This window comes from Hydra vulgaris, chromosome 10, assembly GCF_038396675.1.
Source record: "Hydra vulgaris chromosome 10, alternate assembly HydraT2T_AEP".
Classification (NCBI taxonomy): domain Eukaryota; kingdom Metazoa; phylum Cnidaria; class Hydrozoa; order Anthoathecata; family Hydridae; genus Hydra; species Hydra vulgaris.
Window position 1 is genome coordinate 33424006 of NC_088929.1, and position 72089 is coordinate 33496094.

The 72089-nt window shown below is 29.1% G+C and overlaps 2 protein-coding genes across 2 annotated transcripts in view; both read right to left on the reverse strand.

Moving 5' to 3' along the window:
• The window catches only part of LOC100203152 (protein unc-93 homolog A), an 18819-nt gene extending 5422 nt beyond the window's left edge, over nt 1-13397 (reverse strand). The window contains exons 1-4 of the mRNA XM_065807862.1: nt 13296-13397; nt 12047-12447; nt 11449-11637; nt 7478-7809 (exon numbers count right to left, since the gene is read on the reverse strand). Coding sequence (XP_065663934.1) covers nt 7478-7809; nt 11449-11637; nt 12047-12404 — 879 coding nt within the window. The 5' untranslated portion in view covers nt 12405-12447; nt 13296-13397. The remainder of the gene's footprint in view (nt 1-7477; nt 7810-11448; nt 11638-12046; nt 12448-13295) is intronic.
• Nucleotides 13398-25441: 12044 nt separating this feature from the next.
• LOC100204369 (protein unc-93 homolog A) lies at nt 25442-54307 on the reverse strand. Its single transcript, XM_065808574.1, has 6 exons — nt 54049-54307; nt 46078-46479; nt 32125-32313; nt 31307-31638; nt 27194-27461; nt 25442-25797 (listed from the first exon to the last, which is right to left on the reverse strand). The coding sequence occupies exons 1-6, from the start codon at nt 54305-54307 to the stop codon at nt 25574-25576; spliced, it is 1674 nt and encodes a 557-aa protein (XP_065664646.1). The 3' UTR covers nt 25442-25573.
• Between the last annotated feature and the right edge of the window lie 17782 nt (nt 54308-72089).

Genomic DNA, 72089 nt, shown 5'->3' on the forward strand with positions numbered 1-72089 from the left:
ATACGTATTGTTTTGATGATTTGAAGTATAATTGAACTTGCTTGTTATATAAAATCAGCTTAACTACAAGTTGTGGTAGCAGGTGGTGGTAGCAGGTGGTGGCAGCAGGTGGTGGGTAGTAAATTAACTAGCAGCAACAATCATTTAACCAATACCAAACTGGCACTGTTGGTAGGTATGTGTTTAACTCTATCAGAAGGTGCTAATTTACATAAACCTACATAAAAACAACATAAAAGTTACATAAAAAGTTGTAATTAAATGCCTAATTATGTCAAATTCAGGCTCTCATTCTATAAGACTAAACTTCGTCGAAGATTCAATAAACTTCGTCGAAGAAAACAAAAAAGTAGAAAACAAAAGAAAGCTAGCTATAAAAACTTTCACAAAGTTCGGTGTTTTGCGTGCTGGAAAAAAAAACAGGTACTTAAAATATTTACTCCACACTACTCACTCGCGATTGGATATATTGAATATGAAACAAAGTTTTATTAAAAAAGGTAACAATATACTAATTATGATGATGCAAACTTGATAGAAAGTATTTTACGGAAGACCATTTTAATCAATAGAATCATTTGTGAGAGGCAAACAATACTTTTTACTTAATTTATTTTACTTACTATAATTTCATTCCGAAGATATGGTGCTTGAAATGTAATGCAAAATTTGGTAAATTTAGTTTTATAAATTGGTTCATATACAAAAATTTTATTTCCAAGTAAATATTTATTAATTGGGTTTAGAGAAAAAAAAGTCTTTAATGATAGGTAAAGTTGAATTGTTTTTCCGCATGTAATTAAAATATAAAATGTTGTAAATATTGACCCCGTAAATATAAAGTATTTTCATCTCCATAAGTATTGGTTTGGAATGAGTAAAACGATCCGTAAAATTAATCAAGCAGATTGCATGCTTGTGACGGCGATAAAGGAATTGTAACCTACTTTTTTCGATGCTTCACCAAGCTGTGTTTGAATAATTTTTATAGGCGTCAATAAATGTGTGATAAAGTTAGGCTAATGTTTTTTGTTTAAATATGATCTGGATTAATGAAAGACTCCGTTACTTTTAGATATTTTCGAGCAAATATAGTCAATATGCGGTTTCCATGTAACGTTCGAGAACAAATCCTCAAAATTTAATAACAATAATAAATCTCTTTTTATTTCGGCTTCATCGATAAATACTTTGGCAAATTTTAACGTAAATAGGGTTTTTTAAAGCGAATGGAAAAGAAGCCATTTAGTTTTATTAATGTTAAGAGTTAGTTTGTTACATTTGAACCAAAGAATTAAGCATTGACAGATCCAGGAGAGGGAAAGGGAGGGGGGGATGAGGTATGCGTCCCCCCTCCTTCACCAGAATCTGAAATTCCTAAAATTTCTTAGTAACTGAAAACCTTTTTTTTTTGACATAGGAGACGCAAAGGTAGTACAAAATACAAAAATATTACAACATCCCTCCCCCACCAAACCAAACCAAACCCACCAAAAAATTATGGATCCGTAACAAAAGTGGCCCCAAGATTGAGACTTGAGGAACTCCACAGGAAATATTTATAAAAAGCTTTAGTTATAGTTACAAATAAAAAAAAATTGTTTGCGGTTTTATTTTAAAACTTTTTTACTCGTTTTACTTTTCTAAGAACTTTTGACAAAAAGTTTTTTCTTTGAGCATGAGTTGACATTTTAAATCTATTTTTGCAGTGTATTGGCATTACAACTAGATAATTGAGTTATTTAAATAAAGAAAATACGCAGCATGAAAGGTTGCGCATCTACTTTTATTGTTTATGCCAGATGGAAATCTGGTGACCTTTTTGGACAATTATCATCAAAGTTCGAAGAATTTTTAGAGAAAGAAAATTTGAATTTTTAGAGGAAGATTCTTGAGCGAGCAACTAAAATCAAACTCTTCTTATTTTTAAACCGCCAAATTTTTCTAGAGGGTGTATGTTAAGATATCGCCAAATATTACTTGAGGGTGTATGCAAAGAAGCAATTTTTTTAAATTTTTAAACAATTTAATGAAATAAAACACTTTCGTTCTAAGAATCAAATTGAAATTTTAACGTGTCTGAAGCCGTTAAAACTCAATTGATCACAAAAACCTTTTTTTTTTTTATGCTACCATAATTAATTCTATAACAACTGTAAAAGTTACAAGAATGAGCTATTAATTGGCTATTTATTCATGTATAAGTTTATAAAATATACAAGGCCAAGCGAAATGAGAGAAAAGATTTAATAACTAAATGGTTACTATGGTTACTTGTTAAACAACTGATCTTATTACTTTAATGATTCGTTTAATGATTGTTTAATGACTTGTTTAATGATTCGTTTGAAGCCGTTCTTTAAAACACTAATCTAAATTCGAGAAGACAAAATTTTTTTAAATTGAATGTTTTTTATCCTAAACACTGCATTACATCAAATGTATTCCAATTTCTAGGGCCACAAACAGGACACTTTTTCATTTTTCATTATATAAAATTTCTTGCATAGTTTAATAGAATTTTATGCAAACAAATTTATAAAATCTTGCCCTCATGTTGTGAATGGCAATCTTGAGCAAGATATATTATCATTCCGTGAACAATTATACAATGACTTGTGCAAATAAAAACTATTTGTAATATTTTGCAATATCATTTTATGCATGCATGTGAACTCTATTATTAAACTTCCAGTAACACCGTATAAAAAACTATTATAAAACTTATTTAATCAATAATTAACAACAGTCTGAACTTGTTTATGAGTAACTTTCTAGATTGGCAATACTAGCTATTGAAAACAAGGAAGCAACATATTTGGATTGGTAATACTAGCTTTTGAAAACAGGGAAGCAACAAACTTCGACAAAAAAAGGTTATCGAAGATTTTGTTAAAAATTTCGTGTCGATGAGTTTACTCAGTGATAAGTAATTGTGAATGCTACCATTTTTATTTATCTATTACTAATTTTTATTGATTAGTAGTTAAAAACAAACGTTTCATTTGTGACTAAAGTCTGTGCTATATATCACTAATAAAGGTAATATTTGAAATATAATATATTGAAAGCTAAGTTATAAATAATTATATAAGTCATAAATAATTATATAAGTTATAAATAATTAATAATTATATAAATAATTATATAAGTCCTTATTACTATAGTTCAGATATCTCATGTATTACTGCTGACATAAATTCAACTGCATTATCTATCCAACACCTTAATATAAGGAGCCTCCAAAAAAATTTTGAGAAATTTAAGCAATTTTTATTCAGTGTCAAAATTAACTTTCAAATTATATGTCTAACCGAAACATGGTGCCGCGATAAGGAAATTGAAAACAATTCTAATTTTCAACTTAATAATTATAAAGTTTTGCATCAAATTAGAGACTCTGAAAAAACAGGTGGAGGATTATGCATTTTTATCCACAACTCCTTAGATTTCAAACTACGCAAAAATTATTTTGCTGTTACGCATGATTTTGAATTGTTATCAATAGAAGTTGTAAACAAAACTTGCAAGAACGCAGTTGTACACGTCATATACAGACCGCCTTCTGGTAATAAAAAAGCATTTAACAAACAAATTAAAAGCTTAATTATAAGCGAAGAATTATGTGGCAAATGCGTTTACTTCGTAGGCGATCTGAATTTAGATTTATTTGAATACAACAAAAACAAAGACGTCAGAACTTTTTTCAATATTATGTTTCAAAATGGATTTATTCCTACTATAAATAAACCTACTCGAATTACAAAAAATACTGCTACTTCAATTGATCAAATTATAATTAATAATTTCAAAAACGTAAAAATTAAAACTGGAATATTTATTACAGACATATCTGATCATTTTCCGGTTTTTATAACAGCACAAAAATCGTTAAATCAACCTTCTAAAAAAGTAAAAACTAAAAAACGAGTAATTAAGGACGCTTCTCTTGTGACATTTATTAGCCTTTTATCGACAACAAACTGGGAACCCGTTTTGAAAACAAAAAATGTTAATGAAGCTTATGATAAATTTTATCATATATTTGAATGTCACTACAATAAAGCATTCCCAATAACAACTAAATTTATTAAATCAAAAACTCTACAAAATCCCTGGATAACACCCGGAATCATAAAATCTTCGAAAAAAAAGCAACGATTGTATGAGAAGTTCATTAAAAAAAGGACTTTTAAAAATGAAACAAACTATAAAAACTATAATCGCCTTTTTGTGACGATTGTAAAGCGCTCAAAAAAATTTTACTATAGTAGCCAATTGCTAAAATACAAAAATGATATACAAAAAACTTGGAACATAATAAAAGAGGTTATAGGTAAAAAAGATATGAATAATAGTTGTTTACCAAAAAAACTAATTATAAATGACTGTGAAATTATTAACGACGCAATAATTGCTAATTCGTTTAACCATGCATTTGTTAGCACAGGTCCGAGTTTAGCATCAAAAATAAATAAAAGTCAAACTTGCTTCAAATCATACCTAAACTCTAATAATAATATAATGGACAATAATATGCTAACAGAAACAGAATTGCTAGATGCCATGTACTTACTTAAACCAAATAAAGGTAATGGAGTTGATGATGTAAGCAGTAATGTAGTAATTAAATCAATGCCTTATTTAAAAATTCCGCTTTTGCATATATTTACGTTCTCTTTAAACCAAGGAATCTTTCCCGATAAACTTAAAATTGCAAGGGTAATACCTATACTAAAATCAGGAGATGAGACTAGTGTCTCCAATTACAGGCCTATCTCCATACTATCATGCTTTTCAAAGTTATTAGAACACATTATGTATAAAAGATTGTATTACTTTTTAGATGTAAACAATATTCTCTATAGTAAGCAATTTGGGTTTAAAAAGAGCCACTCTACTGATCAGGCTATTGTTCATCTTGTTCATGATATTTTTAAATCATTTGATGAAAATAAATATACATTAGGTGTATTTATTGATCTCAGTAAGGCTTTTGACACTGTCGATCATTACATTTTATTAACAAAATTAGAAAACTATGGTATTAAACATACAAATATTGCGTGGTTTAAAAGCTATTTGTCAAATAGAAAACAATACATTTCTTATAATGAAGGTAAAACAACCAATATGAACATAACATGTGGGGTTCCTCAGGGATCTATATTAGGGCCACTCCTATTTCTCATCTTTATTAATGATTTAAGCAAAGCTTGTACCGAACTAGATACAATATTATTTGCAGATGACACAAATCTATTTTATGCACATAATGATATAAATATTCTGTTTAAGTCAGTAAACAAAGAGCTATTAAATCTTACTGAATGGTTTAATGCAAACAAATTATCGTTAAATGTAACCAAAACAAAATATACTTTTTTCCATCGTTTTCATGACCGAGATAAAATTCCATTGAAACTTCCAAAACTTTGTATTGCCAATCAGGACATAAAAAGAGAAACCACTTTAAAATTTCTCGGCGTGCTTCTTGATGAAAATGTGACGTGGAGAGATCACATACAATATCTCGAAAATACAATCTCAAGGAACATAGGCCTGCTATGCAGAGCTAAGCCTTTTTTAAATCCAACTTGCTTAAAGCTTTTATATTTCTCGTTCATTCATTGCCATCTTAATTATGCAAATATTGCTTGGTGCAGTACAAATAAAAATAAAATAAAAAAACTATTTAATAAACAAAAGCATGCAATCAGAATCATTTCCAATGTGGGCCGTTATACACACTCCCAAGCATTATTTGTTAATTTAAATATAATGAATGTTTATCAATTAAATGTCTATCAAGTTCTTATATTTATGTTCAAAATTAATAAAAATATATCTCCTAAAATTTTTTACCCATTATTCAAAATAAATCAGAATAGATATCTCACCAGATTTTCAAATAACAGTTATATCCAACCCAAAAGTTATTTTGCGGCGACCGAATTTTCAATTTCTACTAGAGGGCCGAAATTATGGAATAAAATATTAACTAATGAACTTAAAACAATTTCTATGCTAAATGAGTTTAAGAATAAATTAAAGCAAAAACTACAGATGATCGACGTAGCGCTCAGCTTTTTCTGAAGTTTTAATGAGGCTTGAAAAAAATATATATATATATATATATATATATATATATATATATATATATATATATAAAATTATGGTTTATAAGAATTATTCACATATTTAAAGGTATATGCTGGTGTAAAAGGAAAGCTTCAGGATTATGCGTATTTGCTTGCTTGCTTATTAGTAATATAGTTTCTTTGTACAAATTCCTTTTTTTCTTTTTTTAAAATTTTTCTTAACCAACACAAAAACAAAAAGTTAAAGTAGGACTTTAGGACCGATGATTTTTATTCTATTAAGTCTTTATAAAAATGTTTTATATTATATAGTGTTACGTTTTTAAATTTTTGTTGTCTTATATTTACGGTATAGACTAAGGGGCTTGGTGATAAGACCAATTATGTCTTCTTCTTGCCCCTGCTATTTGTATTTATATTATGCTTTACGACTTTAATAAATTTATATGGCAAAAAAAAAAAAAAAAAAAAAAAAAAAAAAAAAAATAATTTTAGGTTAAAACGCGACTATTTAAAAAATTTTAGGTTAAAACGTGGCTAACACACCTAAAGATTGTTTGTGTAATTTTGTCTAAATGTGTCGCTATAAATATTCAAATTTATTATCTCTGTAAGTATTCAATTTTTATCTCTGTAAATATTAAAACTTTTATTACGATAAATATTAAAATTTTTGATCTTTGAAAATGATTTACAAAGTCACGTGACTAATTTAAGTGCTGTTTTAGAAATAACCTGTGTTTATTTTTATTTACCTTAGACTTTGTAGAGTTTAATTTTTAAACTTTTAAGAAGATAATTTTTCTAGAACCAGCAGGGTTTGTAAAACTAAAAAAGACTTGGTGAAAAATAACATTTTTAACATAATTAACAAAAATAAGAGACCTCGAACCCTGTTTATCTTAAATCTTAAAATTTTAAATCTCAAAATCTCAAACTTAATTAATCTCAAGATTGATAAAAGCTGAAGTTGCAACAGTTTAAAATAAAATTATTTTTTTAAAATTAATTAACTCCTAAGCCGAAAGTAATCAATATTTAAGTTAATGGATTTCAGAAAACAAATAAAATTGTAAAAAAAAAACAAACGGAAAAAATTTAAAAGAAAAAAAGTTTCTAATTGATTTCTATATTTATTATTTTTTAAACTAATGAGATTTATATAAGATTGCTTTTATAAGTTATCTGATTAAAAAATTTTTAAATCTTTTATTTTTACAATACTTTTTTTTTTTAAATGAACCCTATTTGCACTTCATTAAAAGATAACACTTAAAGCTTTGTTGTCAGAATAATTTTGTAAATTAAAAGGTTTTAAAAACACTATTTTTAATCGTATTTAACATTGTATTTTTTATTTTTTAAACTAATTTTACCTTGGTAAAGTCTCCAAAAACAAATCCCTGTTCAAGTCCACTAAAAATGGTCAATGGTATTAATAACTGCATCTTAGTGTTTTTTAAATGTTTAAGTGTGGCAATAAACAAGTCGCAAACACCTCGTTTTTTTTCTTCACGAACAACTTTTATCTTATCCAAGAAAATAAGTACAAATACTATTGCCAATATACCAAAACCCAGATAAATACTCATGAGTGTTGTTACTGTTGATTTTGTCGTTTCTTGATGTGAAGAGATGGAAGTGTGAGGACAAAAGTTTTTTCCGCATATCTCCCCAATATTGGCTCCAGTTGAGTTAAACTTACCACCTAAAGTTAACACTGTACATTACAATGGTATTAAAATAAATAAAAATTTACTAAGAATATCAAAAAACTCTTTATAGACGTCCCATGAACGTCTGTGGGCCATCTACAAGCTTAAATTATACCAAATACCACTACACCAAATGTTAAAAAAAAGAATAATAATAAAAAAAAAAAAAAAACGAGAGCAGTATTTGTTCAAAATTATATGTTGGGTGAGGCTCTCAATCTATGAGGTGCCTGTTTCAACAGGTAGACTCTCGTGTCAAACTTCTATTTAGTTAAATTTAAAAACTATCCTTTTATTTGCAACATTATATGATTTTAACATTATATGATATGATCCTTTTATTTTCAACATTATATGATTAAACCCAAACCATCAGTTTATGTATGTACACTAACCGCACATATTTCTATTCAAAGTCAGTAAATGTACGTCCGATTCGCTGCGCCTATCCCTATATATCAGAATAGGGGTTAGATAAGAAAACCTACAAGATAATTTATGCTAAATTATGCTTGGATACAATAAACTTTTTTAAGATTTTGATTTTTTTGATTAGAACTTTTTAAATTTTCTTTCAAACAATGTGGATATAGAATAAACAAAAAGATTTGCTGTTATTTTTTAGTTTTGTTATTTGTCATCAGAAACGAAAGAAATTTAGTTCCGTTAAATTAATTGTTTTTAAAATCTTTAATAAGTTTATTTAAATGTTTTTTTTAAATTCCAGCCGATAAAAAACAAAATGAAACGTTTTTTATATTCACTGGCAGGACCTCTAACAGGAAGTTAGGCACTGCGCATAATTGTCTATGCGCTGTACACGTGAAAACTTTCGTTTATAACAATTCTTTTACCAATCTTTGCAAGGTCTAATAGTGCACTTATGCAAGTGCTCATTTACGCCAGTTTTTTCAACTACTTCGCTTTTATGCAAACTTGAACTTATGAAACTCGCATTTATTCAGTCTCATGTTTTTTAGTATATGCATTAAACCTTAACTAAAAGTTTACAATATCAAATAACATAAGTCAATATTGTAAACGGTTAATGATCGTATACATTAACAAGAATTAATACATTAACAAGAATAACAACGTTACTACGTTGAAAGATTTGAAATGCACGGTTCATTCGGTTCAGTGTAAACGTAGTTGTTTTTTTAAACTTTTTTCTTGTATTTTACTAAAATATATTTTTAATTTTCAACGAAAATTAAACCAACTTTACTCTGTGGCTTAGTTTTTTATTCGGCATTTGAAGAACTTATTAATACTGAAATTTTTTAGGAAAAAAAATTAAAAAGACGACACATAACACAACGCAACTAAAAATAATACATTAAAAAAAAATTAAAAAATTTTAAAGTAAATGTTTTAATTAATTTTTTCAAACATATTATGCTCTTAAAACTATTTTCCAGTAATTTTTAGCGTAACAGAAACAACCTCAGAAATTTTTTTTTCATCTCAGAATTTATTGCCTTAACTTTAATCGGAATAATAAATATAGTATTAATAATTTGTTGATAATGAAATGAGATGGTAACAAAATATAAAAGGATCAACAATAAAAGAAATTTTTTGTTTAAAATCTTTTTGATTTTTTTTAACTTTTCTCTACTAAAACATTTATTCTTTAGTGGTTTTAATTACAATAAAGATTATCACAAAAAAAATTTTTATAAAATTTTTACAGTGCCCATTAATTTTGACCTATTTTAAAAAACCACATTTGGGATAAATGGTCCCGAATTCGAAGTTTAATACCGGTCCCAGGCTCTAAACACTGCAATTTTTTTTAAAACATTCTTATTTGAAACTAATATGAATTTTAAAAAATTTTTAGAATGCACCGTTTCTGAATGTTACTTAACTTAAACACTAAAAATTCTAAATCTACCAGTTTAAATATCTAAAATTATATGTTGAGCGTCGCACAGTGATTTAGAAACACTTAAAATTTGGCCAAAATACAGCTTTTTGAGTAGCGCACTTTAAATACAGTTTTTTATGATTCTAACGGTATAAAAAAATAAGTACTGAAATAATATATTTAAACGTTAATTTATGTTTGAAAGTGACAGAAAGCAGCTTATTTTATCATTAAAATTTTATCATTATATTAACCATTCATTTTAATTTTCATTATTTACAAAGATAATAGATGATTAGATCTTAATTTATGAAAATATTTTAATAATGTGTTCGTACATCTTGTAAGGAATGCATTTAAAAAATGCAATTTAAACAATTTTAAACTGATTTTTAAAGAGCTAGGGCTCTTTACCTTAGACTTCCTTCACAAAGCTAATTCTTTTTTTTATAGAGAGTGTGTATCATTCTATGAGAAACTAAAAAAGTTAGCTGCCCTAACTTGCCCCATTTTGAAATAATGTGGTTTAAAAAAGTTAATTTTATAAAAAAAATTAGCGACGTAAAAGTTAACACGACGTAAATTACCTTTAACTTTATGTTTTAAGAGTTTTTCATGACGTTTCTGAACAAAACTTTTAATGTGAATATATATATATATATATATATATATATATATATATATATATATATATATATATATATATATATATATATATATATATATATATATATATATATATATATATATATATATATATATATATATATATATATATATATGTGTATGTATGTATGCATGCATGCCAAAGTTAATATAATTTTTCTTCATTTTAGTATAAAATAAATATAAAGTTTACTAAACATCAACTTTATTTAGTTATAGAGGACAGAATTTAGATTGATAAAAATGAATTACTTCAAAATTTCTTTTTTGATTACATTTTTTTTATAAAAAAACTTCTTACAACGCTCCCCACCCAACAACCACACCCTCCCCACACCCACACCCACACCCCTCCTTGATTATATTTGATCCTTTTTTAAAGATTTATAGTCTTCTTTCGTTGTCTACCTTTTTTACATCATAGAGCAAATTTTCAGCAATTTTGAATAAATATTTTCAAAAAAATTAATTTTGGCCTAAAGTCATTCCTAATCACTGCGCGCCGATTTTATTTCTAAAGTCTAAATTATAACTGTTAAGGTCTTTTTGAAATATTTATTTTATCATAATTTGTACAATTTATTAAATAGTTGGCATATGTTGCAATAAATTGCATAGATTGCATAAACAGGTTGCGCATGTGGTAAGTGCACATATGTATGATATACTTTTAAACAACAGAACTGATATTTGATTCATGTATTCTTTTTGTTGTCTTCCAAAATATAATGCTTTAAACGTCTATAATGCGAATTATAAAAATTCCAGAAACACATTGTTCAATAGAGCATGGATCATTTTAACAAATCAAAGAGTTCCGCTTTCAAAGTTGACTGTGACTTTTGGTACAAAAAATATTTAGACAAAAGACAAAAGAAAACATTATTCATACAAAATATTTTTGTTCGCTTTTTAGAAATGCAACACTCATTTAAGCTATTCTCAGTAAACATAGTTGTAGTTTTCTCTTACAATAAAGAAAGTTTATTTTTATTATTGAGCTAACATTTATTTCTTTTACATAAAAACAATAAGCACATAAATAGTATAACAAGCTCGAATAAATGTAAATAAATTTTCATAAACAAATTACCTGACGGTTTCAGGACTAAAGAAGATATGAGATTTCCCCAAATCTGTCCACTTTGAAATATAAGGAAAAATATTCCAAAAAAGTTGGTAACTACGATATCTTCTGAAAGATTTATAGCTTTTCCATATCTGATTCCGGAGGAAGTCAAGTAGGAGCATTTTGCAGACCATAATGGAGCTCCAGAAAATCCTACATTTGTTTTTATAAAAAACGAAGTTATAAGTCATCTAGACAAATAAATATTTTTTAAGTCTTTACTATCTTACAGAGCACCGCGTATTTACCACTTTAAATATTTTTCAAGTCTTTACGATCTTACAGAGCACCGCGCATTTAACCAGGAATTTAAAGTCTCCTACCTAAACAATGTCGCTTAATGAGCGAGAGCCGGCGTCGAACTTACTAGTTTTATTGACTTTGATTATAACTCGATGTACTTAAGGACTGTTTTCAAACATGCACACATCCACGTATACTATTTTATAATTTTTTTGTATCTTTTTAAAAATCACTAAAGATTATTTTCTCTTTATAAACTTGTATAATAATAATACAAACTGGTATAATAAAAAGATGTAATTTTTAGAGAAAATATTACCTAATAATATTGATGCAGGAACAACTGTCCAATACCTTGGATAAAACATAGACAGTGTATATAAAACATATCCAAACATTGATAGCACTACAGTGTACTTGCATCCAAGTTTACCAATCACTAAAGGGGGTACAAACATGCATGATGTTAGAAGCGAAGCATAGATTGCAATTAATGAGACAAATCCAAGATTTTTATCATTGTGTATACTGCTTTGAAGATTTTGTAATGCTTGAAATGCGGTAAAAAGAAAAAGAAATCCTAGACTTATAACTAGTAAATTTTTATATGTCTTTGAACGCAAGCTTAAGGATTTCTTAGGATTGTTTATGTCAGCATCATCTTCTAACTTATTCATTTTTTTCTTGAATTGATTTATTATTATTTTTCTGGTTATAAATCTAAAAATTTAAATTAAAAATAATTAAACATACATATACATATAAATTTATCTCTCTCTGCCTCTCTCTCTCTCTTTATATATATATATATATATATATATATATATATATATATATATATATATATATATATATATATATATATATATATATATATATATATATATATATATATATATATATATATATTTAATACATACTTAATTGATACCAATATGGAAATACAATATTTCAGTTTACGATATTTTAAAATAAAGTTTCCAGGTATAGAGTATTGGTATTGCACTCGTATTGCACACAGCAAACACTCCTTAATCTGTTTTTACTTCACTTTGCTTTACTAACCTCTCCATTTAAAAGGGTCAATAAATAGTTTTTTAAAAACCTTATATAAAATTTGAGTAAACAAATACTTTGTTTATTATTGAGTTCAGAAAGAGCATACTTAAAAAATGTTAGCTTTGCTTCTAATCAAACTTCTGCAAAATATAGGGGGGTAAATAAACTTTGCATGATCAAAATAAACTTCGGCATAATTAAAAAAATGTACCAAAATCTGCAAAATTAAATAAAAATTCTCTACACCATTAACAATTAATTAATTATGTTGTTTTCTAAATGTTAAGATAATTTTTTAAGATAAATTTATAACCAAATCCTTTAAGATTTTATGTACTTTTAAGTGCATTTTCACGCACAAATGAAGTGACAATGAATACAAACATCTTCTATTTTCTTTTCTCAATATGACCATTGTTCAATCCTAATATAATCAGTATATGTAACTCATGCACATATTATTTATTACTGAGACAATATTTAAATAAAACGAATATAAATTAATTTACCTTTTTAAATGAAAAATTATTAATTGACACCAATGAAGTATTTAAACAAACTGTCTGTGTAATTGAGTTACCTTTTTTTTTTACAAATTAACAAAACAAAACAAAAAGCATATTTTGATGTTTCCGTTAGTTATTCTTAGAAAAGTCAATAATGTGGGAGGTTCTCTTTCATGTTTTTCCACACAAATCTATTTCGTGATAAAAAATAACAATAAATAAATAAATAATTTTAACTTTAAAGCTCAAGTCAATATTACTTACATAAATTAGTTTAGTTTTTAGCTACATAATAAAGTGCATCATACATTTACTCGATACTAAATTTTACTTTCGTCTCGTTTTACACAAAAGTAATTTAATTTTTTACTATTAGCTAATTAATGTGACAATGTAACAAAACTGTATTATTATGTCCATATGTAGGGTTTTACAATGTTTTATATTTTAGTTTTGAATAATAAAAATATTTATTTTTAAAGATAATAATAAAACTATCAACTTAATTAAAAGTCTTAACTTAATTGATTTAAATGCCATCGTAAAAGATTGATTTAATTAAAAGTAATGTCTATTTTTTACTTGTATAAAAATAACAGCGAAATGCGAAATGCTCAAAACTGAATGAAGAGGTAAAAATTTTACTTTATTATTTTTGTTTACTTTCCTGATGTTTATTATATTGGTTATGAATTAACAACTTTCTTAAAAATGAATTACAAGAATAGATTCTAAACGAATTTTCATTTGCATTTTTATTTTAAGAACAAATATTATCAAAGAAAATAATTTTTTTTCAGCAAACATTTGTAAATGGTAAAACTTGAATCGTGAATTTTGATAGATAAACTTTTATATTGCTATAAAATCTTTCGAAAACAAATAATTTTATATTCGCTGTTATTCATTTAGTTTAAATCAAATCCTAAATCAAAAAATTTTCATCATTTTAATTAATTATCATTTTAAATATAACAAAAACGAAATAGCAATAAAGAGAAAATTTTCAGTAATGATTTTTTTTCTTCCCCGTTATAAACCATTTCTACAGTATTTTTTTTTTTACTATTTCTATAGCTTGAATAATTCTACGAAATCTTTAAAAGTTAGAACCAACTTCTGTCTTTAAGTTGCTTTTTTAGTTAAATTAAGGTTGTTCGAAATATGCTTTAACAAAAAACAGTTTAAGAGTATTTTATAATTATACTTTAAGTTTAAGAATATTTTATAATTAAGTCTGGTTTTTTTGAGAGTGAACTTACAGGCAAACTCTTCTGAATGACACGATAAGGTAGTTTCTGAAACGGTTTCAAATTTTGTTCATTAGCATTTAATCTATTAATTTTTTTTTTTTTTTTTTAATTATATATTTATATAAAATCAAAATTCGAATAATTAAAAATTAACTAAAAAAAATAATGATAAAAATAAGAATAATATTTATAAAACTATAATAATAATAATAATATAAGTTGTTATTATTTTAATTAATTTATATATTAAGTTTATTATATTATACCCCCCTTTGTTTTTATAACTGTAACTCATTAGGAGAGATTAACTGCTTGGATTATCGACAGAGTATTGCAAGTAGACACTATTTTACATCGGCTAGTTTAATAAAATTTCAAACTAAGAAAATTATAAACAACAACAAAACAAGTGTCATAACAAATTATGTACGCCTTGGCATCTGTTTCAAAAAAATATCTATTTATAACATATATACAAAAATGTCACATAAACAAATTTTTATATCTGACATTTTTATATATACGAAACTTAAGCTTCGTATATATAAAAATGTCATATATTCAAAAATGTCGCATTCAAAAATTTCATATATAAAAAAATAGCGCATGTGCAAAATATCACATATAGAAAAATGTTTAATATACAAAAATATTATATATACAAAATTGTTGCATATACATATATGATATATGTGATATATTCAAAATGCATATACATATACAAATATGTCATATATACAAAAAATGTCATATATACAAAAATATCATATATACGAAAACAAGTTTTAACTACACTTTAATAACTTAATATTTCTTTGATATTTAGTCTTTAAAAAGTTTAATTGTATCAAACAGTATAAATAATTTTTTCAAGACCAATATTTTAATGCTTAACATCTTTTTTTTCTCGTGTTTCAAAACTCAAAATAGATTTAGTAAAAAAAAAAAAACTTTTAGATCAATTTTAAATAAAATTTTATTATGAGATGTGAAGATTTTATTAAAGTAGAAAACAACGTATTTAAGTAAAAAACAACGTATTAAAGTAGAAAACAACGTATTAAAGTAGAACACAACGTATTTCACCATATAAAGTAGAAAACAACGTATTTCACTATGTAAAGAAGAAAACAACGTATTTCACCAAATCAAATCGAAAGTATCTTTAAATAGATTTTACATTTCATGAAATATTTACATATAGTACAATTACTAATTTTAAGTAAACACCGTAATGAAAAACTAATAAACAAAAACAGCAAAATACTTCTACAGAATATTTTATTTAATAATGATAAAATAAGAAGTTTGATAAACCTATAACAAAATATACTAATTTAACTATTTTTGTATACTTATTTGACATGTAAGATTATTATATACTTAATTAAGATATAGCAATAAAAGATAAGTAAATAATAGTATACAGGGATTAATTTAGAATTAATTAGGAAATCAAGTTGAATGGTGTTAAGAAAATCAAAAGCGTGTTTTCAAACGGATGCGGAATAACCCCTCCGAATTCTAAATTAGGTCATTCAACTTTTTACTGTAGGCGGATTTTGTTAGGTGCATTTTTGTTGTACTTTGAGGTCTCTAATGCGTGATGACTAAAGAAATTTTAAATTTTAAAATTTATTTACATCAAATGCATAAATTAAATGCTTATATTAAAGAAGATTTTTTTTGAAATAAACTAATTTCTGTTGTACAAACAGAAACGCAATAACATAAACAAGAAATAATTATGCTCAATATTAAATAAGAATTGAGTACCAGAGTTGATATTATCGAAAAGTTTTAAGTGTTTTGAAACACTACGGCAATTTCCGATATGATTTTATTCCAGTCAATTTATTTTCTTTTCTGCACGGCCCTTGCTTGCAACCAGTTGTTCATCTACCTGAATTCACTTACTCTTTTTCATACTAGCTGAAATTCTTTTAGTGGAGGACCTTTAATGCTAATAAAAATCAGTGATAATGTATGTTTTACTGGCCATATCTTTTGTGTAGATGATATTAATTGTACAAGTGATATTCACAATTGAAAAACGCTATTTACATTCTTCATTGTTTACTGGTATGATCATTGATAAAGAATATAAATGTTCTAACCTTGGCAGTCTGAATCGCTTTAAGTTAGAAAAAACACATATGATTACAGTTAGCGGATAAATGTTCTTGACTATTAAATTGATCCGTGAAGTCACGAATCTCCTATTTTTTTAAAGAAAAATCATTAGGCAGAAAGTTGCATAATCCTTCCAACAGAGTTTTTGAAAATTTTTAGGAAAATTATTTCATTTTTTTCATTTCTTGGCAATGAATCTGGTTTAAAACATTGCACTGATGGTGTTAAAATTTGTTTTTATTAAAAGATTCAATGCGTGACTGAAAACTTATTACTAGCTTCTAATAGAAAGTAGCCTGATCATTAAATGTTGTCTACCTTCTGATATATTCACATCTTTAAAAATATCATTTTCAATGGCCAGTTTGACTTCAAAGCCTTTGGACCTCCTCCAAGTTCTCTCCCTTTAAAAATAGATATAAGACAAGAGATAACGTGAATCGTTTTTGCGAGTGTGACATTTTTAAAAAATCGAAAAACCCCGTATTTTAAGAAATGATTTATTTTTAAGTTTCTGAGCAAGGCTTTAAACATTGGCTTGCTCCTTTGAGTCTCGCGTTATATCAATTCAAGCATTTACGAAATGCAAACCTAAAGCTATAAAGTTGTGCAAAGCGACCTTTACAGTTCGAAATGATGAGACAGACCAGAGTGTACTGAGATTTCTCACAATCATAAGAACACAAACTTCCACCCTTCCACTGCTTTAGCAGAAAGCTGTTGTAATTGTAGCGCAAAGGTTAGCGCGCTTGCCTCAGAAGAAATCTGTGGTTCAATGCTCCTTATGGAGCACCGCAAAAGCATTTCGCCCAAGATTATTTTAGACACCCAACGTTTCCCCTCCGTAAGGAGTACCGCAAAAGCGTTCTTTGGGCACCTAAAAAGAATAAAAAATAAAAAAATTCAAAATCAGGTCTAAATAAAATTGCAGTACCGCGTGTAAATGTTGTATCAGACGGTGAGTAAAAAACATCACCTTCCCATACATTCTTTAACAAATTAATATTTTTATTATTTAAATGAGTTTCCTATATGAGAAAAACGTCATATGGCTTGTTTTTGAAATTATTAATAATTGCTTTTATCTTAATTCCGTTATTTAAACCATTAATGTTTGAGGTGTAAAATTTTAAAACCTCCATTTTCCTTTTTTATTTATTTTTTTATATTGTTTGATTATTTACTTATATTCTACTTAGTTAACTTACTTAAAAAAGGAAACTTTCTTTTCTAGATCAGGTGAAAGCTTTTGAGCAAAACCTCAAAATGGAGTAGTAATTAGTAAAAAAAATTAAGTAAAATAAAAATTCATACCAGAATTTTTTTTTTATTCGCTGGTCTTTCTTTCATTGGCGTTTGAGGATGCAGTCTTTTTTGATCGTTTATGTTTGCGACCATCGCCATACCAACCTCCAAATCGACATTGCTCTCGCTAGAACACTCGCCATCTTCTTTTTTCTACATCGTTTTTTTGTCTTTGTTTTGCTGCTTTTTCGACCTAACTTCGGTAAAAAGATCTTCTCCGATTACTAAACTTTTAACAGGATGCTTTTGACTCTCTAGTTGCCGGGCAACGTCGAAAGCCGACTGATATTCTTTTTGCGTAGCAATAGTCTTACTTTTAACTTCTTTTATTAACGATAAATCTAAATTGTCAAAAGATTTTGGTTTAGTTTTAGAGTAAACAACGTTATTTACCTCTCCTCTGGTATAAGTAGCATTTGAAGTTACAAGAGTCTGTGGAGCAAACTGGAATAAAGAATTTTTGCTTGATATAGTGTTCACTTCGATATCTTTCATTTCATCTGATTTTTTTAAGACATTGTTAATTGCTGTTCCGTTATTCGTAGGCTTAACAACTAAGCATCGTTCTCTAGGTACATGAAAAGTTTCGCATTGCTTGCACAAAAATTCTTTGCCTGCGAAATTTAATAATATTCTTGTACCATTTATTTCGGATTTGATGAGGTATTGCTTTTTGATGAGGTACTGCTTTTGATGCTTTTGATAAGGTATTGCTTTGATGGTATCGTGGTTTATTCGTGGTTTATTATTGCTTTGATGTTTGACTGCTTTTTTAAAAAAAAGGGCGATTCTTAATGTGATGAACGCGATTATAAAAATTTGAATAAAAGAAGAATATTTTTCGCTTGTGGGTCTTTATTATTTTATATTTTTTTGTTGAAATACATAATGTTTTTTTTAATAAGCATAACGCTTATAAAGATTTGAAAAAAAAAAAAGCATGTGTAAGCATATTCTTGAGCCTCGATAAACCATTTAAAAGACTTTTTTAAATTTAAAAATTTTATTTAATTAAAAGTTTTAAATATATATATATATATTTAAGACATATATTTAAGAGTTTAAGAGTCGCTCTGAAGTGTTTTATATCTCTTTCTCGCTTTTAATATCTAGTTTATTTAATGTCATATTCAAAATGTTTATTTTATTTTTAAGTCTTATTTTCAGATACTGTTAAAAATAGTAATAATAATGTCAAAGAGAACAAAGAGAAAGCAGCCTACATTGGCAGCGTTTGGTTTCACAAAAAATGTTACGCATAGAGGAGAAATGAGTGCAATCCGATTGCCGTTAAAAGCTGTTGAAACTAGTGTTTTATGCGAACATTGCGAAAAGTTATTTAAAAGCCAACAAGGACTAGTAACGAAGAGCTTAAGTGAAAGATGTATTCAATAACATAGTCAACAAGTTGTTAGTGCAATGAAAAAAAGTGAAGAGTTTAGCAAATTAGCTGTTAAGAAACGCCACCAATACAAAAACCAATATCAAAGTTAGAAATTTTTATGATGCAATTTTTGAATCTGGAGCAATTCCTTTAATAAATCGTCCAACTAGAGTAACAAAAAATTCACCAACCTTGCTGGATAATATTATTTCCACAGACTTGTTCAACAGTGATATAAAATTGAGCATCTTAAAAACAGATATTTCAGACCACTTTCCTATTTTTCTAATCATAAACACTGACCAACCACAACAAAAATTAAATAAAGTTATAAAAAAACGTTTTTTTAAACCATCAAATATTGAGTCTTTCAAAAATCAGCTCTCATTATTACATTGGAAACAATTAAATTCTAATGAAAACGCAAACAACCTTTATGAAAAGTTCTTTGAAACATTCGTCTCTATTTACGAATCTAATTTCCCAATTGTTACAGTTACATAAAAAACAAAACACTTTAATAACCCCTGGATTACCAAAGGATTCAAAAAATCATCCAAAACAAACAAAAGCTATACATTAAATATCTGAAAACAAAAACACCAGCTAGTGAAAAAATTTACAAGAAAATTCGAAAAAATTAAAAAAAAACTTACTATTCAAAATTAATTAACAAAGTTAAAAATGACTCAAAAAGCACTTGGAAAGTATTAAAAGAAATTACTGGAAAACAAAAAACATGCTCAAGCTCTTTGCCACAAATGCTGAAAGTCGATAACAATAGCTTGTATGAACCACAAATAATAGCTCATGAATTCAATAAATATTTCACTGAAATTGGATCAACTCTGTCAAGAAAAATACCAAATACCCAAACCTCATTTTATGATTTTTTGGTACCTATTGATAAAGATATTTGCTCTGAAGAATTACCTGCCAAACTATCATTTGATGAGTTTGAAAAAGCTTTCAAATCCTTAAAAAAAAATAAAGCACCTGGTGCAGATGATATAAACGGGAATATTGTTATAGATTGCTACGAACAATTAAAAAATGTTCTTTTTAAAATTTTCAGAGCATCAATTCATCAAGGTATTTTTCCTGAACGTTTAAAACTTGCCAGGGTTACCCCTATCCATAAAGAAGGCGACAGATCCAATATCAGTAACTACCGTCCTATCTCTGTTCTTTCTATATTTTCTAAAATTTTAGAAAGAATTATCTTCAACAGAGTATACATTTATTTTAATTACAACAACTTATTTCATGACAATCAGTATGGTTTCAGAAAAGGAAGTTCAACAGAACATGCCATTATTCAATTTATACATAACATCTCTGAATCTTTTGAAAAATCTCAATATACACTAGGTGTTTTTATTGACCTATCAAAAGCTTTTGATACGGTCGATCACCGAATTTTAATCAAAAAAATTAAACATTATGGTTTAAAAAATAAAATTTTAAAATGGTTTAAAAGCTATTTAACAAATCGAAAACAACTTGTGTATAGTAATGATGGTCAGCAAAGTGAACCCCTGAGCATAACCTGTGGTGTTCCACAAGGTTCTATTCTCGGACCACTACTATTTTTAATCTATGTAAACGACTTAAACAATGCTTCCAAATTGAAAAGTATAATGTTCGCTGATGATACTAATCTTTTCTTATCCCATACTGATGTTTATGAACTCTTTTCAACTACAAACAAAGAACTCAATTTCATTTCTAATTGGTTCAAAGCTAATAAATTAACTTTAAATATTAACAAAACAAAATGGATTATCTTTCACTCCTGCGCAAAAAAACATGCAATCCGCGTAGTTAATTATGCGGATCGCTTTTCACATTCAAAATATTTTTTTTGATTATATGAAGGTTTTAGATGTTTATAAACTGAACGTATTTAATGTCTTATGTTTTACTTTTATATGGAAAAACGATTTATCTTTATTTGTTTTTAATGACCTTTTTTCTTTAAAACCAATAAATAAGTACACATTAAGAAATTTTAGTTTTTTAAGTGAACCTTTTTGTAGAACTAAGTTCAATCAATTTTGTATTTCACATCGTGCATCGTGCATCGTTCCCATCTTTGGAATATACTTTGCTGACCATTATTACTATACACAAGTTGTTTTCGATTTGTTAAATAGCTTTTAAATAGTATTACCTAACTTTGATCCTTCTATTACTCTTCCTGTTTTTAAAATTAAGTTAAAAAAATTAATTCTCTCTATGGACAACATTCTAAAATTCTACTAAAAATAAATGTAAAATGTATTTGTTAAATCTTCAGCTTATTATATATTAAAATGTGTTGTATATTTGCATAATGTAAATACGTTAAATCTTATGTATATATATGTATGTATGTGTGTGTATATATATGTATATATGTATATATATATATATATATATATATATATATATATATATATATATATGTATATATATATATATATATATATATATATATATATATATATATATATATGTGTGTGTGTGTATGTATGTATGTATGTATGTATGTACGTGTGTGTATGTGTATATGTATATGTATGTGTTTTACATATATATATATAATATATATATATATATATATATATATATATATATATATATATATATATACTGCTGCCTTTAAAGCAAAAGCAATTAACGCCTATAGTTATGAGAAAAATCAGGAAACTATAGCAGAGTCGTTTGGTGTAACACAAAGTCGGATTTCACGATGGCTTAAAAAAAACTATTATTAAAGATACCGAATCATCCTATTACAAATTGTTTCTGAAGGAAACACGTTCCAAAAAATATCTTGAACTATACGGAGTTATTTACAAAGAATTTTTACAAGCCAGATTGAAAGGTCATATTGTTGACTTTTCCTGGCTCTGGAGTAAAGCTAGAAATCAGGGCCTATTCTAGGAAAAAAATTTAGGCGGTGATAACCCCCTCGTTCCTGCGAACTTTAGCGGAAAATCGGTAAAAAAATAAAAATGGTCCTCAAATTTTAATTTAAGCGGCGCCCAAATTGACACCCAAATACGGTCGACGCTATCGAAAACGTTCTAAAATAGCCCCTGGAAATATACAATTAAACATCGATCAAAAAGTGGAATTAAAACATCATGTTATAGTTCAATTTTTACAAAAAAAAAGACTTAAAAATGAGAAAACAAAGAACCAAAAGGAAACATAAGAATAAAATGGAGCCTTTATTATAGAAATGGCATCCGACATACAGAGAAAAGTGTATCAGAACAGGTTCTAAAGATCCAAGTTATGACAAAAAATGGTGACGGTACTAACCTGGAAAAGGCTCAATGTTGACCATAGCCCACTTCCCTTTGTTGTTCATAGTAAGAAAACTTACGAGTATGTACCAAAGGATCAAGGTGCAACACGTAATACATGGATCTCTTAACCGGGCTTAGGATTGGCAGAAAGGAAATGTTCCCTTCAAATTATGTTTCGGCCAGAAAGAGAGCAACCAAGCTAGCCATCACTTTCAGAGGTCAAAGAAAACGCATTTCAAGAGACGAAGAGTTAGCATGGCACAAAGATATTCACGTTTACTTCCAACAAAATCCAACTAATACTTCCAACTAATACTTCCAACTAATGGTTGACCAATAGACCAAAACAGTGGTGTGATTAAACACTCCTTCCATTTGTCAAAGAACAAAAGCTTGAAAAATTGTTCTTTTGCTGGACAATTTGAAAGACAGATGCATGAGATTTTTAAAGATGCTGTGGCTGCTGCTAAAGGACTTCTCTGGTTCGTACTACCAAGTGCCACTGACCTTTGGCAACCAATTGACGCAGAATATGCTTCCACTCTGAAAAGACTTATGATCCTGGCAGTGATAAACCCATAGGAAATCAAAGTGATTTCAACCGGTGGAGGTAGGTGATGCTATAAATGAAAATGCCAACGAAATTCTTCCAGATGATACCTTTATTGGTCCAGATGAGAAGGAATGCGAAGTATCTTTGATTTCATTGATCTTTAATTTCATATCTTTGATTTCATTGATAACATTTGTATATTTGTGTTATTTTTTATTATTATAAGTCAACTTTTTATTTTTTTTATACCGATTAACCTTTAGTAACGCACACACTTTTAGAAAGTATTGATATATTTTATTAGAAATATGCTTAAGCTTAAGCATATTTTTGAACCTCTTTTTTCTTAAGCCTTTTTCAAAAATTTCTAATGCTTTTAAAAAAAAACATGTATTTAAAGAATACCTACGTATTAATAAACACTACGATGATAAATTGCATACTTTTGAAACTAAGAAATGAATGTTATAAAACTATATAGCTTTATTGGAAATAAGAAATTTTGAAAATTTCTGGAAATTTTGAGCAATATTTTCCGAAAAATCTCCAGAAATTTTCAGGCGTAAAGAATAGCTGTTTAACTTTAATGAAAATTACCGCACAAAAGTAAAAACAATCCTCTACTTTTATTAATGAAATAAATTTTATGGTCAAACCCATCAAAAAATAAATAAATCAAAAAAAGTAATGGTGAAACAGTTGCATAAAAAACTAATAATAAAAATAATAATAATAAAAAAAAGGTGGCACGATTTCGTGATTTGTTGGCTAAAATGTACGGCGTTCTCCCTTTTACTTTAATCCCTGCATATACTTTGAATAAAATTTTTGTCAATTTATTTTTCGCATTTGATTTTCATTTTTAGCTTATCAATTCGTTTTATACAATCATAAAGATTGATTAGAAATTCTAAATAGATTGTAATTCTTGTATACTAGCCGAATGATTATCGTTTGAAAAGACTAATGTTTTGTAATTAGTTTTTCTTCTGGCATAGTGCAAAGAGACTGAGACTGAGTTAGGCAAAGATGTATAACTACCATCGCCATGATGTTTGTTGATAAAAGAAACCCGCAGTATTTTTTTTTTTAATAAGAAACATTTTTTTTTAGTGCTTCTGCAATATGGCAATAATCATAACTTGAATTTCTTTACATTTTTTTTTTGTGAAATATTTTTTAATTTAGTCTTTTTTTAGTGTTTTTGCGATATGGGAATAATCCCACTTGAATTGCTATTTAACGTAAGATGATTCTTCTGAGGTGATTAAGGACGGCAAAATACGCAACGATGTTCTTATTTTTAGCGCTAGGATGCAATTTACAATAGTTGTACACTTTTTCAATAAAAGTAGTCGGGTTCATTTAGCGATAACATTTGTATCAATTAATGCAATTACACAAAACTTAAAAGAAAGTGGAGCTGGGTAATTAAAAATTCAATATATTTTAACAACTCAAAGATTACCCCTAATTGATACCATTAGGGATTAATAAAAAAATTGATACCACCCGAGATTAATAAAAAGGTAATTGATGATAAGAACAACAAAAGCAAAGTTTCACAAAAGTTATTTTTGCAAACAATAAATTAATAAAGTTTATACAACAAAATTTATACAACAAAAACTGGCGCTTCAGTATTATAAAAACACATCAGAACTAAAACAAAACGAAAAGGTTTTACAAGAAAACCATAACAAAATAATAACATAAATGAACAGTGATGACGTAATGAACGGTGTTTACACATAAAATAGTTACAAATAATTAAAATGTTCATTACGTCAACGTTATTTTATCTGTTATAAAATAATTATAAAATGAAGTCTTTTTTTTTAGGTTATTAAATAATTTTTTATTGTATATGCGTTTTTGTAGGATTTGTTAATGGCTTTTGAAGTTCAGAAAATTCATTTTAATTTACCTCATAAGCAATGCATAGTAGGTAACATTTCTTCGTGTGTTACACAATGCTATAGTTAAAAGGTTTTAAATACGCATGAATTAAACTACTTTCATGTCATCATTTATTGTACGTTGTAAATTATTTAGCACAAAACAAAAAATGCTATAGCGTACAAACCCTTTTTCTTGAGATATTTCATTTTATTTTGTACAGTTCGTCATCAATAAAAAAATTAAAAAAAACAACGAATTTTTTTGCTAACACTGTTAAAACATTATAAAACAACTTATACCAAAAAAAAACAAATAAAAGCAACAGTTATTTAAAATAAAGAATAATTGAAAGCTAAACCCTTAAAAGTTCTTTTTTAATATAGCTTGCCAAAATTGTAAACATAATCAAAGTTATTAAAATATTAAGTAAAAAAATTGCGAAATTTTGAAATTCAGTTTTTAAGTCTAATGTTTTTGTTTTCTTTTAATCTCAACCACTCAACAACTCCATAAAATGAGATACCTACAATTAAAAACCCTATGAGGATGTAAAGCTTAACATTAATGCATAGAGCATTTCCGTAAGCAAACGAAATCACAAATCCTAAAGACTCCCATAGTCGGAAATTCGAAAAAGCAGCTTCTTGATTGGTCGGAAACAGAATGCCAAAAAATGCTAAAGAAAATTCATATTCAATGATTACGTAAAAATATTTTTAGCGGTAAAAATAAAAAATAATAACTAACACAATAACAATAATGAAAAAATACTGAAAAAGAATAAACAAAAGCGGTATCCTTATCTTGGTGTTGATACAAAGGAGCATCAACTTTATAAGTTAATTTATTTAGTTATCTTTTGCAATGTAAAGCGTCAAGATTTCAGACCGGGGTTAGTTGAAATACGTTTAAATAAAACTATGTTTATTTCCTATAACTTTGAGTTTTATTTTAAACAAAAAAGTTTAAAGGGTAATTAAATAGATCGTACGTAAAAGTAATGTATTAATCTAACATTCACAGATGTTATAGAAAACTTAGTTATCCTGCAATGGTGAAAAAAAAAACATAAATGTTGCAACATACCCAGCTCAAAAGCAAGTTGTAGCAGTGAACGGTATAAGTTGAAGCACAGTTCTTTGATAGTATAAATCTTACAGAGAATATTATTTCAAATAAGTTTTATATTTATAATTAATAAAAGGTTAAAATACGGAAAATATGCGTATATAATACGTAAATATACGTAGACTGAGAAGTATTTTCCTAGACTAATAATACTTTTAATATGTAAAACTTCATATAGGTCTGAAATCATGAAACTTCATATAGGTCTGACATGTTTACTGAATTTATAATTACATTACATTTATGATTACATTATTATTCACAAAAAAAAGTTTATTTTTGTAAACAACTTCATCTTTAATTATAATAAAAGCATCAGTTATTTCAGAAAAGTGCTTAAACCTGAAGTTATGCTATGATTCAACTTATCCTTATGAATTTGATGCAATTCACCTTACAGATATCATAATTACTTAAATCAATATATATATAAATATTTACTTAAAATAATTCTATATTTTTTAGCTTTTTGTTTTAGAAAAAGATTTTTTTAACTGCTGTATTTTAGCTTTTTTCTTTTTTTTAGTTTTTATAAAACCAAAAAAACTTTGAAAAAGCAAGTAAGAATTTTTTATTGAGAAAAAAAGTTTTAAATTACTTTTTTTGTTTTGTTTTATTATTAACGTTTTTTTTATTATTGTTTTTTTTTTTTTTTTTTATAGTGTTACCCTCATTGCAATATAATGTAAAAATGTTTAGAAACAGTAATTTAAAAATTAACCCTTAAATAGCGCTGTTGCAACTTACCCCTTGTTGCAACTGGCCCCGGCCTCCCCCAATTTTTTATTTTGCCATGTATATACTTAGCTTTTAAGTTACTTTTTAAACTAAAAAAAATTCAGTTAATTTTCAGTAAAGTTTTAGCATACAAATATCGACTAAACAAATATTAAATGTATTTTTTTCCTCTTTATTTACTTAAAAGCAGATTTCTTGTGTATTACCATTTACTTGTGTTTGCCAAACAGCATCCGAAAACCCCCACAATCCTGCGCCAAGAAAATACACAAAGATTGTTCGGTCAGAAGACTTCCATAATAAAAATGTCACTAACAACCCAAGATTAATTAATGAAGCTACAGCCATCATAATAGGTCTTCCAGTCCAGCTGACAATTTTGCTGAGGAATAAAGAAAAAGAGGCATCTACAATCCCAAAGCAAATCATAATTAGCCCAACTTTTTCAATACCCAATGCGCAAGTCACAAAAGCCTAAATAAATAAAGGTTTAAATATATATATATATATATATATATATATATATATATATATATATATATATATATACATATATATATACATATATATGTATATATATATATACATATATATACATACATATATATATATATATACATATATATATATACATACATATATATATATATATATATATATATATATATATATATATATATATACATATATATATACATATATATATATACATACATATATATACATACATATATATATAAATATATATATATATATATACATATATATATCCATACATATATATATATAAATATATATATATACATATATATATATATATATATATATATATATATATATATATATATATATATATATATATATATATATATATATATATATATATATATATATGTATGTATGTATATATGTATATATATATATATATATATATATACAGGGTCTTTCAGAGGTTTGGAGAGGCCCCGGCCAGTTAAAAATCTGAGGCCCCAAAAGAAAAATTTGCGCAAAACGCGACGCAAGATAATGCAAAGCCATTTAAGTCTTCAGATAGATCAGGACCAGATAAATGTCTAACTTTAAGACTAAATATAATAAATTAGACAGACCGTCACACACAGATGTGGCGCTTTTTGTACGTTTTATCAAGCCAACTAGCCAAGAGACGCGCTTGTCTACTAAAAACGCCTTTTTGGGGAGGCCTGGGAATTAAGAAGGTACGACGTATGAGTGGAATGTTACACAGTTACTTTATTGTGAATGTTACAATTCAGATTTCACAAATGAATGATTCATGCATGAATAATTATTAATTGGTTTTTATTATTTGGTTTTTTTCGATATGTAATTATTTGCAAATCGCTATAAATGAATAGCTAAATTAATGTCACATTTTGAAAATGAAATCTAAAGAAATTCACTAAAAGTAACTAAAAAAGAATGAACTAGTTTTAATTAATTTTTACAAACGTTTTTCTTTTTTAATTAATTTTTACAAACGTTCTTCTTTTTTGTTCTGAAAATGCAGCAATTATATTTGAAAAATCTAGTTTTTGTGCAATATCGCAAATTATATTCAACATAGCTAGTCCATTCAACCTTTCCTGCCCCATAGTTGAACGATGATAATTTTTTATCTGCTTTAAAACATTAAATGTGCGTTCGCCCGAAGCCGTCGATGCAGGCAAGCTGATAAAAATTCGTAATGCAATTGTAATGTTTGGAAAGACACCAAGTCCAAGTATTTCTTCCAGCAATTCTTTTGGTGTGCAGTCTAGTTTAAAATTAGCACCATAGATTCTTTTAAGAAATAAAACCTTATTTTCAAGTTCTTGTGAGATTTCTTCGTCATTCAAATTTTTAAACAGCCAGAGAAATCCAAAAAGTTTACAAAAGTTTGTCGCGTGAGGCCAGATTGAATTGAGTCAATGATGAGAAAATACACTTTGATTTTGAAATACAACTCAGCATCATCTTGACTTGGAAAATGACGATTAGTTAAAAACTCACATGAAACACCAATATTTCTTGCAACAAATTTTGACTCATTTAAAATCTTATCAAACTGTTCACGCAACCTTTGAATGTCATTACATAGATTTTCAATGTTATCCTTTTCAATATCAAGAGTGGCTTGGCGTGCCTCGACGATTACATTTGTCTGATGAATCATTGTGAGTAGCTTCATCCAGATAGACGACATCAAAATGCAATCAAATTTGGAAATATACTTTTGAATAGCATTAAGTTCCATTTTAGCCTGGGCTGTTAAATATAGCACCCCAAGTCCATTTAAAGCACTTCTTAGTGAGTTCAAATGCTGTGCAACTGGTTTAATACCATCAATCCGTGCTGGCTATCTTGTTTTGGACATTCCATGCAACGAAACAGGAAGATGTTGTTTTAAAATTTCCCACCTTTAAGGACTGCTACTGAATAAATTGTACATCTGCTGAATTGTTCCAAAATACGTTACTGCTTCTTTGCATGATTCAGCGCAATCGACACCAACTAAATTTAATGAGTGATTTCCGCAGCTAGAAAACATACAGTTTGAATTTTGTTGTATCAAAACCGCTCGCACCCCGTTATACTTTCCAGCCATTTTAGCACCGTTGTCGTAAGCTTGACCAATGCAGGCTTCGAAATCCAGCTTCAAAGTTTTCAATATTTCTAGTGTTCGAGCAGCGATTTCTCTTCCAGTTTTTTTTGAAAAATTGTCAAATAAAATAAATCTTTCTTCAACTGAAAAGTTTGAATTATCTAAAATTTTAACATAACGAATAACCAGAGAAGTTTGCTCCTTGTTCGAGCAATCTGGAGTAGCATCAACTATTATTGAAAAATATTTTGCTTTCACAATTTCGTGGAGGATTGCTGTTTGAACATGTAAACCACAAATATCAATAAATTCGTTCTGAATTCGTGTTGAAAGATAATGAGCTTGCATTCGCTGCTAACACTGTTGTAAATCTCGAACATGTTTAACATGCTCAGCTAAAAGTGGGGCATATTTGCTAAGAAGCTCAATAATACCTAAAAAGTTTCCATTCGTTCGATCACCTATTTGTTGGTTAGAACCAAAAAGTGCTAATCCACGTTCAGAAAGAAAAATAATAACATCTAGAATACGTCGGAATAATTTTTTCCAATTTTCAGATTCAGTCTTGAAACACCTGCATGTTTCTGTAAAATATTTACCAGAACAAAAAAGTATTACTATTCTCAAAGTTACAAAATGTAACGTACAAAACGCAATGTACATAAGCGCAGTATTTCAATTTTATACAAAATGATAAGAAACAGTTCAAAACAAATTGATTTAATCTTGTTTGATGAAGTACAACTAAAAAATATAAGAAAAAATGAAGCTACTAAAAAGCAGAACACTAAGTCATAACTTAAAAACTCGTACGAGTTAAAAGTAATTGAATTGTATCAATTTGATCAAGCGCGCCCGACGGAGGGTTAGTTGCATCATTACATGACGGTCTATTTATCATGTCGAATTTAGGTTTGGAAATGTGTAATTATAAAAAAGAAATTAATTTATTATTTTAAGTTAACCTAAAGTTAAATTGTTTAGAATAATTAGATAAAAATAATTACTTTGATATTTATTTTTGTGTTTAACATGTGTGTTTTGAAAATGTGAGGCCCCAACAAAATGGGAGGCCCAAGCCATATGGCCCATGTGGCTCCCCCTCTGATAGAGCCTGTATATATATATATATATATATATATATATATATATATATATATATATATATATATATATATATATATATATATATATATATATATATATATATTTATATATATAGCGACAAGTATTAGTTTGTGATATTAATGTAACATATTTATTAGCATTCTTTTTAATTTTTTTCTTCAGAAGAGATTAAAGCATTGCTTTAATCTCTTCTGAATGACATGAAACCTTTTTGGCTGTTTATAGTATTTATGAAAATTTTTTAAATTAAAAGCAATAAGTAGTTAATTTATTTATTTCATAATTATTATATTTATATCTTTTTATAACTGTTAGTTTTTATTAGTTTGGTAACTCGTATTTTATTTATTAAGAAAAAATGCATTAATTCGAATTTAATCGATTTAATCGAATTTATTAAAAAAGAATATATTAAGATGGTGTTTTAAAACTTTTCCTGCTAACTTTAATTGCTAACAAGGTAACATCTCCGCCTCATAAAATTTTGCCTCTTAGTATGAAATAAAATTACATTTTAAATTTGCATAATCTTAATTCGGGTAAAAATTTTCAATGAGTGATCACAACTTATAAATTATAAATTGTTTACCTTTGTAAAATCTCCAAAAACAAAGCCTTGTTCCAGACCACAAAAAATTGTCAGTGGTATCATTAATTGCATTTTTCTGTTCTTTAAATGCTTAAATGTCGCAACAAGTAGATTAAAAAATCCTCTTTTCTCATTACCCCGAACAACTTCTATTTTGTCAAGAAAAACAAAAATGACACATATTGCTAAAAGACCAAATGCCAAATATATGCTCATTAGTGTTGTAACTGTTGACTTGCTTGTCTGTTGTTGAGACGATATAGATGTTGAAGGGCAGTAGTTCTTACCGCATATTTTTTCAACTTCAATATCAGTCAAATTAAATTTTCCACCTTAAAAAACGAGATATAAATATTAGAATTATTTTATTTATAGTTCACTATATTTATGAAAGTTATGTCAAATTAAATAATTCAACTAATTTTATTTCATGCATAATAGTTTTTTGTTTTTGATAAGCCTATGAATGAAAAGTTATTCATTTGTAGGTTTATTGCGTCATTTTTTTGTTATTATTGAATATAGACAGATATTTAACATATTATTAACTAAATAAAACATTTTAATAATACGTCGTTACGCAGTCGTAACAGCAGATGGCTACGCCATCCTAACTACCCTTCAGATTGAAACAAAATGTTAGTTAAAACAGTAACTTGAAAGAAAATATTTCAATCTAATGGTTATCATATTAACATTATTCAACATACTATTTATGGAAAAAGAAATTATGTGTAAGATGTGATTATTTATTATTACATGTAGAAACTGAACTTCCATCATGTATTTTATGTGGTATAATAATTCAATATAAACACCTGACTCTTTTAGCACTAATGTGGACAGAAGGTTACCCCAAACTTGACCACTTTGAAAAATCAAAAAAAATATCCCAAAAAAGCTTGTTACAACGTTATCTTCATTTTGCTTTATATATCTTCCATATTTCATACCGGAAGATGTTAAATATGAACATTTAGCGGACCAAAGTGGTGCTCCAGAAAAACCTAAAACACAGTAACATATCATAAGCTAAAATGACTAAATGTTAAATAAATTAAAAAAAATAATCAACAACACTATATTTACATATTATAGAAATTATATTTACACTAATGTATATATATATATATATATATATATATATATATATATATATATATATATATATATATATATATATATATATATATATTTAGTATGTAGATATAAATTATTTGACTAGAAATGTTAGGAAGTCTAGTTAATATTTCCAGCCAGTTATACTTTTCAAATATACCTCGTAAGGATTGATAGTTTCAGGCACTATGGCATTATGAATATATTTAAATATTTTTAAACTTAAAAAACAATTTTTTAAAGCAATAATAGTAAAATAATATAAACAAAAATATAGCTTGTATCAAGGATACAAGCTCTGCTAACGAGCAATGCTAACGAGGTGTATTAGAAAAGTAAACTGGCTGGAAATATTAACATGGCTAATTTATATTCTTTTGTTATTATTGTTTTAGAAAAATGCAATTCAAAAATCTTTAAAAATGTCCATAATTTATTATTCATAATTCTTAAACATACTTGATAACTATTTGTAAATTGTAAAATATTAAAATTTCAAGGAAACCAAACACATTATTATATATTGAAATTTTAAATTGAACTTTATAAATAATAGCATAGTTAATTTCAACAACACTAAATTATTATCAAAAATGAAATGCGTCTGAACTAAATATATTCTTAAAGTTCGTGACACTGCAGCAAAGTTCAGGCAAACAGACGTTGGACCGTGATGCTGCGTTGCCGAATTCGGCATTCTGTATAAATGAGTCAATGTATACAAAAACGTTCTAAGTCATTTTTTTAATATTTGACTTTTTGATGAAAATTTGTTCTTTGAAGACAGTTTCACTATTGTATAGTAAAACATTCAAAAAGTCAGACCTCTCCGTACATTTTGAATAGAGAGCGAAATATTGTCAGTAAACTAAAAGGTTCTAGGTGACTTAGAAAGTTTTTGTTGGCAGCACTGAGAAAACCAGTTGTGTTCTGCTGGTAGGTGTCACATACTTTAATCCAATTTTTGTTTTGTTTTGGTGACGAGTTTGAGGTTATTTGGGCTTCTTTTATTATTCATCTCGTTGTTTTAATGAAAAAGAGTTATAACGGATGAAGATCCTAGTACTAGCAGTGGAAGAAAGGTTAAAAATGAGGCTATGTGGAAAAGGAATGTTGTTAAAGAAACTAGAATGAAAGGTAAAGAATACATTTGCTACGAAGGAAGAACTGTACCTGCTACTACTGTTGGAACTGATTGAAGGTGAGATTTGTATTGCAATTTCGATACCCAATTAGCCTTTTAACAATTTGTTTAGGCCTATCATAGCATATTATGCAACATGTTTTCATAAAAACGTCTTAGACAAAACTAATCCAACACGTTCCATATCGTTCCATTTAGGCTAGCGAATTGACCTTAAACAGTAGCCAAATGTTATAGCTGAATTACTCAAACATCATTTTTTAGAGTTTGACTGTGGCATTTAGGCCTACCTCGAACATTTATATTAGTATAATCTAATGAGATATTTTGCTTTCAGATGCTCAAAGAAATGTACGGAACGTCTAAAAAACCAGAGCGACGAGATCTTCACACGCATGAGATCGGTAGAGACAAAGAACGAGCAAGATGTGTTTCTACAATCGTTGATAACAAGCATGAAGGTGAAAACTCACCTTCATGCTTGTTATCAACGATTATAGTATGAGCTACTCTAACTTCGGCAACGGTGCCGAAGTAAGAGTAGCTCATGACTTTTCATTTACAAATGAGATTTTGGTGGGGGATGCCAAAGAAAAGCTATGTATGGATGCCTTTAAAAGCCTTTATGGTATTAAAGTTAGTCGTATTCAACAATTGTAAGACTTCTGATAAGAGTACATATCGAAAGTTATCCGGTGAAACACAGCAAATATGCTGGTAAAACTATCAATTATCTAGATGCTAGACTAAATGTCAAAATTTTGTACTCAATCTTTAAAGAAAAACATCCTTAAGCAAAATGAAGCTACAAATTTTTTCTAGGCTACTTTAAAGACAACTTTACGTTAAGATTTGGCCGTCCCAGATAGATTCTTGTTGCACCTGTGAGGAGCTTAATTTAAAATTACGAAGCCCTCATCTCAGTGATGCAGCAAAAAAGAATGCATGATGCAGCAAAAAAGAATGCAAAAAAATAAACCGCATGTCTTGATCGCATGATCTACATGCAGAATATCCCTTTACCGATGATACCAATCCAAGAAACTTTTTACCTCAGACAGTTAACCTCTTCTCTATTCACGATGTGAAATGTAATAAAGGTCATGTTTATGTGTACCATGAAGGCACAGCCAGAAAAAGCCCCAATGAGGTGTGCTCTTTTGTGTACAATTACCTAATGTCTGCTCCTCCACAGTTTACTGAAGTTCATGTCTACTCAAATAACTGTGGAGGCCAAAATAAAAACCATGCATTAAACAGAGTCTTTTTGGCTCTTACAGATACTGGCCGATTTGATCGAATTGAGCAGTACTACCCAATAAGAGGTCACTCGTACCTACTTTGCGACCGGGACTTTGCAGTAATAAAGAGAAAACTGAAAAGGTATGACAGGGTGTACACTGTTCACCAGATAACTGAACTTATAATTATTTCTAGTACTACTGGTAAGTTTATTGTTGAAGAAGTCGCAACAGAAGATATTGTAGATTTTCAAAAGTGGTGGCCAACATTCTACAAAAAATCTTGCATTTCGGAAGAAACACGGGGAAAGAAAGTTCCTGCTAAGAATAAGATAAGTTTTGGAATAAGTCCTCTAATGCATTTCACTTACGGTACTTAGGAGGTGTAATTGTCTGTAGGCCACTCATTGATGGGCTGATGGTCCAAACTTACCAGATGTCTCAAGTCGTCGATCGCATCGTCGAGTTTCTGCAAATGTGTGCTACCCATTCGGTAATGTTCCGATAAAAAAAGTGAAACTGCAGGATATTAGGAAGCTAATGCAATATGTTCCGCATGTGTTCAGTGGTTTTTATGATGAACTTGTGAGCTGGCCAACAACCGACGAGGCGAATGACGGGGAGGCGTAACACAATATCCAGTAAGGTGTCTGACAAAGGCTTTGTGATCGGTCCTTTTATACATTGTGTGATTTAATATGTGTAATAGTTTGACCTTTGATTTTTAATAGCTTTTTGTACAAAAAATATATAAATATATAAAAGACAAGTTTTTTGTTATTATCCTAAACACATGCAAACAAAAAGATTCTAAGTCAGTCAACTTTAACTATGCATAACACACACACACACACACACACACACACACACACACACACACACACACACACACACACACACACATATATATATATCACAAATTTTGATATATATTTTAACAAACCTAATATTTAAAGATGTCAAGAAGCACCAAGATTTTTTTTGAATTTATTAAAGTAATAATTTTGGATTTAATAAGTTTTTTCTCTTTTTCGAAAAAATAATTTTTATGACTTTTTTTATACATCGATTCAAATACAACAATGGTCTAGCGTGCTCTAGGCTCTGTTGCATTATTTTCAAGACACAGTTATCTTCTTAATTGAAGTCTGAAATTTCCTTATGCAAGTTTTCTCCATGGTATTTGTGACTTACATATGTTTTGGCTAAACTACACTGATTTTCTTCACAAAAAGAAACAATGCGGGCTTACATGATGCGGACCTTTTGTGATATAGGTTAGGTGTAATTATAATCCTTTGCAAATTCTATTAGGTAAAGATGTAAATATAACGATGGCGGATGTTGTGTCATAAGATATGGATAACATAATTTTTACTGATTCATCAAACTATTTTAATGGTTTTTAGAATTTTCTTTATGAGTTTTGTAAGAATAATGTGAAGTTTCATTATAAACGTCTAACGTCGTTTTTCAAAATTGATATATCCCAAATTCAAAAACGAAAGAAACAGAAAGATACAAACAGCATATTTTTTGAAGTATTTAAACATTTTAAAAACAAAGTTGAGAAAGTGGATGATGGGAATTTTTTTTCACATCTTGCCTTGGAAAATATTTTAGTTTGTTCAACGATAAAGATCCAAGTGTTTAAAAATTGATAATTCAAATTTAGAAAAGGAACACTTTGGGCTGTCTATATTTAAACACGCGAGGAACGGGTAGGTTAGCCATGAATTTTATTGCATATCTTAAGTCTATAATTATTATAAGTCTCTTTGACATCTGTTACTCCTATCAGCTAAACGATCACCAAACACCCGTGTATAACCCCAATGAAGAAAATAGTCATAAGTCTGTTTTGGATAAACTTTTTATTATTTAGAAATTTTTACTTTTAAAAATTCCCAAATAATGTAAGTATAGCATTTATTAACCTAAATTCTATACGAAATAAAGTTACGGAGATTACTTCCTTAATTAAAAAAACTTGATATTTTTATTATTGGAAAAACCAAGTTTGACGAACTTTTTTTAACCAATCAGTACTTATTAACAGATCATAAAACTGCTTCCCGTCTTAACATTTCTAATCTAAGTGAATGTTTTTTTGTATATATTAATAAAAACATCCTTTCAAGAAGGTTAAATAAAGTAGTTATACCTCCTGATATGCAAATCATCACTTTTGAAATTATATTAAAAAATCGAAAATGGCTAATATTAGCAATTTATAAGCTATTTTATTTTCTTCATTCACCTTAAAGAAGCATTTGACTTTTACTTGCAATTACCTATTATAACAAAATCATTAAAGTATCGCAAATAAAAGTTGGTGATTGTATTAAATTGTAATTTAGTACACCAACTTGTTTTATATTTGTTATAAACCCTTCTTGTATCGCTCTCATCCTTACAAACAGAAAGTTTTGTTTTCAAAATACAAATGTTGTTTGTACGGCTGTGATCGGTCATCGCCAGCTCGTCTATACTATGTTAAGATCTATTTTTTGCAAGCTACCACCTAAAAAGCTATTGTATAGATTGTTCAAAAACTTCTCAAACGATATTTTTTCTGAAGCACTTAATAAAGATACCTGTAAATTAATGAAATACTTAGTAAAAATTTGAATTTAGATGCACAATTAAAGACTAAAATTCTCAGACGTAATGACAAGCCATTTGTCACTAAACTATAAAAAAAGCAGTTTTGCTTCGTTCATACTTAAAAAATAAATATTAGGCTAATAAATTTTAAATTACTTTCTTATTATATATAAAAAAAAAAGTCTTGTGGTTAATCTTAATCGAAAAATTAAGCGAATGTATTTTAAATGCAATCTGAACAACACAACTAATATTTCTTATTGGAGGTGATGTAAACTATTTCTTTCAAATAAGTCTGCTAATTTGAATGAACGTATAACTTTGGTGAAAAATGGTGATGTGATTTTTGACAAAAATTTAATTTCAAATATTTTTAATGATTTTTTCATAAACGTCTCTTCCTCTATTAACAATAAAGGCGAGATATCTTAACGTTCGATAATTTCGCAATACTCTGTTAAAACGGCTGTTGAGAGATATATGAACCATCCGAGTATCAGAATTATAAAGAACAAATTTAAAATGATATCTCCAAGTTTTAAATTTCATAAAATGACACCGGAAGATATTTCCAAAATTATTGATTCAATGAAAATTAAGAAGAAAACTAGTGGCAATATACTAACATATAAGTTAATGTCCCATAATAAGATTTTCAGAAAAAGTCTCGCAAAATGTATAAATTAATGCATTTCAGATGGGTTATTCCCTTCCTTTTTTAAAAATAGCTAATTTTAAACCTTGTTTTAAGAAATATAACCCAACGGATAAGTCAAATTATCGACCAGTATCCTTCCAGCTCTTTCAAAAGTATTTAAGCTTATCATATTTGAGCAAATACGAACATTTAGTAGATTGAATATTCTGTTATATGGCTTTCGTAGTGGCACTCAACATATGCTTTTTATTTTACTGAAAAAAATGGCAGGAATAAAGGAGGTATTATTGGGTCTATGCTTATGGACCTTTTAAAAGCTGACGAGCTGATTCCGCATGAGTTATTATTATTAAATTGTAAACTTATGGTTTTTCTTATGATTTAAACCTAAAGATTTTACTATCAAATCAAAGCAATCGTAAACAAAGGGTTAAATTGGGTTCATCGTTTTCTGAGTGGTTAGGAGCTTCATTAGGAATGGCTCATCGATCAACCCTTGGGCCAATATACTTTAGTATATTTATTATTGACCTTTTTCTATTTAACAATAAATCTGAGATTTGCAATTTAGCTGACGATAATACTCTCTATGTTTGTGATAATAGCTTAGAGAGTTATTATTCGATTGCAAAACAAAAATTAAATGCCATTGAACGATTAAAATTTAACTATATGATAGTAAATCCCATAATATTTCAATCTCCTATAGTCGGTCAAAAATATTCAAACAGCTAATTTATAATGGTTGGCGAGGATAAAATTTTTACTTGGGATAGGGGAGACCGGGGCTAGTTGGCCGCAGGGGTAAGTTGACGAATTGCGTTTATCTTTAGAGCCGTTCATCAGAAAGTGACAAAAATTACTCAAAAACTTCCTCATTGACCATTTCATCATTCACTGTAGTATTGTCAGGATTCGCGCATGCGCATGGGAGATATTGAGATTTATGCGTTTTTTGGACAAAAACGTAACTTTTAGAACATCGCTTCCTTTTTACTCTACAAAGAAAATATTTAGTCGTATGAAAAAAAAATTATTGTAAAAGTTCCAGTCACAATTGGTTTACTATATCCAGTCAGAATTTTTTTTCAAAGTTGCCGTTTTTCAGGATCTATAGACTGTTTATTAAAAAAAAAGCCTTCGGGGTAAGTTGACACTTTTTTTACGGGGTAAGTTGGCTCATAGCATTTACTATGGAAAAAAATATTTATTTTTATAAAATTATTTTTTTTTATTTTTTTTATTTTTAACAATATTGAAAATATTTATTCTTACAAAAAAATTAAAAAAAAATTTTGTTTAGTTTTTTTTTCCACAGATAAAAGGTGGGTTACTGTTTGGCTTTTATACGGACTAATATTTGGTACCAGCTAAAAGTAATATTAAATTTTGGGATAAAATTGTTGCAAAAATTAATTTTGAAAAAATTTCTATTAATTTTGCACTTAATAGTGCATTAATAATCATTTTTATAGTTTGCGCCAACTTACCCCGTGGTGGGGTAAGTTGGCGCAAATTTTTTTTTTTTTTTGAGGGTCCGGAAAGGCCCCAAGAATTTTTTTTTTAAATGAATGCAAATTTTATAAGATACCCTAATCTATACTCTTTAAGACTACACTTTAATATTTTTTAAAAAATGTACTGTTAGGGCTACAGAGCTCATAGAGTAAAAACCGAGCCAACTAGCCCCGGTCTCCCCTAAAGTTAAACTTTTTTTTTTACGCTACTTTTTTTACGTCTTTTTTTTTATGCTTACTTTTGTTTTTTGCGCTTTTTTTTTAATGCTTTTTTTTTATGCCTAATTTTATTTTTTTACTTGGGTTACAATCAATAAGGATTTAAAGTTTGATGATCACATTAAAGCTTTATGCGAAAAAACTAATAGTAAGCTTTTCTCTTTCTATTAGCTTCTATGAGCTACTCTATCATTCAACGAGTATTTTTTTGTTTAATTTTCCATGCTGACCTTTGATTTGGATGTTTTTGCTCAATAATTACAATCTTATTAATAAATTTCATAAAAAAAGCACTCCACATAGTATTTCACTCCACACATTTTTTTTTCTTTTTGAGATTTTTATGCACGATATTTTAAGTACGTTGTTATGCTGGTTGTTACTGATTTTTTATGGCATTTTTACAATATTTGTTTTTGTTTGAAACATCTATGCAGTTTATTGTGTTGGTTTTAATTAGTTTATTTACAAACTACTGTATGCCACTATAAATAAGGTTTTAAATAAATAAATAAGGTAGTAAGAGTCTTTCAATTTGGCTATAGAATGTTTGACTTTGGAACTTTAAATTATCTAAACAATTATCCACAACACATTTAAATCTTTGAAACAAGTAATAATAGGTATCAACAGTGAATTATTTCAAAATGCCACCTCGAGGTCTCTAAAATTATACAATATCTCTTTACAGTTTACACTCTCATAAAAATACAAGAAAAAAAAAATATGACAAGAAAAAAAAAGTCGCTAAGAACATTTGTAACACCCATAGGTGAAATGGTAAATTAGGATGAAATTGTAAATTGGGATGGTTCCGAGTAATTTCAGGCTTTTCTGAGGGAAGACTCTAAGGTTAAATGAAGTAATCAAATTAACTTTTATCCTAACTAGCCCCATTCTCCCCTATACCATCATAAGAACAGTGGTTGTCTATGAAGGCATACTTGTGCTTTTTTTTTAAATGATAATAACTTATAAAAAAAAATTATTAAAACTGATTAAAACACCGAGGATAATTATTGTTCTACATGTAACAAGGAATGTATCCATATCAAAACTTTTATTATTGGTCTTCAGGATACTGAATAATGAAGGTTCAAAGTTAAGTATGCCATCATAGACGCCTTTCCCCTAGATATATGTAATGATGATGATATTTGGTCTATTAATCTAACTTGTAGACTTTCATTGATAAGTTAGGCGGGTTTAAACCCTGTCAAGTCCTAAAAATGGCGGTGTATAAAAAAACAATTAGTTTTGTTATTATGAAGTTTACCACCCGCCAAATATTAGATTGCCGATCTTTGTATTTTAGTTAGAAAATCTTTTTTAAAAAAAGCTTACAGTGAAAACTATGCTTTGCAAAGGTTGCAAAACTTATTTTATAAAACTTGATAATGTAAATTATACTTTGCAGGATATGAGAAAATTAGTTAATTGGTTCCATGCTATTATAAATAGTATAATGATTAATTTAAAAATAAGTTCTGAAGTGAAAACTATACTTTGCAGCGTTTGCTGCAGTTGGCATTTGATTGAATGTACTCCGTTGTATTAGGATTTAACATAAGTATTCTCAAAAAAGTATGTTTTTAAAGTATATTTTTTTTATTTTAAATATACTATTTAAATCATGATAAGTAGAGTACAATATAAAGTGCTCTTAAAATTAAAGTCAAAATATTGCTTGTAACTTGATTGAAAATGTTCAGATAAGATTTAAAGTTGTTTTGTTTATTCAAAATATAACTTCAGTGAACCAAATCAAAATAAAAATTGCATATTAAACTTTTTATAATATATATTTTTGTTATATTTTTTTGTGTTTACTGAAAGCAGGTTAAAGTTAATCGAGTCAGGCTCAGGTCTTAACTTGTTTTTGATATGTTCAAAAACGAGGTACAACCTGTGGTAACGCTACGGGCTCTTAACTGATGCCGTGATTTCCTTTCACGACAACGTCCGTCCACCTATGGCACAGCTGACAAAAGAAAACTCCAAAAAACTGGGGTGGAAGATTCTTCCACATCCTCCTTACAACCCTAACTTTGCTCTATCAGATTTTCACCTGTTTTGATCCCTTAAAAAGGGTCTGCGTATTTTAACATTTATCATGGCATTTACAGCACTGAATCCATTCTTCTCTTGGAGGGTCACCTTATTCCTTTTTACAAGCAAGATACCTTATAGCATCATCCTTTAAAGTTGATGCAACTAGGTTATTTGTCCTGGATTTTATAGACTTAGAAACACATGAACTTAGCTTGAATTTATTTTATTTTTAGTTTTTCTTAAACTTGCTTGTTTTTCAATTTGCTTTTTAATGCAATGAGAGGTTGAAAATTAGGTACAAAAGTGGCCTCGAGATCAACTCGAAGAATTTTATGCCAAGAGCATTTACAAAGTAGCAGAAAAATAAGGAAAATGTATAAGTATTGCTGGGGACTATGTTGATAAATAACGACACTTTTGTTACTGGCAGGAGGAGAATCAAGAGGTTTTAGGGTCGACACTGGCTCTTGCCCAAACTTCCTAGTTAAATGTTCTTACGCGGTGTTCAGTGAAAAGGCCGTATGAACTTCTGGGAGCATTTTAATAACCATAAATTATAAAAAACATATTTTTCTTGTAGCAAAGCTATTTTAATATCTTATATATGGTTTTAACCTTCATCCCTCTTTCCAACCCCACTCCCGAGTCTCCAATTGTGTCTGAAAATTCACCATAGGAATTTAAAAATGTCTAATTTTTAATTTTTAAAATATATCAAAAATTTTTAAAAATATCTAAGTGATAACATTTTTTTCGTGGATAAAGTACAACCTGTGCGCCGATTTATGACACACTGTATATGAATGAAAAAAAAAACTATTTTAAATTAAAATTATAGTTATATAACTATTGGTATAATTATTGTTTTTCTTATCGTTTTGTTGTTGTTGTTAAACTGCGAATTCTCTAAAATTATACCATCGTTAATATTTTGTTGAAATTGCTAAACAGTGGGGAAGAAGAGTTTTAAAAATGCTCAATAGTATTTTTATTTTTTGTTTTTGATTTTTAAGTTAAATAATTATTTTAAAGGCACTTGTTAGACTGAGGAAATATTACTCCGTAGATTTTTAAACATTTATTTACAATTGTCACACGTTTTTAATGTATTTTCGAGTAATTTCGAATAAAGTTTTTTAAAAACCGGTTAGTGATAAAAAAGAAAAAAACCAAAAGCTTGCGTGAATAAATGATATTAAAACGTACTCTAATTGATTCACTAAAATAAATTACGTGTTCATGACTGGGTTTCCTTACCTGGTTTCTACTGATGTAATTGACACATTTCCACTGATACGCGCAAAAGGGTTCAATAGGTGCAAAAAAAAAGTCATCAGCAATTTCATAAAAAAAAAATTTGAAAGTCTATCTGAGTGAGAACATAAACAAAAAGCGCATTTTTTTTTAAAATTAAATAAAAATAAAGTATTTTAAATGCACTTTTTTTTAACCATGAGCGAGACTAGGTTTTTTCAAACCGAGACGAGACCGAGACGAGAAGTTAGTACTTCTCGTGAGACCGAGAACGAGACGAGAAATGTAACAATTTTTGAAAACAAATTTATTAAAATCCAAGTAAAAAAAAAAATGTAAACATGGTTTTGACAAATAGACACAAATGACATTTGTCAAACGTAAACAACTTTTTCAAATATTAATTCAGAATTTTTTTGCGAAACTTTTCCAACAAGACAATGTTTTCTCTGATTAAGATGATTTTTCTACTTTTTCTGGGTGTAAGTTGTTTCGGATGATCGGACGACATTTCCACCTGAGCAAAAAACTCTCTCTGATTTAGTTGAACTTGCTGGAATAGCTAAAATTTGTCTAGCTAATGAAGAGAGTTCATGGCAATGTATTTGAATGCAATTTCCACCAATCAAGAATCATAAAGTCTTTTTTGGCATCAGGGAGATATTTATACTGGCACATTTCGCTCAAAATAGGATTCAGTTCAGATTTTGGCTCTTGTGTTTCAAGTCTGACGTTTAACTTGCGCTTCAATTTTGAATTAGGGGACAAATCTGGTGAAAGGACTCTGGCAACAGGTTGGCACTCAACATTATCCTTAACCTGTTAGGCTAACCATTCTTGCGTTGTTTGAAATTGAAGAGCTTCAAGTGAAGGCCCTTTAAAGCAGGATTTAAGTAGTTTGCTGCAGCACTCAATAATTTTCCAGTGTGACAAAGAGGAAATCATTTCTTAATGCAGCTTTTTTTCTCATACTTTGCATACAAGACACCGTAGCCATTTTTTCCATCCGTCTCAATAAATTGATCAATTTTGTCATGGATTAAATAAAGAGAATCGGCGACAGTGTTAATTGTTGGAATAGACTCAGCCGACCACGTTTCTGTAGCTTCTTTAAGTGATGCCAAAATTTCTACTGCTCCCTCGATTGATTTCCACTGTGATGCACTGATGGTCTTTGAAGAAAAAATATCTTCATTTGTACATAAGCTGATAATTGCACTCTTTAGATGTAGGACAGAAGCCATGCAATCCAGTTCACTATTCCATCTTGTGTCAACAGATTGGCGTAACTGTCTAAAATTGATTCCTTGAGCGTCTGATTCTGATTCAAGTAACTCAGCTGCAACTGTTGACTGGTGAGTTAAAGAAGCCAAATCTTTGCATGTTTGCAACGCATCATCCATTCCAGCAGTCATTCCAAATTAGTCTCGAACTGCACATTTCAAAATATGATTGTTGCACAAGTATTGGTCAAGGCGCTTTGACAATTTGACTGCAAGTTTCATGTTTCTTGCCTGGTCGTTCACGCAGTACATTGGCAAATCAGCAGGCAAATTTAGTTCTTCTAAGAAAGAATCCAGCTTTCCTTCAATTAAGATACCTGTGTGTCTGCCTGGGAACTGTTGGACATGGGGTGTCCAGTGATGTAGTCTCCAATTTTTTTCAATAGCATGAAAAGTTCAAGAGATGTAGCTGTCCTGAGCTCTAGAAGTCCAAAGGTCAGAAGTAAATGCAGCACTTTTTAGATTTGGCGTAATCTCCGTTATTATGCTCTTCATTCCAGCTTGAACTTCTCTTGACCGAATTGAAAGCTTTTTTGAATATGTTGTTCTGTGATGAAGGCTCAGTTTAGGGTTTGCAATGTCAAACAATTTCTTGAAACCTTTTCCTTCGACTGCTGAAAAGGATGCCAGATCAGTGCAAAAGTAATCCAGCATTGCAGAGTCAAACTGTTTTTGAATGGAATTGTCTTTGTCATATTTGGACTTTGTTTCAAGCATTTCGACCGTGGTTCGTTGTTTCTTCTTAGGAGGAGGAAGAAGAGAGCCGTCAGTTTTTTCAGAATGCTCAACGTAATCTTGGCTGTGTTTTTTTTCGAGGTGACGATGAAGTCCGCTTGTGTTTCCATCTTTTGTTTTCAAAGACTTTTTGCACGCCTTGCATTCAGCACCGTCACTTGTTTTTTGAAAATATCTCCAGATTTTGTTTTTTCTTGGTGACATTTTTAATCGTTGAAATGAGGCAAGCATATTTCTTTTCAAAATGAACAATATGTGTCAAGTTAAATTCCACTGGTAAACTAATGAAATTAAGTCGAAAGTGCACCATTTTATACAAAAAAATTTTGTATTTAAAATCGAATTAAAAATATTTAAAATCTAATCAAAATTTTTTAATTAGATTTTTAAAAAAAATCTAATTAAAAAATCTAATTAAAAAAATCTAATTAAAATCACGGAGTCAAAATATTAATTAATTAAAAAAAAAAATTATTAGACATTTTGTAAATTATAATAATTTTTAATTTGGAAAATAATATAATATTTAAGTCTCGTTCTACTTCTCGCGAGAATTTTTTATTTCTCGTTTCTCACGAGAAGTCCCATTTCTCACGAGAAACGAGAACGAGACGAGATCTCGCTCGATGGTTACTTTTTTTAAAAGACCTATTAATGTATATTTTAAGCCTTTAAAATTATTTTTTCATTAGCAAAAGATAGCTGTAAACCTAAAATTGAAAAATCCCTGAAAAATTGGAATTTTTAACAAATTTCAGCTTTAACACTATAAAAACAAACTAGCACAAATAACTGTTTTTATGGTACGTTTTGAAGCAAATCTGCCACTGTGCACTATTTCAAAAAATTGGACCGTCAAAATGACATTGTAATTTATCTTTTTAAAGCGTATTATTTTAAATTCCACAATTCCATATAGATTTTAAAGACATATATATATACCTAGTAACGCAGAAGCTGTAATAATTGTCCAGTATCTTGGATAAAACATAGAAGCAGTATATAACACGTAGCCAAACATTGAAATAACGATGGTATACTTACATCCAAGTTTTCCAATCAACAATGGTGGAACAAACATACATGAAACTAGTAATGAAGCATAAATAACAATAAGAGAAGCGAATCCTAAATTTTTGTCCTGATGAATGCTACTCTGAAGATTCTGCAGAGCTTGGAATGCAGTGAAAAGAAACAAAAACCCAAAACTAACAGCAAGTAAATTTTTGTAAGTTTTTATTTTAAGAGAGCGCAAATCCAACAGCTCTTGACAGGGTGCAGCTTGACAATCTTCATTTTTTTCTTCTTTAAATGATGAATAATGTCTTCTTGAATCAAGATTCTCTGAAAATAATAAAAACCAATTTTCTTGACTATATACAGTGTTATAAAAAATCATTTTATTTTTTTCTGAGTAAATTTCATTGTAATATACCAAAAACAAAATACATAACATAAAAACTTAAAAAAAAGTAATGAAGAATAAATTAAGGGTATTTAACACTATTCAGTCGGGTGATTTTAAGTTTTGAAGACCTTTTTTTTTTTTAATTTTATTTTAAGGAACCAGTTGGTAATTTTTATAGATTAACCCCCCTTCCTCATTTTGTTAGCAGAATCGCCTCTGAGCAGTAGGATAAGAAATGATGCTTTGAGTTTTTTGTTGTATAAAGAAATATAATAGTATTTTCAGTTTATAACGAGGTGCATTATAGTACACCTGTTCGTGATACATATGATAATCTTTTAACGCAATTAATAGATGTTAAAAGATATAAAAATACTGATGTTCGATGCAATCAACTTTTTTCAATGCAATCAACTGTTTTAACGCAATCAACTTTTTTCAATGCAATCAACTGTTTCAACGCAATCAACTTTTTTCAATGCAATCAACTGTTTCAACGCAATCAACTTTTTTCAATGCAATCAACTGTTTCAACGCAATCAACTTTTTTCAATGCAATCAACTGTTTCAACGCAATCAACTTTTTTCAATGCAATCATTTGTTTCAACGCAATCAACTTTTTTCAATGCAATCAACTGTTTCAACGCAATCAACTTTTTTCAATGCAATCAACTGTTTCAACGCAATCAACTTTTTTCAATGCAATCAACTGTTTCAACGCAATCAACTTTTTTCAATGCAATCAACTGTTTCAACGCAATCAACTTTTTTCAATGCAATCATTTGTTTCAACGCAATCAACTTTTTTCAATGCAATCAACTGTTTCAACGCAATCAACTTTTTTCAATGCAATCATTTGTTTCAACGCAATCAACTTTTTTCAATGCAATCAACTTTTTTCAAGTAAAGTAGTTATAAAAAGATTGCTTTCTTATTCAATTTCATTCTTTAAAGAAGTAATTAACCTTTAAAAGAACTTGATTAGTATATTGGAAACTATAGATGCAAAAATATTTTAAACTAATATGTGTTTAATAGTAATGTTGACTGGCATTAATTATCACTTATTATCACTTATTTAACTAGTTTTTAATTGCAATTGTAAAGCAAATTGTTAAGATGGTTTAAAACATTTTCATAATATAATTTATGCATAACATATTTTATTTTTGATTTTAATTTTTGATTACAAATTTGCATATTAGCTTACTAATTCATCAATTTAATTTCAGTTTAAATTTCGGTTTATTATTTACAGTAATCAATAACAATTTTGCATCCTGTATAATAGTAATGGATACAATTTGTAAATAGGTAAAATTTATTTGGTTGCTTTTTTATTGTTTTTTTATATCCCGCAAAAAATGAATAAGAAATACTGCTGCTATAAAAATAAAACAAAGTTGTACCAATTAGTTTATGATGTAAAGTTGTAACTAGTTGCAAATGATGCCTCATTAATGACATGGAAAGGGATCTCCTGCTTTAAAATAGCCCCGGGCCCCATAAAGTCTTAATCCGTCCGTGGAAATGGGGAAGAAAATGATGGCAAAAGTTTCCAAATATTGGAAAATTTTTTCCTGTATTTTTGGCCATTTCATCAGTGCTTGACCCAAGTTATAAAATGAGCGTTGATTACTCAAAAAATTTATGGTGATACAAGTTGAAAAAAAATAGAAGATATCAATTCACTATTAAAAAATTGTCAGTAAATTTCTAAACTTTTGAACATAACAAACGCGCCAGTGTTAAAGAAAAAAATTTAAACTCCATCTTTTTTTTTTTCGATTCATTTGTGTATAAGAAAAGAAGATATTCAATTAACATAAAAAGTTTTTCTTAGGAATTGAAGAATTAATTACAAGTGTATTTGGATAAACTAGTAGCTTGTCAATTTGTCTCTACACTGGAGAGGTGGAGACGTGCTGGAGTCAAATTTCTTGTTATAAAATATTCAGTACGAGATATTTTGTTCATTCTATTGTCTTCTGTTGTTGAATAAAAAATTTACTTGAAGGTAGTTTAGTATGAATATTTTAATTTTAACTTTTTTGAGATTATAAACTAATTTTTATTTTCAAGACATTGACCTTTATAATTGAAAACGAAAATGAAGTTTCATTTCTTAGCAAAAGCGAAGCAGTGGAAAGAATTAAAGTAGTCTTGTTAATTGAATTGGAAGTTGCTCTCAGCACTCGTAGAGATTAAACTCGATATTTGTATGAGATTAAACTCGACATTTTTATGAGATTAAACTCGACATTTTTATGAGATTAAACTCGACATTTGTATAAGATTAAACTCGACATTTGTATGAGATTAAACTCGACATTTGTATGAGATTAAACTCGACTTGAGGTTTAACATCTTTTGAGTTAATATAAAAATATTATTTTTGAAAAATGTTTTCTGTTTTCATTATTCTTAAAGTTTATATTGGTCGCCATCTTAAATGAAACTTTAATAAGGAAAAAAAATTATCAGGTTCAAATATAATTGTGACGCAATGGTAAGAGCGCTTGCCTCAGATTCAAGAGGTTCACGAAAGCAACCGTGGCACAGTAGTTAGAGCCTTTAAACCAAGAGATCCGAGATTTGTTTTCTGTTTCTACCATTTTCGCAACATCATTATGAAAAAAATGCGTGAAATTCCGTGATAAGTATTCTTCCACTGTGTACAGTGACAAGTTTTATCAAAACTACCCCTTAAACGTTTGCGACCATAATAATACACGCACCCAATAGTCCTCACTCAGTAATTTACGCATTGTTTTTGTTCTTGTTTTGGCATGACTAGTATGACTAGTATGAGGGTCTGGACACGGACAAGGCCAAGACTTGTTAAGTAAATCGGGTATGGATCCGGGTAGGGTCCATGATAGCTGACCAAACTTGGTTGCGTATATACAAGTTGGGTCTGGATTCGAGTCCGTAAATATCCAAACCAGACCCAATTCATTAACAGCTCTAATCAAAACAAACAAAATTGAGTATTCAGGACTTTTTTTATTTATAAAAATACAAGTTAATATAGTAAAATGATAATTAAAAATGAATTTTGTTTTATTAAATTATATTTAATTTTTCATTAATATAACAAATAATTTTTTTCCAAAAATACTTTTTTCACCACTAAGTACTTCTATTTTATAACAGACGCTTAAACATTTATTTTCAAAAATTTATAGATCTTCTAAAATTTTAATTTAGAAGTAATAAAAGCAAAATAAATAATAAAAACATGACGTAAACCTTTTGGGGCATTTAGTGCCGGCTTTAGGTAATTGGAGGCCCTAAGCGCATTCAACTTGTTGGCATAAAGAAATAAAAAAGGAAATAATCACTAGCCAAGCGTAAAAAGGTGCATCAAGAAAAAAAAAGGTCCGAGGACAAGCGTAGGCTCATTCCCGCTGTCTCGGACACAAAAAACTTTAGAAATTGAACTAAAATATTATTAACTTAGTTGTGATTCTTAATATATTTCGTGTGCATTGTATATCCATGAAATCGCAGAAATCAAGTTTTTACTCCGTCAAATTTCACATTCATGCAGATTTTACAAACGTTCTTTAAAAATCAACTTTTCGTGCTTTGGGAGTAAAGACGAGGCTATATCTCTTATGATAGATATCATTACCAGACCTTTTATGCGTTCTTGCATCAAAGTTGTTCTAAAATAAACTTTGATTAGATTGAACTAGGAAAAAATTAATTCACCCGATGCAAAAGTGATCGGATTCGTTAAAGCTATAAGAAGGGCTATAGCAACAATTGAAATACCAGTATTCAAACCATGATCATAAAAAAAACGTCAAGCATCAAGAGAAGACAAAAACCTTATCTGGATCAATGTTTGAATGCTTTTCTTTTGGATTTATCGATGATTCATTTATGCTTTCATGATTGAACTGTTTGCGCGCTTCTTTTCTATTCAAGCTTATGACAGCTAGAAATTTGATTTCATTTAGTTTTATTTCTAATTCTTGAGCCGATTCTCAATTTAAGCAGATAAAAATCTATTCTCTATCTATTTTTTTATAAACTTGGTTGCATTCTTTATACATTCTAGTGCAATGTTGAATTGTTTTTTGATTCCATCAATTTGCTGACCATATTGGTTTGAAACAATAAATCGTACTAGATAGCTAAAGCAACTAAAAACGGATTTGCTAAAGCAACTAAAAACGGAATTTGCTTTTGAACCTTCACTTCATCGTTTTTCAAGGTCTCTTTGTAACTGTTGCCTACATCTATTTCTACTTTAAGAATAAGGAGGTTACTTATTCTTGAAGTAGAAATATAAAAAGAATAGCATAATCAATACTATTCTTTTTATAGTACAATGGTTTCTTTCTACAATTCTGTTTCCTTTAGGGTAAGAAGTGGCTTGAAAGGTGTTTTCCAACTATCAAAAAAAACTCCTCATTTCTTTGGTTTTAGACATCGCCGTGTTATCTGCTAATATAGATGGCGCTCTTTGTTCACAAAAAATCGTAAATTAGATGGCGCTCTTTCTTCACAAAAGATAAGACGGAAAATTCAACCTTTCGCAACACTATGAAAGGTGTGAACTTGACACTTTTTGTCACAATGCGTATTTTTAAAGTCAACAATATATTAGATTCAAAAATAATGCGTGATATCCATGGCCAATCTTTTCTAAAAAATTTTAACATTCAAATTACCGTTCGACTGACATTGTTTGCAACTTTGTTGCATTTAAACTTAGTTTTTTATATAAACTGTTGCAAAAACTATTTAAAGATTACAATATTAAAAATGCCGAAAATTTCTTTGGAGATAATTTAGCTGTCGCATTAACAAAAGTTTGTTGAGGTTCTAAAAAATATTTCATTGGGATAGTAATTGCGGAGCATGAATGCATTTTGAGTATACATATGAAAACTAGACATTTTAAACTAAGTTGAGTGCTTAACTTTGTTCGTGAAGTAATACTTTTTACATTTTTATTATTGAATTGATTGTTTGGATTTTTTTTTTCATCGTTCTATTTTTCTTTATACAAATATGTCATCACATTAGTTAAACAAAATTTAAAATTTAAATTTGTGCGCTTAAACAGTTAAAAAAATTCAATTAGTGTGGATCTTTATAATAATAAAAAACTGACAAAGTTGTGTTTGAGATGTTTTTTTTGTTTTTTTTTTCTTCCTAAAATTAACTTTTTTTAGAAAAAAAACTTTGTATTTAAATAAATATTTTTTCATTACTTAGTTAACCAAACTTTTTTTTATAAACATGAACTGAAACTGATCAACTAAGCATCAGCGTTACCGCTGATGCTTAGTTGATCAGTTGGTAAAAAAATTATGGTAAAATGTGGTAAAACGCGTAATACGCATTTTTACCGCACTTCGGTAAAATGCGTACTTCGCGTTTTACCGCAGTAAAAATCGGAAATTCCGGTAATTTGTGATGAAAGATAGTAAAAGCGGTAATTATTATGATAAAATAGCGTAAAAAATTACTTTTTTTATATCAAGACAGATAGTTGTTAAATAATTAGTTACCTCTTTACAGAGAAGGGGATAACATCTCTGGCTCTGGCAGAAAAACAGGATTTGCTGAGTGCAATAAGTGCAATAAGTGCAAAAAGTGATTAAGCTGTCTTAAGGTAGCACCAATGGAGTTAAAGCTCACCTAAAGTATGCGTTTTACTCTTACTATAACTTTGTATATTTTAAACCACTGATCGCACAATATAACTGGATAGCGTATTCTATTGTTTTTTTTAGAAAAAAATGGAAGTTAAAATTGGCCTCCTGAGATGGCGGCGATCAAAGCTTTTAGCGGGGAACGATGTACATCTTATAAGACTTTACAGTAATATGAAAGAAAGAAATAAACAGAGTTTTGAAATAAAACTTAACTTTTAAAAAATTTAAAGAAATGTTTAAAAAAATTAAATATATAAATTAGATATTTGTTAAGTGCAATTTACGATTAAGATAATATATGTATAATTTATGTACCTTTTAGTTCTTAGTTACCCAATGCAGTGTGCTAGAAGGTTGATAGTATAACTGCATGGTAAGCGGCAATGGTGTCTACCTACAGTTTTGACAAATTTTATATTTTCAATAAAACAACATGCAGTTGTGTTACTAACCTTCTTGCACAAGCATTGGGTAGTTAAGAACTAAAAGGTGCATAAATTATATAGCAAATGCTAATTATTTTAAATTTGAGATTTCTGCACAAGCAAACAAGTACCTTTTCTTCACTACTATTAAACAAACTAAAATTAAAACTCGTACTTAGTTTTACTGAGAATTTGTTTTTTATTTTATCGTTTTTATTCTAAAAAACAAAAAACAGAAAGTTAATATACAACAAGTTATAGTAAGAATATGTTTTATTAAATAAAAAAAATATTTATATTTTAAGTTTATGTAAATATGTAATATTCCGTTACTTTTATAAAAAAAATCTTATGCTAAACAAAAAAAATATTTTTATTTGAAACTTATCAATATTTGAGCTTAAGATATGAAACTTGATTATCATCAGTTTCTTAATTTTCATAATTTCCTTATATCCGCCGCGATCAAAAAATTTTCTTTTGGTTCATATATTTATTTTTTATGAACTATCTACTACTGAAACGAATATTTTCAGTAAGAGGTTGGACGGTTACTGATTTTAGGCATAATATAAAACCAGAAAACACTAGCATGTTAGTTTTTGTGACTCAAAATAACGCAAGGGTTTCTTTTAACCTCAGTGATTGGGAAAAAACTTGCGAAGAAGAGCCATATGAATTACCACATGTCACTACCAACCATGCGGTAAAAAGTGATATTAGCGGTAAATTTGCGTATTTACGCAAAATTACCACGGTAATTACGCATTTTTACGCATTTTACGCAAATTTACGCATTTTACGGAATTTACGCATTTTACGCAAATTTACGCTTTTTACCATCGGTACGGTAACGCCGATGCTTATGATCAACACTCTAATATGCATAAGAGGGATAACAGAGGGGTGACGTATGCAAAACTTTTTTTGGATTTTATGATTGGCTCCGCACAACCACATATCTTTTCAGTGAAGCCCTAGCGAAGCAAAATCTTTTTTATACATTTTTTATCACCACTTGTATTTAAATTTACTTTATTAGAGGTAGAATATCTCTTAAAAATGAGAAATGCAAATATTTTTTTATTAAGCGGAGGGTTGAAGCCATAAAAGCGTAAATTAAAACAAACATTTTAAAACTCTTTTTTATAATTAGTTTTTATGGATGTTTTAATTTATTAATTACAATCAGCTGCAAAAACCGCTCAATAATATATTAGGTGCACAAGTAAAGAGAGAGAGCTGGGATCTTGCAACTCCAGAAAATGTATTTATTTTCTCTCTCGCGCGCGCATACTCTCTCTCGCTCTCATTCTCTCTCTCCTAGTACATTTAAACTAACACAGATTATTTTTCTAATGATATAAAAAAAAACTTAGGTAATAATAAAAAAGCGATACCTTCTGTAATGGCATCTTCTGTGATGGTATCTTTTGTGATGTCAGCTTTTGTATTGGGACCTTCTGTGTTACAAGATTGGTTTTCAATCACGATATCGTTTTTTTGTTTGTCAGAGATCCATGAACTAGAACTGTCTTTTCCAAAAGATGTGTGGCGGCATTCGTCATCAAAGTCAGATAACGTAATACAAATTTTATCCGCAGAACATTCATTTGCTTTAATTATGCTCAGTATTTTTTCGTTGTTTTCACCTTCCATACCAAACTTTATTTTAAATATGAGAAATGTAACGTTAAGATAAAAAAAAATTGTTATCTAAAAGTGTTAAAACAGTTGGTCTCAACTTAATTGATCTAATTACAGGCGTACAACCGCAAAGATAAATTTTCTTTTGTTAAAATGTATATTTAAAAAGTTGCGTCAAATTTAATAATATATTAATACAAGTAATTTCTTTTTAAGGTAAATTACTAATAACCGCGCTTTACGTTTATAAAGAACCATTAACAGCATCTTTAAAACTTTTTATAAACTATTTTAAAAATGGATAAATGATGGATTTTTTAAATGATGGGTATTTGAAATAAAGGAGTATTTTAAATCTTTATATATCCATCGTATATGGGGCTGTTCAAGTAATACGTGATTTTTTTGTCGTTTTTCTAACACCCCCCTTCCCTATGAGACATTTTATGGCATTTTAAAGAACCCCCACCCTGTGTGACGTGACAAAAAAAAATTTTATAAGTTTATATTTTAATTGTAATAGTTTATTTTTATAAAAAAATACAATTGATGAATATCTGTCTAAAACCTAAATTTGTTCCCAAATCGGACTTTGACCTTCAGGTATTGGAGTTCCATGTTCTTCAATAATTTTTGAAGGCCAGTTGAGGTCAGAGGTATCAACATCATCTTGATCATACCACTCAATTGTTTCTTTGTCCGAATTTAAAAAGACACATATGACTTCAGATAGACGTTGAGCAACTAAGCGTTGAGGTCTAACTTTTTGAATTTCATTCGTATATCTAATACTTGAGCAAACTGTTTTGTGTTGTTTCATTGATTTGATAGTTGCAAAATATAAACTGCAATTGGTACAAATTCTTTTTGGTAAGGAATTTTGAATGCTTGAACATGAGTAGTCGTTTGGCAATCCATTGGGATACTTTTTTGTAACTGTCGTGGGCAAAATTGTTTTGCAAAGTGATAAGTTTAAAAAGAGAGATGCAAAGTTGTTCTTTGTATTATTGCATTCAAGTTCATCTTCTCCTTGGAACAAAGAAATTGGTGGTGGAATAAAACCAGTTGGAATAAGATGAAACAGTGAGCTGCGACGATGACCACACCATTTTTGATCATTACATTTTACAATTTGAAGGAAGTATTGACTTTCTCTGACATATTTAGCATCTTACTCTGCTCCGAAATGTTTTAACTGTACACATTTTTCACTGTTTGGTTTTATGTACTCGGCTTTAGTTTCAAATCCATCAATGACTGTGCTAGACCAAATTTGTGCAAGAAATTCACCTGCTTTGGCAAAGTTTGCCTTCTCCATAACTTTGTCTGTTGTTTCTCCTCCTGAATTAAGATGGCTTCCAAAATGATCAAATGGAAGTATAATTCCTGCTAGGTCATGGCTTAGCGGAGCCATTCTTCTCTCAACCCTGTTAAAGGCACTTCTGCCAGGAGCATTAGTGGCCACAAAGATTGCATTAAGATCATGCTCTTTGAAATAAGTCTTGGCACAATGAATTGTTTTTTCATATCTTGGATTTTCATCTGGCCCACCATCAACAGTTATAATTATGATTGGTTTGCTAACTCCATCTTCAGTAAATAAGCTGCTTTTAAATGCAGGAAGATGGTTTATTCTGTTCATGTCTTCTAAGTGACTAAGTGCTGTTGATGAATCATGTTTTGCACTTCTGATTGCTATGTATGTTGGGCCAGAGTATGTGACTGCTTGTTTTTCCATGCAATCCATTTTAATTTCTATGGCTGCAATTACTGAAGAAATAAGTTTGTGTTGAGAGGCAATTACAAAATCATGATCAGCTAAAGTTACCTTGTACTAAATATGCATCATCATTGGTGCTTGTTTGCTTGCAGCTGTCAATCCAATTGGCACCCTAGCTTTATCATCCTGGGAGTGAAACGTCACTTCTTTAGGACCCAAGACTGCCGCAAGTTTTTCAAGGGCACTAATGGATGATTTGGCAAATTTTGTGTCTGCATGATATTTATGCTCAGAATTTTGTGCCCTTATTAACCGGACAGGTGCAGTTTTAACATGTCTTTTCCTTCTGTGCTCAATGATCTGCTTGGAAGTAATCTTAAGTAAACTCCTGATCTCGAGAGATTGTAACCATGATTTTTCAATTCTTCAACCAAGTCATTTAATGTTTTTACAGATCGAACCATTTCAGTTCATCTCCTATCATCAGAAGCAGATCCTTTCATGGCAATATCTACAATTGCTTTTATTAAACTGCCTTGATTACAGGCTAGCGGTCGACCTTTAGATACTGAATTTTTAATTCCACACAACTTTTTTCTAATATCTGGATCTAATGCTTCTATAGCTTTTTTTCCTTTTTAGTCTGGTTGCTTTTGGCGTTCAGTGGCTTTTTGACGAAGTACAAGATCTCGGTTTTTTTTCTACCAAAAGTTTTGGCTTTTGCCCTAATATTTGGTAGTCTTCTTGTGACAACAAGTTGCAATTTCTTTTTTCAGTGAGATATGCAATATCTTTTTGTAAAAAAAAATTTTTTTAACTGATCTTGTTTCGGGGCTTGTTTTGTTACAACACTTGAGAAATTGGAATTTTCTTTTTCACTCTCTTCACTTGTTGTAATTGATGGGGTCGCGTCAGTCACGCCATTAAAAGTGATTTTAGATTCAACCGCACGCTTTTTTGGTGTATTCGGTACTTGGTTTCGTAATTTTGTCCAGTAAGATAAAATAGCAATTTTATTTCGGAGTTCAATTCGTTTTAGCTCTTTTAACTTTTTTTCAACTTCGGATAACGTATTGCTCTTTGTTTTAATCTCAGACCAGATTTTATTTGTTTCTTCTTGAGACTTTTGCTTTGGTTTGTTTGCAAATGCTTTCAAATATCCTTCATAAATAGATTTGTAAAGTTTTTCTTTTTCACTAGACATTTTTAATCTATAACAACATCAATAACAAGAAATTAATTTTCTTTACAACCATTACGTTAAATAAGTATATAGTAAAGATATTATTAATAATAACATTATATTATTAATAATAACATTAATAATAACATTATTAATAGTACAACTATTTAATAGTAAGACTAAAATTTTATATCATAGTAACTAAATAACTTAACATATAATAAAAATGATAAGGTAACTAAAGTAGTTCGACAAATTCATTAGAGTGACACAAAACATTCAAAGTAATAATAACAATAACATTAAAAATTAAAGTATTGTAAAACTAAAACATTTATAGATGACGATCAAGAATAATATTTATTTTTAATTATTAATACTAAAACTTTTAGTATATTTATACAAATATTCGTTAAAAAATAAAATTAGATTTTTAACAGTTACATAAATTGCTTTTAAATAATCGCCCATTATTTGGTTTTTCTTTGTTTGTAGAATCAAAATTTCTTTTCATGTCTGCAATTACCACAAGTAACTTAAAAAAAAGCTAATTTAATTTTTTTATTTTTATTTGTTATGACTCCGTTAAACAATAAACGCTAGCTCTTGTGATGTCGTTGCATAGCATTTTTCTTGAAAATTTTAGTACTGTATATAATTATCACGGAGTTCGCAAATTTAAAAAATTACGCAGTGATAAAAAATTTAATTTAAAAAGTTATTTATCACGTCACACTGTAGCAAACCCCCCTCTCCCATGTGATATTTTGTGACACTTTCCAATACCCCCCCCCCCTAAGACTGTCACGTATTATTTGAACAGCCCCTATGTTATCTACGCAATCTAAAGGAATAGTTTTTTCTCTGAAGTATATCAATCCTGAAGAAAAAAGTGTACAAAGCAATGTACAAGCAAACTAGGAGTGTTAATATTTGTGGGGTTGATATGGACAAAACAACTATAAATAAAACTTCTTTTTTTTATTAAAATATCAAAAACTGTTTTAGTGTTGATAACTATTTTTTGCTTTTTCTCAGGTTTTTTAATTTATTAGTTAGGGAGGAGAATTAATAGGGGCGACAATGGTTGGAGGGCATAATAACTCCCAGAAATATATTTTTTTAATGATTGCGTATATGACAAACATATTTTAACGGTGTTCTAATGTCCCTTTCTAAAACTAAGTTTGCAAAGTATACTTTAGTTCACAATTATGGTTGTTAAAAATAAAACGCTTAATATTACTTCAATAGTTTGGTAATTAAAAGATGTATTTACAGTAGACATGTTACTAAAAACAAGAATTTAGAAATAAATTAACTTTATTGCTAGCTTATATGATTTGTTCAAAATCAATGCTTTCAGCAAACTCACGTTTAATTGAAATTAACTCTAATATTTTAATTTTAGGATAGACGTTTGCTTTTCATTGTAAATTGTAAATAATATTTGATAGCCTACTGAAACATCTCTCATCATTAGCAGATGTCACAGGAAGAGTCAAGTAGGTTTTGTATAGTACAGAAAAGTTAGGAAGACATGGTGTCATTTCTTTCTCAATTAAAAATAGAAGTACGTCTTTCATTTGTAGTTCAGGCGTCAGTGATAGAGATATTGATACGAATACATCTTTTTAAAAAAAAGATGTTACATTTATGCAAACATATTTTTAAAAGTACCATTCTTTGCTTTATCAGCATTACTTTTCGTTACTGTAAATTTCACATATGCTTCTAAATCAATCTGTATTTTGGCAGATCAACCGAAATATGTAACTTACAAATGAAGTCATTAAAACTATTTAGATCAAAATTGAATGTTTTAGGGGGCACCATTTGACCGTCCTAGAGATGGGGGGCAGCTTGCCCTCCCTCGCATCCTATGCTGAATCCGACACTGTCAACTTTAGAAATAAAAGCTTCGTCCAAAACTCATACTTTTGTATAATGAAATTTTAGTTTATGAATTAACTTGGTGACTTAACTCTCCTACCTGTTTAACAAAACCTCTCTCCTCTATTAGTTTCAATCCAAATAATATACAATAATGTTAGCTTTTTTAAATCAATTCTTGTTGGCAATTTTGTATTTAATTAAATTTAAGATTAGTTTCAACACACAGATGTTACCCTACGGGCATTTGTTTTTTAAAGTTACGTTCTAAATATCTTTTAAACCTTTTTTAAGGAAGAATTTTTAGAAAACGTTTAAAAGACATTTAAAACATATTTAGAACATAACTTTTAAAAACAAATGTCCGCTGGGTAATGAAAGGCAGTTCACTGTTGTAAAAAAATGAAATATTGCGTCATGACCCAGAAAAATTCTTTGAGGGTATGATTGTACAATAATTGTTCGTTACTGGGATATAAGTCCCTGAATCTGGTTACACCGTCCGTGGAATAAAATCTATTCTCAAATTTGCATAAAATTGCATTAAAAAAGCTGCAATATATTCAACACTAGAGCAATAAAACTTAATTTTTTGTAACTTTTACTTTCACCCTCTTCATAAATTTTGATTGTGTTAACTAAGTCGTTTGTCGTTTGTTAGTGTTAACTAAGTCGTTTGTCGTTTGTTAGTGTTAACTAAGTCGTTTGTTAGTGTTAACTAAGTCGTTTGTTAGTGTTAACTAAGTCGTTTGTTAGTGTTAACTAAGTCGTTTGTCGTTTGTTAGTGTTAACTAAGTCATTTGTCGTTTGTTAGTGTTAATTAAGTCGTTTGTCGTTTGTTAGTGTTAACTAAGTCGTTTGTCGTTTGTTAGTGTTAACTAAGTCATTTGTCGTTTGTTCGTGTTAACTAAGTCGTTTTAGGAAGAAAATTTAAAAAATTGGAACTTTTTTTAATCTAAAAAAGAATATACGAGTTATTTGTACCAAAAAAATTTTAAAAAAAATTGAAATTTTTTATAATGATTATGATAAGATTCTCAGAAAAAGCATAAACATTAGTTGAACATGAGTTGAACATTAGTTGAGCATTAGTTGAGCATTAGTTGAGCATTAATTGAGTATTAGTTGAGCATTAGTTGAACATTATTTGAGCATTAGTTGAGCATTAGATGAGCATTAGTTGAGCATTAATTGAGCATTAGTTGAGCATTAGTTGAGCATTAGTTGAGCATTAGTTGGGCATTAGTTGAGCATTAGTTGAGCATTAGTTGAGCATTAGTTGAGCATTAGTTAGCATGAACGTTAGTTGAGCATTAGTTGATCATTAGTTTAGCATTAGTTGAGCATTAGTTGAGCATTAGTTGAGCATTAGTTGAGCATTAGTTGAGCATTAGTTGAGCATTAGTTGAGATTTAATTTCTGAATTAACAAAATATATGCCAAATTGAGCAAAACCCGCAAAGACAACAGAAAAACTGTTTTATCTTGTGTTTTGGCAAGGCTAGTCGCTTTTTAATCAGATTTTTGACAGAAAAAATGCAACAAATTCTGTTAGCGTCAGTTACTGATTTCTATTTCTGAAGATCTCTAGAAAAACAATAGTTTTTGATCTGCTGAACATTTCAAAACTTCCCTTTATTTTGTCCTGAGATATGAAGCTGCAAATATCATTTGTGGTCTACAAGCACATTCCAGTGCACACCCATGCTCTTAGTGTGACATTTTATCAAAAGATCTTGCTAAGTGTGGATCTCTATGAACTTTTGGATCAAAATTATTGCATTTTCTCAAATATCAACGGTTGATACAATGAAGCAGGATATCGGATAATAGAACAAAAAAAATCAATAAGATCGATAGCCAAAGAGATAAAAGTGTGATTATGTCAAATTTGGATATGCAAAACTCCTAGTTTTTAATGAGAACCTTTTAAAGAAGCTATTCTTAATAGATATCTAAAGAAGAGTGCAGATACATTTTTAGTCCTTGGCCCGAAAGATGCACGTCACTCAGTTTATAATTACGCAGTTAAGTATGATTTAAAATTTCCTCAAAAATGTAATGAAGCACAAATAACTGAAAAAGATTAGTTTAATGCTTTTTAAAAGTAATCACATATTAAACATTAAAAAATTTATAGCAACAAACATGAGTAGGGCCATATCATTTAACAAAAAATAATATTGCGAATCTTTACAAAAATTTGATCAAAGGTTTTAATTGATTTAATTTTACTGCTTCAAGAATATTGATTAAAACTCCCGGAATACCAACAAAACTAGTGTTTTGACAGTAAGAGACCATTAAAAATTGTCGTTGAGAAGGGAAAATTGAATTGTCAGTGTTCTCAAATCTCCTGAAAGTGGAACAAAAGTCACCATAATTTTAGTAATTTTGATACCCGTTCTACTCCACCTATAGCTCAACTCTATCTATGTTTCTTTTTCAACGAAAGAAACACCAGGATTATTTTCTTAGAGACTGATCTACTGATTCTATTGAGTATGGAAATGGTTCTGGATAGATGACGGACATAGAGTTCTATACATTCATGGAAAATTTTATTAAGAGCGATTATTTGTAAGAATAAGGCAGTCAGTGGAATTGACCCCTCCAAATTGTGTAAGATATTGCACAGAACTCTTTTAGTTCATGTTAGACTTTACCCATCAGCTCTCTCTAAAAAATATTTTAAAAATTTGTGAACGGTTGGCTAATTGTCATAGTTTAAAAGTAAAAAAAAAAACATTCAAAAGTAAAAAAAAACATTCAGTTTTGTAAATTGTTGGAGTTATGGAGTTACGGCACAGAGTTGCACTCGATTATTCTTTATCAGAATTTGTAATTGTGTAGGCAATGTCTAAAAATGTAAAGAAAGTTATGCGATACCTAAAACCTATTCATATTTTAAGACTCGAAGTTGAAAAAAAGCGTTATGGTATTTTTACAATATGGCACATTACCGGAGATTCGCTATGTTTTATAATTTAATAATCATGTTAAAATGTCAATACAAGATGGTCCTAACGTGATAAAAAAAAAAAACTCATGTGATCTGTAAATTTTAAATTACAATTGAAGGTACAAAATTTTCCGTTTTTTTTTAAATGTTTATAAATTTAAACGTTTCTGACTACGATATCGAAACCTTAGCAATTGAAATAAATAAAAATAAAATATTCTCTCTGTTCAATAACAGTAGTCACATTTGATGCATAAATTTTGCTCCATAATCCTTGTCGCGTTTGCAAAAGATCGAACTTTTATAGCTATAATTTTGAATGTGATAGACCGGTTTTCAAAAGTTATAGCTTGTTGAAAGAGACGCATTTGAGACTTTCTATTTCCGTTAAATGATCAGGTCTGTGAATTATAAAAAGACTAAAAAATTAGAAATAATAAATTTTGCATGTAATGTATAAACTGAACCAAACAAGTTTTCACGAAGAAATCTTCTGTTTAGGCACCGATTCCTTAGGTTTCTTGCGAATTAAAACTAAGTATATAAATTTTTGCATTTAGATAAACCGTGCCATTGGGGTATAAGTGACCGAGGTGGATATTTGACCGGGCCGGGGCCGTGTTTGATAAAATATAACCTGGGCCGGGTTTGGGACCGGGTTTGAATAAGTATTTATACATCCTAAAGTATATTTTTTTTATTCGAAATTCACGTTATATTTTGTATATATATGCATAAATAAATATCATTATAATCCACAAGATCATCATAATGCAGGCTTGGTCGGGAAGCGGAAGCGATCGCTCTCGTTTACTGACCACGGAAATAATATTTAGTTGCGAAAAACTAGCCAGGTTTTGTAGTCATTTTGAGAACATTTAAGTTTATGTATGTCCGAAAACAAAAATTTGTTTTACGGACATACATGGAACATATATAAATTTGAATGTTCTCAAAATTCTTGGTGCGGAAGAATAAAAAGAATATTCGCGAACACTAAAAACCCGCTAAATCTATATCAAACGAATTCTATTAGTTCAAAAAATACGCTGACTAAGCGAAATAAAGTTCTTGAGTTTTTTGTTGAATTGTTTTAAAAATTGTATTATTCGAAATTTGTTGTGTATATATATTTCTAGCAATAATTGTTATAAGGATATCAAACGAACTATTACTTTAATACTATGGCTCATTCTCGGAGCCACATCTGCAAAACCGTAAATCTTTAAAACTAATATTATTTGTTTACAAAAATAAATGTTTAAAACATTTATTTTTGAAAAATATATATTTAAAATATATATTTTTTAAATTGTATATATAAAATATATATTGTATATATAAAATATATATTTAAAATATATATTTTTTAAATTGTCATAATTTTTGAATGATTATTATATATTATTAATTTTTATTAGTATATTCTTATTTTTCTTTAAAAAGTATGTACGAGAGAGAGAGAGAGAGAGAGAGAGAGAGAGAGAGAGAGAGAGAGAGAGAGAGAGAGAGAGAGAGAGAGAGAGAGAGAGAGAGTTATTAAATATAAAGGAAAGTTTTGAAGTTCTTAGATATTGGTTTACTAGCTTTAAAAATTTTCGCTTCAGTCGCCATTCTTACAAACTCGTTATACTTAAGGTTACTTTTTTTTGTTTTAAATACTGATTAAAATTAAAAAGCCCACTCACTAAACATCATTATATTGTGAATCAGTTCCGCTTCCTCCTCAAAAATTATTTTTAACCTTTTTAGTTGATTTCTATCTAAATAATTTAATTTCTACAGTAACTCAATGACTTAATTATTTGATTTGTTCGTCTAAGAAGAATTGCTTCAAATGAGTTAAAATTTTCACGCGAAACATAAAATCGTTATTAAAAAAATTAACTTTTTTTATTTATAAAATAATTTAGCTTCAATAAAACTAAAGCTAGCGTTAGTTTTATTAGAATCTTGTTCAATTTTTTAGGGCTGGGGGCTATTTTTATATTGGAGGCCTTTTAATGTGCCAGAGCGTAAAAATGAATAAAAAAAAAAGTCTTTTGACTATTTCGGGCCCGTAACATTCAGGGGCTCGGGGCTATAGCCCCCTTTAATCCCAACCCTCCTTAATCCAGCACTGGAAATAAGACACGAGTAAATAAATGAAAATTATATTAAACTCTTTAATAAATAAAGGAACATTTGTTTCCTTATTAAGCAATCGTAAGATGTTACTTTATATAAAAATGTCGCTTAATTTTATAAAAAAAATTATAAAAGAGCGATGTTTCGAAAATGTATGTTCTAAACGTAATTTATTTTGCTTTAATTTTTTTCGCGTTAACGGTTTTTTTCTTTTTTTTTTAAATGTTCTCAAAACTACTAAAAAATCTGGCCAGCTTTTTGCAACTGAATATTATTCCCGTGGTCAGTTATCGAGAGCGATCGCTCCCGCTTCCCGACCAAGCCTGATAATGTCATATGTCAACATAATCATCATAATCATATGTCAGGTCAGGTAATTCTGCAACTGAAAACATGTAATCATCTTATGTATATTAACCTTCTGTATATTAATCTTCATGTCCTGTTGCGCCTTGTAGGATACGCTTTTTTAGGCAAAGGCTAGGAGAAGCCAACTCCGACTTAAAACACCCCTTGCCTTGGGGCTCTTGGTTGAGTAAAGGCTAGAGATGGTGTCTCGATAAGAATACCCATCTTGGGCAGATGTTAAATACATCCGCAAACTGTCTTGTAGAGGCCTCCTAGGCAAAGACTTAAAAGGGTAAACGGATTCTATTTATTGACCAGTCTCGCACCCCTTCTTTATCTATTAGGCTGGCGCAGATGTATTTTTAATACATTGTTTCCAGTTTAGGATGTTGAATACTGAATCTTCTTGACTCAATACATGGGTTTTTCTTGTGGCTCTGTTTTTATGACTAGGCAACTCATTCTATGAAGCTGATTTCACCAATAACTAAAAAAAATCAAAGTATTAACAGTGCTATGTTGCGCAGGGATGGTGTCCCTGTTTGTACTTTTGGGGTATATTGTCAAGGCCACATTTGGAGCCCTTTGTTACGGTTTAGGGTTTATTATTAGTAATGAGGCAATTGCTTGGGGTATTGAACAGTGCACTGAGTACTATCTATGCTTTGAGTCAAGTTCTTTAATATATTTAAAAATGAATAAAGTGCTAAAAACTATAAAAAATAAAAAACCATCATCATCACCAAGTTCTCTAAACCTATCATTCACTAATATTTGTAGTTTCCAGAGCAACTTTTTTTCTGTTGAGTTTTATCTCTTGCAAAGTTCGTCAGACCTACTTGCACTTTGTGAGACTAATTTGAGTTTAGCTGAATCATCTTGTGATTTTAGTGTTGATGGTTATCTTCTTTTAATTCGTTAAGACTCCAATAGTCACATGCTTGGCCTGGGCATTTAAATTCGTAAGAATTCACCCATTTGTCGGATTATTCTTTTATGTGCTTTTATTTACCGCCATTTCACTATTTATATTATTTATCGCTTTTCTATTTGTTCTATTTTGCTCTCCTTTATCTCAAGACTGCACTCTTCTTGATGTTATTTCTGATCAAATTGACCAAGCCCTCTTTATCCTTTAGCCAATATTGTTATTGTTGGTAACTTTAATGCTCATCACACTGAATGGCTTGGCTCTATTGTCAGTGACTCTGCAGGCGTTAAAACCCACAACTTTTGCTTTTCTCAATCCCTAACTCAAATAGTCAACTTTCCAACTCGCTTTCCAGACAACCCGAATCATTTACCTTCTCTACTCAACTTATGTCTTGTTTCTGATCCTAGTCAATGCTCAGTCTCTCCATATTCACCCTTAGGTGCTTCTGATCACGTTTTGATCTCTCTTAAACTATTATCTCATTCTTTTTCATTATCTGAATCCCCCTATCATCTTACCCATCTCTTAGAACTACCTTAAAGCTTATTGGGGCTCTTTCTTTGATTTTCTTCGTGATGGCCTTTGGGGTAGAATCTTTCGTTTTTCTGCTGACATATGTGCTTCTAACATAACTTTGTGGACTCAGGCTGGTATGCAAACTGTTATTCCCTCTCGACGATTTCAGGTCAATCCGAACTCTTCTCCATAGTCTTCCTCGCATTGTGCTGCTGCAATATATATCAGCAAAACAATTCTCCAGAAAATAGACGTTTATTACTGCTAGAAACCATTGTAAAAAGGTTTTGTCTAATGCCAAAGCCCGCTATTCTCAGGTCATGAAATCTCGTATTTCATCACAAAAACTAGGCTCTCGTGACTTCTAGAGAATCTTTAATAGTATCAATAATAAGGGCAAATCTTTTATTCCACCTTTCTTGTATGGTTCAGTCCTTGTCACCTCACCTAAAGACAAAGCTGAGTTGTTTGCTTAGAACTTTTCATCAATATTATCTCTTGATTCCACTAGTTACATTCTACCTGATTTAGCCGTCAAACAGGTTAATCCGTTGCTTGACATTTGTATCACTCCAGCTTCTGTACCTAAAGGGATTTCCTGCTTAAACTCTTCCACAGCTTGTGGACTGGACCACATACCTGTTATTGACTTGCAGAAGTGTCCTCCGTAGCTGTCATCTGTTCTTTCAAAACTATTTAACAAGTGCTTATCAGAGTCTTGTTTTCCAGCCTGCTGGAAAGTGGCATCTGTTATCCTTATTTTCAAAAATTCTTGAGAACAATCTGATTTATTTAACAACCGTCTCATTAGTCTTTTTCCTATCATAAGCAACCTTTTTGAATCTTTAATTAACAAACACTTAATCTCTCATCTTAAATTTAATAACTTACTTTCTGATCATCAATATGGATTTCAATCTTCTCGTTCTACAGCTAACTTGCTAACAGTAATAACCGATAGGTCGTCTATTAGGATAAAGGTGGAGAGGTTAAGGCCATTGCTCTTGACATTTCTAAATCTTTTGATAAAGTTCGGCATGCTGGTCTTCTTCATAAGCTTTCTTCTTACGGTGTATCTGGTAACATCTTTAAGATTATTTAATCCTTCCTTTCCAATAGTATAAAAGTTGTCCTCGATGAACAGTACTCTTCTTCAAATTCTGTAACTTCAGGGTTCCTCAAGGTTCAATCCTTGGCCTTACACTCTTTTTAATTTACATTAACAATTTTCCAGATATTCTCAAGTCTAAGGTGGCATTGTTCGCTGAAGATACTACCATTTATTCTTGTTGTGATAAGAAGCAACACTCTCTTATTGCTTGGAGGGAGCATTTGAGCTTGAAAAGGATCTCACTTCTGCTGCAGCATGGGACTCTCAGTGGCTGGTGAACTTTAATTCAGATAAAACTCAATTTTTTTCAGCCAATCATTATCGCAAGAATTTAGATCTTCTTATATTTATGAACTGTAATGTACTCAATGAGTCATCTACCTTTCATCTTCTAGGATTAACTCTTACTTCTGATCTTTATTGGAAACCATATATCAAATCCGTTGCAATTTTAGCATCTGCTAAGGCATCTCTTTATCGAGCCCGACGTTTTCTTATTACGGATTCTATTCCCTATTTTTATAAGTCTCATATCCGGCCGTGTATGGAATACTGTTGCCATATCTGGAGCGGATCTTCTAATGATGACCTTTCTCTTTTAGACAAGGTGCAAAAATGCATTGTAAACATAGTCGGACATGCTCTTTCAGCCAACCTCCAACCATTATCATATCGTTGTAATGTTGCTTCTCTTTCTTTTTTCTACAAATACTATAATGGGCACTTCTCTAATGAGATAGCGTTTCTTGTATCATCTATTAAAACTCATTTTCGTGTTACTCGTCATTCAATTAAGTCTCATCCTTTTTCTGTGACTGTTTCTAAGTGCTCCAAAAACTCTTATTTGTCTAGTTTTTTTCCTCGAACATCAGTTCTTTGGAATTCGCTTCCTTCATCTTGCTTTTCTGATTCATATAATTTGCAATCTTTTAAGTCGTCTGTCAGTCGTTATCTTGCTCTACAATCTTCATCTTTTCTCTTTCACTAACTTCCAACTCTAATAGTGGTTGTTTGCAGTCTTGTTGAAAATCATTATTAAAAAAAAAATTCATCATCGTCATAATGATGATGATGATAATGAACATCATCATTATCATCATCATCACCATTAGGCATTAGCTTTTCTCTTTCATGCTGTTTCTCTAATATAAACAATCTAGAGCATTTTTTTCTTAACTAAAGCTTATTTGTACAATATGTAAGGCACTCTCTTCCAGTTTTCTTATTTTTACAACTACCATTTTTGACTGCAGCAACTACCTCTCTACATTCTGATACCTAAATTACTTTAATCTTTTCTAACAAACGTTGTTCGATGCAACGATTTTTCTAATCTGTCTAAGACTATGCCTCCTTTTCTTGTCTTGCTAGAGCCACATCACACATCCATCTTCTCTTTCGGCAAGTACTACACCATATAAATACTAAAGTTTATAAAACAATGAATGGATATTTTATGCCAGCATCTGAATAAATAGCAAACATATATGTTTACATCTATAATATGTATCCATAAAGTGCATCTTGGAGGCATTCATTCCTTATGGAATAAAATCTTGTATCTTATTCCTTCCGGGATAAAAGTTGAGAAGCTTTTACTACTTTTCTTCAATTTTAAGTCAAGGTTACTTGACTACTTGGTCTACTTCACTTTTTTCACCATCTTGAGCAGTTGCTTTATTAAACATTATTCATTTTTTTATCTTTTTTACAAAAACATTTCTCTTAAGAACAAATGTCCTTTTATTATTGAAAGAAGCCAATCTAAAAAAGTCCTGTCTGATGTTAAGCTCTGTTATTCTCATTTTACCAAATCTTATCTTATTTCATACGTTAAGTTCTAGAGACTGGTTAGTCTTTAACAGTGTTATTAACTAAAGTAAGTCTAACATTTAATCTCTAATTCATGGGTCTGATATTTTTACTTCTCCCCAGAATAAAGCAGTGTTATTTGCAAAGAAATCTTACTCTAATTTGACTCATGAATATAATTGCCGTACTCTTCCTGACAGTTAAACAGATTAACCCATTGGTAAAATCGAAATTGCTCTGGCCTCCAATGCTAAAGATATTTCTCAGTTAAACACTTCTACAGTTTGTCCAGAAAAAATTTCCATCGTCTTAAAAGATTGTTTTCCAGTACTCTCTTTATATTTGCTGATCTTTTAAAAAGTCCTAAATAAGTTGTAAATAAATAAGTGGTTCCAAGTTATTAGTTTCTTTACATAAAGGTTTTCAGGTTATTAAATTATTTCTTTCTAACTGCAGTAGTAAAGGTATTATTAAAGGCCTACCCTCTTCTTTACTTTAAGTAACTTTAAGGGAACCACAAGATCTTTGATCCTGTAGTGTTTCTTATCATCAATAAAGACTATCATGAAATCTAAAGTGGCTCTATTAGTTGACAACTCAACTTTATACTCTTGTCTTGACAAAAAATGTTTACTTTTTAATTGCTTAGAATAAGCAGCCGATTTAAAACCTGATCTCTCTTCTGGAACAGCCTTAGGCTTGCAGTGGCTTATGGATTTAAATTCTAGACTTAAAATCCACAATATTTGTTAGACAACAAAACTCATTTATTTACTGCAAAAAAATATTGCAATTTTGTTGGCATTTTTATATTGACAAATAACAACCCTCTTACGCTCAGACAAAGTCTAAAAGCTTATTGTAAATATAATTAGACCTCCTTTATCTGCCAAGCTTGAGCCACTCTCCCGTTGTTATAAGGTTGCATTTCTTTCATTTTTCTACAAATACTATTATGGCCAATGCTAAAACGAGCTATCATCTCTATAACGATAACCAAAACTCATTCTTGTTTGGCTTTTTATTCAACAAGTTGCATCCTTTTACTGTATCTGTCCTTTCATAATATAAGAACTTTCATGCTATAAAAACCTTTATTCCAGTTTTTTGAACATCAAAAAACTTTATAACTCTTACACATCTTCATGTTTTCCTTTTTTATAAAACTTACAACTTATTAAGTCTTCATTTATACGTTTACGAGTATTTTAACTTATTCTCTATTTTAAAGTAACTCATAACTGAATAGTGGTTGCTTGTAATCTTGTTGGAAGTAAATTAGAGTTTAAAAATATTTAAATGTATGACAGTATCTAATAAATAGTTAATGTAAGCATAAAATTATAATATATTAAGTATTAAAAATATTTCTCTAGCCCCGGCTATCAACCTCTGCTAAATCTTATATTTTTGCAGGGGCCGAAGCCGGGTTTGCAAAAAGTCTCTTTTTAGCCGGGTCCGGGTCCGGGACACCGGTCATTTAATACATTGGGGTAAATTGGGGCAAGTGTGAGTAGAAGTGGGACAAATAAATTTAAAACAACAATTTAACACAAATTGTTAAATAGAAATTGATAAAATCATAAAATCACCTAATCGACATAAAAATGTTCAAAAGCTTTCACCAATCGAAATAATCAAATGGCGACGGGAAGAAGCGGGCATAAATATTTCTTTTTTCTGTCCCACTTAAGCCCAATTTAAACACTTTTTTTAAGGTACATATCAAAATAAGGGCTTCTAGCGTATTAAGTCATTGTCCTTAGAACTTTCAAATTTTAGAATGCGTGCTGTTTTACGGAAACACAGTAATCAAAGATCTCAGCGTAGTTAAGAAATGCATATCGTTCGGAGAGATCCGAACGATATGCATGTCTTAAAAACAAAAATTTAGGTGTTTAAACTTCAATTTTTTGTGTTTTCCGCTTATTATTGACTATTGCTTTATTTTTAAAAAGTAGAACTTAAGCTTTTCTTATATCATTTATTATTTTTTTATAAATCTTTTTTTAACCTAAGTATCAAACAAAACCAAGCTACTAATAAAATACATAAAACGCATCGGGCAACGTCATAAAAGCAGTTGAAACAAATGTGTTAATTATTTACATTCCGAAAATGTCTCTTTTATTCGAAAGTAAAAAGTCTCCTTGTTTTCAGCATTAAAATATTCAATAAATGACTAAAAACCTCTTATTTTATCCTTCCGTAAACAGTAAAAACGTTAAAATCAAAGTTTTCACATTCATAATCTCTTTAAAGTCGTTAAATTAATTACTAAACAGAAACGTTTAAGCTTTTATATAACTTCTGCCCCATAGTATTAAGCTAAAACTTCTAACTCGTAGATAACAAAATTACCGGATATTTGTAAAAAAAATAAAACAACGAGCTTCATGATTTTTTTTTTAAATAAACCAATCAAAACGCACCGCAGTGGGACAGTATGCAAAAATACCAAAAAATCAATGTCGGCATTGCACGGTAAAAACTTGTTATAATGATGAAGACATGTTCATTAGAGGAAATATCTAGTTAAAAAAACATTGAATATTAATTTAAGCGTTATTTTATGCGGTTATTTACACGTTAATTAGAAATGTGTTCCAAAACGCTAATTTACACTTTTTATTTATCAACTTTCTTACGCTACTATTGTTTTAAATTAACTTTATTGACTTTCATTTTAAAATATATTATTTTTACTAACAATGATTTTTTCGCTCAGACTTTTAAAAACAATTTTATGTAAGTACAATTATTAGTTTTTATGCATCGAAAACAGACAGTTTTCGATATTTTTTTTGCTATTAACCTTTACTATTAGGTATCAGATAAACTATCCTCCAATATTATCCAAAAATTTGATTATGTAAATCCTAAATGTATGTAAATAGCCTAGCATCATAAATATGTTGCTACCTTTTGCAATAAAAAAAGTTATAACAAAACATTGGTTTTCGGTTAATGGTCAGTTGAAGAGAAATACTGAACATGTAAAAAATCTTTCATTACTGTTATAATATAAATCTAAAAAAGTTATTTTATGACAAATACAGTGAGCAAAAAAATTAATCATGCACCATAGTAAAAACTCTTTAAAACTGAATTTAAACTAAATTAAGTTAAAATTTATGATTTTTATATTAAATAATTTATATATGAATTTATCGAAAAAGGAACTAAAA

Bases quoted from the DNA above. Each gene is read 5' to 3' on its own strand.
- LOC100204369 (XM_065808574.1), bottom strand. From the start codon at position 54,307: ATGGAAGGTGAAAACAACGAAAAAATACTGAGCATAATTAAAGCAAAT. The intron at 27,462-31,306 runs GTAAACAATTTA...TTATTTATTTAG, and splicing joins TTTTTGGAGATTTTACAAAG to GCTTTTGTGACTTGCGCATT. The intron at 25,798-27,193 runs GTAATACACAAG...AATTTTCTTTAG, and splicing joins TTGGCAAACACAAGTAAATG to CATTTTTTGGCATTCTGTTT.